This window comes from Cupressus sempervirens, chromosome 6 (genome assembly GCF_028749045.1).
Source record: "Cupressus sempervirens isolate cs-2001-9-10 chromosome 6, ASM2874904v1, whole genome shotgun sequence".
Taxonomy (NCBI): domain Eukaryota; kingdom Viridiplantae; phylum Streptophyta; class Pinopsida; order Cupressales; family Cupressaceae; genus Cupressus; species Cupressus sempervirens.
The window spans coordinates 117901812-117973900 of NC_143123.1; the positions used below are offsets into that span (position 1 = coordinate 117901812).

General features: G+C 35.3%; 4 pseudogenes; 1 reads left to right on the plus strand and 3 right to left on the minus strand.

Annotated features, from left to right (window-relative positions):
• Window positions 1–5921: 5921 nt before the first annotated feature.
• Window positions 5922–7046, minus strand: LOC149551498 (nifU-like protein 4, mitochondrial pseudogene; annotated as a pseudogene).
• A 23500-nt stretch (window positions 7047–30546) lies between these two features.
• LOC149551499 (GDSL esterase/lipase EXL3-like) lies at window positions 30547–35009 on the minus strand (annotated as a pseudogene).
• Window positions 35010–35187: 178 nt separating this feature from the next.
• LOC149551500 (ruBisCO large subunit-binding protein subunit beta, chloroplastic-like) lies at window positions 35188–60070 on the minus strand (annotated as a pseudogene).
• A 6716-nt stretch (window positions 60071–66786) lies between these two features.
• The window catches only part of LOC149551501 (uncharacterized), a 14467-nt pseudogene continuing 9164 nt past the window's right edge, over window positions 66787–72089 (plus strand).

Genomic DNA, 72089 nt, shown 5'->3' on the forward strand with positions numbered 1-72089 from the left:
TTGTCCCTATATTTTCATTGTTAGACTAGTCCAAACCCATTACAACAATTGAGATGTGAATGTGCTGAATAACATCTATTGAACCTTTGGCTCAATTAGTTTTATCAAAGACATTGGAACTATATGTGGTAGAATAGTAAATATAATCAAGAAAAGAAAATATTAACATCATATTTACACTTTGTATGAACAAAATCTTGAATTTTATTCAACACAGTTAGAAGGTGTAAATAGGGTTTATTAAAAAACAAAATGAAAAAAAAAGGTTCAAGAAATGTAAACTTTCCCAAGACAAGATTAAGAAACTTGGTTAAATCATTATTAGGCTAATAAGAATATTAGGGACCATTAAAAAAGTTTCAGCCTAAACATCTTGTATTACCAAAAACTCCCTCCATGCTACCGTAATTGAACAATCCAAAGAAAGAACAACAATAGGACCAATTCATTAGAAAACTCATGAATATTGAGGCATGAAAATTGACATGAAATACATATTTCAGAATGAGAGATGATATCTTACCTTGGCAAGTGATGACTTTACTAGCAGTTTTTGCAAGAGATAGGGGAACTCTACCATCTCTACTCTGAAAATTCTTGCTGAAAGAATCAATTTCTATTCCACTCTTTATCTCCATTCTCCAAACAAAAAAAAGGAATAAAAAAAAATTCTTCTCTTCTTATCACTTAACCTTAAAATATTTTCTTTTCCAATATTTTAAGCCCTTGGACAATAAATCGCTACTCAATATGTTGGACGAAGGTAAAGCATAGAAGAAAAAGAAGGATAATAATCCACTGATACTACTCTTCAGCAATCAAATATCCAAATCGAACCAATCAACATAAGCATTCATTAAAAAAGAAAAAATAAACATTCAAGAGGAAAATGACATCAAATAAGATCTATTTAACTTACAACAATGGACTGAAAACATTGTCATAACACCGCCTCAATAAGAAACTCTTATCATGAATGAAAAGGATTGCAAGTCATGTAGTAGCGAATAACAATAAATAAGTCTAAGGAAGCAATATTAAGTCAATAATAAAGTGAAAATAAGAAATAAATAGACTAATAATAAACAATAAAGATTATTAGAGTTGTTAATAGACATGGAAAGGTGCAATCAAGGAAAAGGAATAAGTAACTAAAGCATGAATCCTTACAACTATAGAAGAAATCATTTCAAAGACTAAAATAAAATTTAAAAAATTATCCATGTAACTGACTGACTAGCACACCTAATTCAACATTTGATATGCCCTTTAAGTAAGTCGATGTGACATATGTTGCCTCTGCATGGGGGACTTTAACAAAATGAGCAGAATTGAGCAATGTGTGATCTAGATCCAACACTAAATAGGGTTTTTATTTTTGGTAGTAACTTCTTCATATCATTATCACATAACCATGCAACTTCTCTATTTGTGAGCTTAAAATCCTAAAAATATATTTATATATGAAATGGTTTCAATTACATAAACATATAATTAAATTTTATTTACTAAAAGATCAATGCAGGGAATTATACAAGGAAAATTTAAGCCTAGTTGTATTGTCTACAGACAATCAGTTTGTAAAAACATTTAAGAAAAAGTTTTTTTTTTAATAATTGAGTCACAGTTCAAGGAAATCAAAATTGGCTTTCACAAAATGCATACCTTATGAATATATTTAAGAGCAACTCTAGTTTGATCATCGAAATCTAAATTTGGTTTCATCACACCACATTGGATGCAAACTCCCCACATAAATCCTAGATGGGGAGGGCATTTTGGACTACTACTAGATGCTTCTATATTATTTAGAAAAGAGTATCAATGCGTGAAATAATTCTAAATCATTTTCAATCAAATTTGCAACAACACCAAATAAATAGACCTTTAAAATAGGCATGAAAAGTATTTCATGAAAGCCTATTTTTAGATACCTTTAATGTCTTCAAGCACAGAAGCTTGCACCTCTCTGCTTCCCACAGGTATCATTCCTACATCACACAATCTTTGTCTTTTCGTTCTAATTATACCCAAAGAAAAAAAATTGCAATGTAATATTTGGAAACTTTTAGAGGAGAAAAATACTCAACAGATACAACAAAAATAATTAATACTTACTATCAATAGCTTTTTCAAATTATATTTTTTGCAAGTACGAACACTAGAGATACCAAATTCTTAAGACGGGACACTTGAGCTTAGAGTTCCATAGCAATTTTGCTTGCAGGAGAGGCATGATTTCAATAAAATGTGCAATTCTAGGTACTTCATCTTGTAAAATTTGTACAGGAACAATATAGAAAGTACTATCTTTGGATTTCTACTTTCCATCTATTCTATTTGTTTTGTACTCTATTTAATCCATGCTAATGTAAAATTCCTAATTGACAGTAAAATTTGCTGCCTCTAAGAACAAATAGCTTGACAAAATAGCCTAAGATCTACTAAAATACTTCTTCAAAATATTTTTAATTTTTGTTTACTTTTAGTGATTTACAACATTTTTTTTACAGTTCTCCACTATTGATCTATAATTGGGGTGGATTAAATTTGTTTGGTGCATTTTTAGGATTGTTGTTTGACTTGTCTCACTAGACTTCTAAATTTAGCATTAGAAGGTAATAATAATCTTTGAATCACTATAAGTTATGTAGTGTTCAAAATTTAGGCCTGATGTGTTGTGAGGTACTACATCTTGTTGTTACAAGATTTTTAAAGAGAATAGGAAAGGACACTTTATTTTACTTCAACCAAATATAATAGTTTATAAAATAAATAAAAATATTTCAAGTTTGATCCACCTGACTTCCAAACAGTTGTTATGTTTATAGTTTTCTGATCCAAATAGCTAAAGCCTACTATTTCCATGATATTGTAAGTATATCAACCTTATTTTCCAATTGCTATCGACCAAAAAATTAATAATAACACCATTTTTGTTGTTTCAAAATATCACATAAATCGATTTAGAAGGTAGCCTCAAAATAAATGGGAAGATAACTCCTCCATATTTTATTATTGAACTTTCTTGCATTTCACACTTTTGAATTGAATTCCTAATTTATTTTTGGCTGGCCCTTTACAAGATCATGTTTCCTAATTGGTGGGTGAGAATTCCAACAGTCGGTGAATTCTAATTTATAGTGGTAGGTAGAACCTTTTGTAGAAGATGTGACCCAAGTACTTAAGGAAGCAAATGAGGTTAGTTGGTGGTTATATGGTTATAGACATGATACAATAGAAAGTACTGCAAGCAATATCTTGGTGGGCATCAGTATATTATGGTGTCAAATAGTGCCTTATAGGTTGTGATGTGTATTGGAGAGTTAGAAAGTGCTTTAAACACATTATGCCCTCTTGAACTTCTTAATCGCAATACATATGTGCATATATTTATAGGTTTAAACTTTAGAGGTATCATATTAGAAATAAAAAAATATATAGTAAGATACAAGCTACAAATGTATGAAACAATGTGTAAATGACTATAAAATACATTGTGGTCATGCATTAATGTGATACAAAGAAGAAGCATTCACTAGTACATTTGAGGTCATTTTTCGACCATTATTGGTCGAAATTTTGACCTAGTTTTCAACCAATTTGACCAACCCATTGGTCAAAATTTTGACCAATACATTGGTTGAAAACTTTCAAAATTGTTGGCACAAGTTCTGCCAAGAATTGGTTGAAATTTTGACCAATGCTGGTAGAAAACTGCACAACATTGGTCAAAATTTTGACAAATGCTTAGTGGAAAACTGCCAAGCATTGGTCAAAATTTTGACCAATGCATGGTAGAAAATTGCCAAGCATTAGTTAGAATTTTGACCAATGCTTGGTCAAATTTTTTTTAGGCTCACGCTTGTTGAGTTCCACTTCAGCAATGGCCCTTCCTATGAAATTGTTGTCTAAAACCTTTCTAATGAGATAATGTGTTATGAGCTCTTCATCAGTGGGACAGAACGTGAATCCAAGAGGCAGTTGTGCATCACCCATATCATGACTATAACTAAAGTTAAGAGCCTCTATTATTAAATTCTCTTCCCTATGACCCATATTCATTTCCTTTGCTATGGGAAATAGGGAAGAGAATTCGATAATAGAGGCTCTTAACTTTAGTTACAGTCATGATATGGGTGATGCACAACTGCCTCCTAGATTCACATTAAATTCCATTGATGAAGAGCTCATAACACATTATCTAATTAGAAAGGTTTTAGACAGCGATTTCATAGGAAGGGCCATTGTTGAAGTGGACCTCAACAAGTGTGAGCCTTAGGGAGGGTTCAATTGCCTCCTTTATTATTCACTATGTGTATAATCCCACACACCCATTTGATCTTGAATGATGATATGTACTAAATGTTGAGTGTCTATGTTGAGTGCTCCAAAACCATTCATTTCATGCCTTCATTTGTACACAATGTCTTTCTAGTTTCTTTCTACTCGCACGCCCATTTCATTTCATATGACCATCTGAAAATTGTGTCACTCTAAGCTCTCAATCGTTTCCTCTTGATTGATCATCTCATAACAGTTAAATGAGAGCTTTGGGATAAGCTATAGGCATCCATCAAAGTATAAAGGATTTTTTCAGATGGTGTAGATGAAGTAGTAGCATTTTCCTTGGGAGACATGCTTGCAAAATGGAAGCATAGATAAGTCATGTGAACTATTTGACAGGATCCCTGAACATAATGTGGTCATCAAAAGCCATGGTTGCTAGATATGCACAAAATAGATATATTGAGAGGATATATTTGTTTAAGTTGCAACTGCCCTAGTAGACATGCATACAAAATGTGGAATCATAGGTAAGGTGTTTGAACTATTTTATTGATTACCTCCATGAAATGTCATCTAATGGCAAGCCAATATTGCAAGATATGCATATTATCCCAGTGTTGGTAAACAAATTGTTCTTCTTTTGATTCTCCTTTTAATTTGCCCAATTTGTAATGAAGAACAACTTTACACAACAGTTGGGAAACTATTTTTGGGAATAACTAGTTTCCCTCTAAATTAAGGTATAGCTCCCTATGTGAAAAATATTCAATGAATTTTGTTTCAATTCTAATTCTTACTGTAGGTATGTTCTTAACTAGAGAATAGTAGAGGAAACTGAGTTCCACCCAAGCGAGTGAAATCTCAAGCAAGATCTAAATGCAAAAATGTTATGTTGTGACCTTCATGATCTTATGAATTTCCCAACGAAGCAATTATTAAAGATGCAGATTATGAAATGCAATTGAAGAATGATTATGCAAGTTACGAAATGCAAATGAAGTAGCTGATGCGATTCCACAACCAGTTATAATTCTCTGATTATTCTACTAATTGATTAAATTGAAAATAATGAAACAAAACTCCGTTTATTTATTATTCCCAATTCAACATAATGAAATAACACCAGATACAGTTGGACAGAAAATAAATGGCACTAGACTTGATTGTCTCTGCAACCAGCTTCACACCTCAAATTTTTCGATCCCTATATACAATGAAATGAAAAACCTAAACTAACATGCCCTCTCCTCTACTCCAGCTCTCTGACTGTATGCAGAAAAAAAAAGAACCCCTTTTCAATGTCATCGAATTACATATTTAACACTTCTCTGCTTGGTGGTGACTTTTCAATTGCCAAGATAACTCTTTCTTTGAAGGAGTTGATTAGTCACTTTCATCTAATCCGCTTGTTGGCTGATGGCCTTCTATTTTTAAATATAATGCCTTTGTAATTCTTTTTTTGAATTTGAAACTTCACATCAATTACACTTAGGTTAGTGTAACTAGACCATGGGTTAATCCTTAGTATTTTGCATTTATAAACAAATGTCTATTTATGGGTTTCCCATGGTAAGTCTTTCAACTCTTCATTTCCTTTTCTATTTAAACTAGTAAAAGGAACAAAATATTCCCTACTCTATGGCGCTACTTGTTATTGCTTCCTCCTCCTCTCCATCCATTTCTTGTTCCATAATTTTAACCTCAGGTACATAATGCATAAGCATGTTCTCAATACCAGACTTCAAAGTGAGTGCAGAGCTAGGATAGCCACTGCAGGCCCCTTGCATTTTCAATTTGACTGTGCCAGTTTCCAGATCAAAGCCACGATATTCAATATCACCGCCATCATCTTGTATAGCTGGTCATATATGTGTCTCTAATAATTCTTTTATCATAGCAAAAGTCTCATCATCATCCTACTCCATGCACCTTTGAACATTATAATGTCGATCAAAACTGGGTCATCATCCTTGGAAGTTTGCATCGGCTTTGATATCTGCTTGTGAAGTTGATTACCATTCAAGTCATTGGGCTTGCTATCTGACATCCAATGCTAGGCAGTTTTTATGTCATCTTGTCTAAATGGTCCACATTTTATTCTTTGGCATCAAGAGTCTTATTTCATCAATTCGATGATCAATTTCAAGCCATATATGTCTATTTATCGGGCTTGGGTTCTTCACACAAATGCAGTGCTATATTTAACTTAAGTTGGAGTGTGATATACCCATTACCATAGCTTGCATATGCACACAATCCAAACTTCTTAGTAATCTATATTGTACCTAAGACATTTCATTGAACAATTTGGATTTATTCCCAGTTGATAGTGCACTCGATATTGTCATATATCCATGTGACTATGGGTTTTCTCTGTTATTCTTCACAATCAATTCCAATTGAATGGGCGACGCCTTTGGGAGAAACTACAATTTCAATTGTCACAGAAAGTGGGTTTACATTTACATTCATGCCTATCATGAATGGGATATGAGGGTCCTTCAAAATTGACTAATGGATGCTTGTAGAGTTCTCAAGATCCTTTTTTTATTGACTGAGTTACTTATCACAAGTGTGCCTGCGAAATCAGATGCCTCGGATTCTACATCATCAGTCACTTTGTTGAATCCTAAGACATGTTCCTCACTTGAAAGGGGGAGATCATTTTTAGTGTTGCTCATAGAAGAATTAGAATATCCTGTTGGGAGAGCCTCGATGGGTTTATCAACGACTGAATCGCATGATCCTTCACACATGGAAGCTTCAAATTATCCCTTTACATTCATATTTTTTGCTACATCTAAAGCCTTCTCCATTTTGTTCAAATTGGTTTCTTCAAGATCATCAGAATGGGAAACAAAGAGGGTGCCAGAAATCACCTCAGAGGAAGTCTCGGTAATGAATTCCACATTGTCGTCTCCTGCAGTTTTCTCTGGAAGGGCATCTTCCAGTTCTTTGCTTTCGCAGATATCCAATGGAAGCCTAGATACCTCAACCTTCTCGGTGTTGATTTGAGTTTCAGGTTCTCCCTTCAGCTCAATGGGCATCACTTCTTCTTAGTGCAGAGAGATAATTTTGTCTGAAACATTTTTATTGTCATCCAAGATGTTTGAATTGACAGGACTAACCTCTTTTTCTACTACAAGAGACTGGGTTGAGTCTGGCTCATTGAAGTTGTTAGGTTTCGGTTTCTCCTCTACAATAATATTCCCATAGATGCTTCAAACTTCTCTACCTTAGCCTCAATAAGCATTGTTCTTGCTTCTAGCTCGAGAGTAACATTCTTCTCGAAATCTAGAGCCTGAATTGATGCTTTGCATATATCATTCTCTACAGCAGGAAGCAGAGTTGAATTTGGTTCTTTGAGGTCATCAGGTTCATAATTCTCCTCTCTATCAACAAAATCATTCTGAGGTGATGATTTTGACTTATCTTCTTTAGGCTCAAACCCAGTAACCTTCATTTTTTCTTCTTGCTCCAAAGTAGCAATCTCCTGCAAAGTGTTTGCCTTACCATCCAATGCAATCAAACTGTCTGAAACTTCAACTTCTTGCTCTTGATCAAGAATTGATGACGTGCATATTTTGTTGCCTTCAACAAGCGGCAGGGCTGAACCTTCCTACTTGAGGTTATTAGGTTCTAATTTATTATCTTCCTCCATAGAGGATACCTTAAGAGTTGTTTCCAACTTGTCCTCTTCCTCCCGAGTGATCTTCTGAAGAGGGGTCACTACCTCGTTAACTAGTGAAATTGTCTACTCTGAAGTGACGAGTGACTTTTTTTTATTTGAAAGATTTTCATCCTAATTTTTTGAGTCTCCATTCTGCAAATCTATCTTGTCGACTTCAATTTCCCAGTTATCAGAATATTTCTCTGTCCCCTGCTCGACAGGAACATTGTCATCTACAGTTTCTCTGTTGTTGTTAATTGTATTTTCAGCATCCTCTTTACTTTTAGCTTTGCCTACCTATAATGACTTAGACCTAGACTTAGGACTAACTAGACTGTATGACTCAATATTGCCAAAAAAATAGGTACTTAAAGTCAGGCAACAGCTGGCTCCGACTGGGGAATATTTACTGCAAAGTGCATAGAGAATCCAGCATCTCTGGTTAAGCAAGTGCCTTATCCATTGGGTTACGGAGTCTAGACAAAAGATTAATGAGGAAGTGCATATAGAGAGGGTAGAGGGGAGCAGGGCAGAATAAAACAAAGCGAGAGAAAACAACCACACAAAAAAAAAAAAAAAAACAAACAAACAAACTAAGCAAGAAGAAGCTATACTACAACACAACAAAACTGGAAAGCTAAACTTATTTACAAAAGGTGAGGAAACCTCACCAGTAGGACCAATAATAAAGAAAGATTCATATGTGGCCATTCATGGGAAGAGAAAAGTATGAACCTCTTCTGAATAGAGGAAGATGCTTCATCAATTTGAAACAACATAGGTAATCTTTAGCTACTCCTTCACTGTTGAACTTAAGCCCCAAAGCCTTTTGCAACACGATGACCCACAAGATCTTTCCAAATAGCCATGCCTCATTATAGACCTCTGCTTTGTCTATGCTTCCATGTACATCCTTCCTTGCATACTCAAACTTCTGTGATGGAAGAAAATATTCAACATATTCTGGATGCATTACTGGAATATAATTCATTTTATCTTTTCCAACATTATCATCTTCATTTGCTCTGTTATCATCCTTAGTAGAGATATCAACTTTCAAATCATAATTAACAAAATTAGAACATTGCAAATCTATTAGGAGAGAAATATCATCATACCGTTTGCAAGCACTATCAAAAACAACTTCTGATTCTGAACCAGAGCTGAAAAATGCATCCCCATTTTCCACATGTTCTAACTTATTTGTGTTAGAATTCTTTAGAATAACTGAGAGGGGGGGTGAATCAGTTATTCAAGGTCCAAATGCCCTAATAATACTTTTTCTACACTTTTAATAAATCCATACACTTTTCATCCATCCAAACTTAAATCAACCATATTAGTAAGTTATAGTAAATCAACATGCAGAGATAAAACATGCAAGATCAACACATACACAATGATTTTCGTGGAAATCCAATTTGGGAAAAACCACCAGTAACATGCTACTTGATTCTCACTCTTCTAAAGTGATGCCCTGTTAAAGGCTTACAACACATTGTTAAATGTGACCTTGTTAGAGGATTTCACCAAACTGTTAGGAATGGGCCTCGTTAAAGGACTTTTAGAACATTCACTTGGAATGTCACCCTGTTAAAGGATTTATCTCATGGCTATCAAACCAACCTAAGTCCATAGGATTTAAACTAACTGTTACAATTGCTAGAAAGTAACGATAATGGCCTTTTGATCTGATATAACTTACAACATACTTTTCAAATTTTAGATCACACTTTCAATTCAATCCTTATGCTTGGCTTCAATCACTTCAGCTCTAATTGCTTGTCTTCTTATCAAGCTTTGTCTCCTTGAGTCTTCTTACTTATCATGCCAATACATCCATATCTAGGGTCTTCTTATTGAAATAGAGTAACTATGCTCTATTTTCTCCTTAGCACCTCCTTCAACATTTTATGCTTTCATGCTTGATTGCCCCTCTCTCTCTTCCTCATGAACTTATGACTCCTTAAGTAGAAATCTGATTTTGCCTTTGCCACTCAATTCTCCTTTTTCAATTTTAGGGTTTCAAAATGGATTAGGTAGGATACAATGTATCTACCTCATATCTTGTTCTCATCTAGAAACTTCGTCAGGTGTATCCTTAAAAATGTTTTACATGGTGTTCTGTGCCACCAGCTCATCATTCTTATCTTCCACTTGATTGACAAACTTCTAGATAACAACCTTGTCGGCTTAGATCTGGTGAATCTTCGATTTTCAAAATAATGCAGCAACTCGGCATTATTGTTTTTACTAGTGCTCGGCATCTTTGTGTTACTCGACACTATTGGTTTTACTGGTGCTCGGCACTTGTATCACTCGGCACTTGATATCACTCGGCATTTGATATCACTCGACATTTGAAGTTTACTCGGCACTTGATATTGATCTTGCTTGGCTTCAACTAGGAATCTGCTCGGCTCCCTCTCTCTAGTTAGGCTTTACAGATGTCTTAGCTAAAAACCTTACATCTTTGATATGTTTCAGTGTGCCCTTTCTCTGTGTCTTATAGTATGTCATCAACACACTTTTTCATCAATGGCTTAGTTGATCCTTGTACTTCATTACAACATCATAACTTCAACCTTTCTCTTGGTGTACTAGTTACATCTTATTGATTGCCTCCTCTTTGTCAATGAATTAACTGATAGTATTTGGATCACTAAAGCAATTTTCATTCCTGCGTATAGCAAGTTTGACATCAATGACAAAACAATGATTGAGAACATTCTTTACCATTTCCATTTATCATTCCAACAACTTTCCTCATGATCTCTTCAATCATTTCCAACAATCTCCCTCTTTGGCATTGATGGCAAAACAAACTGATCAATTGATCAACTTAGTTACCACCAAGATTGTATACGTTATCTGCTATTTTTCTTTGTTGACTTCATCTTTATTAGCTGATCTCATATATCTCCCTCTTTCATATATATTTCCCTCTTGCTTTGTATTGATCAAGTTTCACATTTCTCCCTCTTTGACATAAATGCCAAAGATGTAGCATCTTTATTATGCAAAATATGAGTTTAGGCTTCTTGTTGTTTTCTCCCTCTGTCACCATGCTTGTGACTGATTTGGAGTTTCTGCTCCTGCTGTTATCCTCTGCATCATTCTTCTGATATTTCAATGATTCATTGCTGGTGATGCAAGACAGCTTCCTTGCTGCTTTAAACTGCTTGAGTTAGGGGTATTACCCCCAACTTGCCTCTAAGATATTCATAAGCATCCTTTGGCAATGGTTTGGTGAAGATATTTGCAGTTTGTTCCTTTGTGTGAATGTATTCCAACTTCACTTGTTTGTCTTCTACCAGTTCTCTAACATAATGATACTTAATTGCGATGTGCTTGATTTTTGCATGAATTACTGGATTTTTGGATATGTTTATAGCACTTGTGTTATCACAATACAATATCACAGGTTTTGTTACCTCTTTTTTCATTCCTTCCAATAGATGTGTGAGCCACACAATGTTTGTGCAATTGACTGTTGTTGCCACATATTCTGACTTTGTAGTGGACTGAGATGTGCATGTTTGTTTCTTGCTAGTCCAGGTAACTAGCCTTTTGCCTAGAAATAATGCACCTCCACTTGTGCTTTTTCTATCATCGATGTTGCCTCCCCAATCTGCATCTGTATATGCATTGAGCTCAAATTTTCCATTCTTTTTGTAGTATAGACCAAAGTTATCAGTTCCTTTAAGATATCTCATTATTCTTTTTACTGCTATGAGATGATTTTCTTTAGGATTAGTAGAGAATCTAGCCACTATTCCAACTACTAATGTTATGTCTGGTCTACTATGTACAACATATTGTAGTTTTCCAATCATGGATCTATACATTGTTTGATTGACTTTAGCTGATTCATCATTTTTGGACAGCTTATTTCCTGTTGCCATTAGTGTGATGATCGGTTTAGACTCCTCTAATCCAAATATTTTAAGAATCTCTTTGATGTACTTTGATTGTGTCACAAATATACCATGTTTGAGTTGATGTACTTGCAATCCAACAAAGAATTTGATTTCTCCAAACATAGACATCTCAAATTCATGTTTCATTTTGTCAACAAAGCCTTTGCAAAGCACTTCCTTTCCACCAAACACTATGTCATCCACAAAGATTTCAAATACAATAATGTCTTTACCTTTTTCTGCTTTGATGTACATGTTGTTGTTATCATCAGTTCTTTCAAATCCTATTTGTATTAGATACTTGTGAAGTCTCTCATACCATGCTCTAGGTGCTTGTTTCAAACCATAGAGTGCTTTATGTAGCTTACAAACCATATCCCTATTATTTTCATCAACAAATCCTTCTGGTTGTTCAATGTAGACTTCTTCTTCTAGTATGTCATTTAAAAAAGCAGATTTTACATCCATCTGATAGACTTTAAAATCTTTATATGCAGCATATGCAAGTAAAGTTCTTACTCCTTCCATTCTAGCAACAGGGGCAAATGTTTCCCCATAGTCTATTCCTTCTTCTTGAGCATAACCCTTGCATACTAGTCTAGCTTTGTTTCTGGTAATCTCACCATTCTCATCTAGCTTGTTTCTGAATACCCACTTGGTACCAATCACATTCTTATCAACTGGTCTGGGAACCAAACTCTAGGTTTGTTCTTCTTTATTTGATCAATCTCTTCTTCCATAGCTTTGTACCAGTCATCATCTTGTAATGCACCATATACTGTCTTAGGTTCAGATTTGCTGATTAGACATGATTCATGTCTTAGTCTGTTCCTTGTCATTGGTCTTGCATCTTTGTCACCAATTATCTGTTTAGCAGGGTGATGTCTTTTTATATATTTGGATAATCTTGGTTCTATCCTTGCTTCCATGTTTGATATTTTTGATTCAGGGTCACTATGTACTAAGTTTTCAGGTTGTTCTACATCTCTTTCATGTGTACTGACTTCAGAATCAAATTGTGCATTTTCTTCATTCTGCAATTTGGCTTCTGAATGCAGCTTGGCATTCATTAGTTGTGAGTCGGCTGAAACTGAAACTTGTTGTTGAGTTTCAATTTGATTGACATCATCCTCATCAGTCATTCCTTCATAAGAATACACAAAGGTTCTGTATTCATCCATTCTTTTTGGTTCTTTAGCTTGGACTTCTGTATGTTCACCAAAGTTTACATTTGCACTTTCCACATTTTTATCAGTGTTAGTACTCAAACACTTGTATGCCTTACTTCTAGTGGAATAACCAAGGAATATGTCTTCATCACTTTTTGCATCAAATTTTCCATTTCTAGCATCTTTAAGGATAAAAAATTTGCAACCAAATACTTTGAAATGTTTTACATTGGGTAAGTGACCATACCATAATTCAAAAGGTGTTGTATTTGTACCTTTCTTGACTTGTACTCGGTTCAGTGTATGAACAGCTACACTTACAGCTTCTCTCCAGTATTTTAGAGCAACAATCTTTTCCATCATTAATGTTCTGGCACAGTCAATCACAGATCTATTTCTTCTTTTAGCAATTACATTCTGTGGGGGAGTTCTAGGAGCTGAAATTTGTCTTTTGATTCCTTTATCATTACAAAATATATCGAATTCATTTGTTGTGAATTCACCACCTCTATCTGATCTTAGGCATTTCAAGCTTTTTCCTATTTCCTTTTCAACTCTAGCCACATACCACTTAAATACTTGAAAAGCATCAAAAAAAAATTTAAGAACAGTCATCATCTTGAAATAGTCATCAACAAACAACATTATGTATTTATCTCCTCTATAGCTTTGTGCTTCCATTGGACCACATAAGTCAGTATGAACTAGTTCAAGTACTTCTTTGGATGATAGTTTTTGCTTTTGAAACTTGACTTTATCATCTTTCCTAGCTGACATTGTTTGCACATGATATTATCAGGCTTCTTCAATTTTGGTAAACCTTTGACTTTCTTCATTTTACTGATCTTGACCAGATTGTCAAAGTTGACATGACATAATCTTCTATGCCACAACCATTCATCATCAAATTTTGCAATAAAACAAGAAACATCACCCATATCAAGGTAAAACAGATTACTCCTTGTTTGATCTCCTTTTCCTATCAGTTTACCATCAGTATCATAGATTTTGCAGTTTTGTTTCCAAATTCTACTTTGCATCCTATATTGCCTAACTGTGAGACACTCAGCAAATTGTAGTTTAATCCTTCAACATAGTATGCATTATCACATGAAATTTGTTCTGTGAGCTTAATGGAACCTTTTCCTTTGATTTGACATGGAGCATCATTACCAAATCTAACACTATTTCCATCATACTGAGTAAAGTTAACAAACTTACTTTTGTCTCCTGTCATGTGATGTGAGCATCCACTGTCTATGATCCACCTGTCATTCTTGTTCATACATGTTACCAGTGTTGTGGGCCCTTCTTCATCAGATTGATCCTTCATGGCTACATAAAAAACTTCATCATCATTGTCATCAGAATTTTCTTCAACAATATAACACTTCTTACCTTTTTCTTTGTAATATCTCTTGTCATCATCTCTTCTGAATTTTTTTTTGTCGCCTTCCTTGTAATCCTTTTTTTGTGTACACCTGGCAGCAATATGACCTACTTCATTACAATTGAAACAAATGATAGGCATCTTACCTTTGAAATTTCCTTTACCTCTATGAAATCTTCTAGCAAGTAATGCTTCCAATTGTTTCACATCTTCCTCATCACTGCTACTGTCACTGGATACATACTTCATTTTTCTTCCTTTATTTGATTTCACCTGTTCAGCATCTTTTAGTGATAACTTGGCCTTAAAGGCAGATTTAGCATTCTTTGGTCTGTAGTTGTCAAAATTAGATAACTCAAATGCAGTGAGTCTACCTATTATACCTTCAAAACATAGATTGTTTCTTGGTATACATCTTAGTTCTTGTATTGTTGATACTCTAATAGCATAGATTGGGAGCAAGGTTCTTAAGAACTTACTATTAATAGTATCTTCATCCAGTTGACCACTTAAGCATCTTATTGCACTTACCACTTCTTTTATTCTTGCACCATACTGAGCGGCATTCTCATTTTCCTCCATTTTCATATCATCAAACTTTCCTCTAAGACTTTCTCTTTTTGCTCCTTGTACATTCTGATCTCCTCCATAGATGTCTAATAAGGCTTTCCACATTTTGAATGCAGTGTCACATCCTTTGATATCATCAAATTCAGCATAGTTGAGTGCAGAGGCAATCTCCAACATTGTCTGATTGTGTTCCTGCTTGTTTTTCATGTCTTCTGCAGTAAGAGTACCAGTTGGATCTACATGTTCAGTGACAATTGAATTTTGGGCATAATCTCCTTTGGATCCAAGATGTAGCTTCATCAAACTTTTCCATGCAACAAAGTTGTCTTTGTTGAGCTTGGGAACTTCTCTCTTAGGTATTTTGATCTTTTCTGCTTATAGTTCCTTTAAACTGAATCAGCAGTTCGACTCTAATACCAATTGTTAGAATTTTTTAGAATAACTGAGAGGGGGGGGTGAATCAATTATTCAAATTCCAAATGCCCTAATAATACTTTTTCTACACTTTTAATAAATCCATACACTTTTCATCCATCCAAACTTAAATCAACCATATTAGTAAGTTACAATAAATCAACATGCAAGATCAACACATGACACGATGATTTACATGGAAACCCAATCTGGAAAAAACCACCAGTAACATGCTACTTGATTCTCACTCTTCTAAAGTGATGCCCTGTTAAAAGCCTGCCCTGTTAAAGGCTTACAACACACTGTTAAATGTGACCTTGTTAGAGGATTTCACCAAATTGTTAGGAATGGACCTTGTTAAAGGACTTTTAGAACATTCACTTGGAATGTCACCCTGTTAAAGGATTTATCTCATGGCTATCAAACCAACCTAAGTCCATAGAATTTAAACTAACTGTTACAATTGCTAGAAAGTAACGATAATGGCCTTTTGATCTGATATAACTTACAACATACTTTGCAGATTTTAGATCACACTTTCAATTCAATCCTTATGCTTGGCTTCAATCACTTCAGCTCTGATTGCTTGTCTTCTTATCAAGCTTCGTCTCTTTGAGTCTTCTTACTTATCATGCCAATGCATCCATATCTAGGGTCTTCTTATTGAAACAAAGTAACTATGCTCTCTTTTCTCCTTAGCACCTCCTTCAGCATTTTATGCTTTCATGCTTGACCGCCCCTCTTTCTCTTCCTCATGAACTTATGACTCCTTAAGTAGAAATCTGATTTTGCCTTTGCCGCTCAATTCTCCTTTTTCAATTTTAGGGTTTCAAAATGGATTAGGTAGGATACAATGTATCTACCTCATATCTTGTTCTCATCTAGAAACTTCGTCAGTTGTATCCTTAAAAATGTTTAACATGGTTTTATGTGCCACCAGCTCATCATTCTTGTCTTCCACTTGATTGACAAACTTCTAGATAACAACCTTGTCAGCTTAGATCTGGCGAATCTTCGATTTTCAAAATAATGCAGCAACCCAGCATTATTGTTTTTACTGGTGCTCGGCATCTCTGTGTTACTCGGCACTATTGGTTTTACTGGTGCTCGGCACTTGTATCACTCGGCACTTGATATCACTCGGCACTTGAAGTTTACTCGGCACTTGATATCACTCGACATTTGAAGTTTACTTGGCACTTGATATCACTCAGCATTTGAAGTTTACTTGGAACTTGATATTGATCTTGCTCAGCTTCAACTAGGAATCTGTTCGGCTCCCTCTCTCTAGTTAGGCTTTACAAATGTCTTAGCTAAAAACCTTACATATTTGATATGTTTCAGTGTGCCCTTTCTCTGTGTCTTATAGTATGTCATCAACACACTTTTTCATCAATGGCTTAGCTGATCCTTATACTTCATTACAACATCATAACTTCAACCTTTCTCTTGGTGTACTAGTTACATCTTATTGATTACCTCCTCCTTGTCAATCAATTAACTGATAGTATTTGGATCACTAAAGCAATTTTCATTCCTACAAATAGCAAGTTTGACATCAATGACAAAACAATGATTGAGAACATTCTTTACCATTTCCATATATCATTCCAACAACTTTCCTCGTGATCTCTTCAATCATTTCCAACACTTTGGTGAAGAAGAAAAACAATCACCAGATATTGTACATGTTGTTGGAAGGTAGTTACATGTGTTTATTTTATTACCAACAATATCACCTTTATCAAAAATACCAGTATTAGACGCACTGCTAATAACCACTTCAGACTTCAACCCAGGCTGAAACTAGATGATCCTTTATTACTCATAGATTCTAATAGAATTGAAACATCTTCTTCATCCTTAGCATTTATCAAATCTGAGAAATGTCCTTCTAAACTCAAAACTTTAATATTCGAATTGATTAAAGAAGCAGAATCATATGTGGGCACCAAGGATTGCTCAATTTTCATTTCACGACTAGAAAAATCTTCATCTAATTCTTTGTCTTCTACAGGATGCTGCAGTACTTTATTAATATTTGAAACCTCTTTTTCAAAAACTATTGCTACATCAATTTCTTCATCAACATTTTTAGTAAGGTGGTTGTTAGAACATATCTCAGCCTTTTCATTTGCACATATTTGATCAAGATCATTCACCAATAAATTATCTTCAAAGCAAAATGTTTCAAAAAATTGATCTTTACCAACCATAACGAAGGAAGACTCAATACTATTATACTCTTCAATGCCATCAGAAATTTCATTTTTAAATAATCCATCAGCCTTGGGATGATTTTCAGACCAACATTTTGAAATATCACCCACATTCTTTTCATCCAATTCAACAAATTTCATCAACATTAGGAAAAGCAAATATAGATACATCTTCTTTTTCAATTTTGCTTACCTTTCTTTCATGATCTTCAAGAATCTCCATAGGCTGGAAATGTTCTTTTTGTTGGTGCCTCTTCCAAGGTAATTAATTATCACTTTCATCCACTTCATAAGAAGTTACATTCTCAGATTTAGTATGATGATCACTAAAACATAATGCAACCAGCACATTTGTTTCAAGATAATTTTCAGAAAGACAACAATTTGAAGCATGATCCCCATTTATTTCTCTTTCAATTTTGCTTATCAACTCTTCGACCATATTTTCAGCTTTAGAAAAACATGACCTCACTTTCTTTTCAACATAAGACTCATCAAGAGAATTAATCATTACCTTTTCTTCAAAACAAATAAATTCTACCATGGGGTCCTTCTTGACCAATCTTTTATCACTATGAGGAATACCCTCGTTTGCTGACAGTTGTACTTTTGGAAACCAAGTCATCTCTTTTTTTTCAAGAATCAAACCACTGGTTGTCATGGACTCTTCATTTTGCTCATTGATTATATTTTCTTCAAAAAAATTCTCTGTAGCCTTAAGTGATTCAACTAAGAGAGATGATTCCTCATTGTGCCTATGAGCAGTATTATCTTCAATCATTGATTCCTCACTCATTTTAACAATCAATGCAATTTCTTTGGCTTCAATAATTTCATCATCTGAAATCAAAACTGATTCTTTTGCTTTCAATTCAAGAAGTGATTCTAGATTCATACCTGTTGATTCTTGAGAGAAACTGAAATCCTCTATAATTGCATCTGAACTATTGATGGTGTGTTTTTGGTGTTCAAACACATGTAGACCACTTTCAAAATCTTTTTGATTATTCTCATCACTAGGAGAAGAAATCTCCTTTTCACCCTCAACTGATGAATCTATTGGTGAAACTAATGATTCCAAAGGAAAAACTATTGAAAAGCAAGGGATCAAAACTACCTTTTCTTCTTCTTGTGATGATTCACGCTAAAAATTTTCTTCGTTCACTGGTTTTTTATCAGGCGCATCTGGTTTGACTTCTTGTTCACTCAAAATTGAAAATTTTAAAGAAATGCAATCTGGAAGGGCTTCTGACATTTCACCCTCACCTACATGTAGCTCTCTCTTTAACTTCTGCAACAACTTTGTTTTCTCTTCCACCTCTTTCAATAGGTGATATCTTGCACATATACTTCTCCATAATAGCACGGTTGCATGATCTTCTTTGATACTCAAGTTCATCCTTACTCCATTACTGATGCTTTCTCTCCAAGCTTCAAACATATCATGCAATACAGAATCAGTAGTGTGATGAAGTTCTATAAGGGAAGGATCTGGTCTCCTTCCTTTCACCAATTTAATAGGCATGGTCCTTTTTACAAAGGAGTCACCAATCTCTTGCAAGATAATAAAGTTTCTAAGAATGGAAGCACTGGACTCTTCAATCAGAAAATATGAGAATAAAAATGGAGTCGCCAATTTCTTGCAGAGATAACAATAATACTGAGGAAGTAAAATCTAAACACTAATCTTCTTTTCCACTCCCCAGTGGATTCGCCAAAAATCTGTTGGTAAACAGATTGTTCTTCTTCTGATACTCCTTTTAATTTGCCCAATTTGTAATGAGGAACAACTTTACACAACAGTTGGGAAACTATTTCTAAGAATAACTAGTTTCCCTCTAAATTAAGGTACAGCTCCCTATGTGAAAAATATTCAATGTATTTTGTTTCAATTCTAATTCCTACTGCAGGTATGTTCTTAACCAGAGAATAGCAGAGGAAACTGAGTTCCACCCAGGCGAGTGAAATCTCAGGCAGGATCCAAATGCAAAAAATGTTATGTTGTGACCTTCATAATCTTATGAATTTCCCAACGAAGCAATTATGAAAGATGCAGATTATGAAATGCAATTGAAGAATGATTATGCAAGTTACGAAATGCAAATGAAGTAGCTGATGTGATTCCACAACCAGTTATAATTCTCTGATTATTCTACTGATTGATTAAATTGAAAACAATGAAACAAAACTCCGTTTATTTATCATTCCCAATTCAACATAATGAAATAACACCAGATACAATTGGAAAGAAAATAAATGGCACTAGACTTGATTGTCTCTGCAACCAGCTTCACACCTCAAATTTTTTGATCCCTATATGCAATGAAGTGAAAAACCTAAACTAACATGCCCTCTCCTCTACTCCAGCTCTCTGATTGTATACAGAAAAAAAAAAAAAACCCTTTTCAATGTCATCAAATTACATATTTAACACTTCTCTGCTTGGCAGTGACTTTTCAGTTGCCAAGATAACTCTTTCTTTGAAGGAGTTGATTAGTCACTTTCATCTAATCCGCTTGCTGGCTGATGGCCTTCTATTTTTAAATATAATGCCTTTGTAATTATTTTTTTGAATTCCAAACTTCACATCAATTACACTTAGGTTAGTGTAACTAGACCATGGGTTAATCCTTAGTATTTTGCATTTATAAACAAATGTCTATTTATGGGTTTCCCATGGTAAGTCTTCTGACTCTTCATTTCCTTTTCTATTTAAACTAGTAAAAGGAACAAAATGTTCCCTACTCCATGGCGCTACTTGTTACTACTTCCTCCTCCTCTCCATCCATTTCTTGTTCCATACTTTTAACCTCAAGTACATAATGCATAAGCATGTTCTCAATACCAGACTTCAAAGTGAGTGCAGAGCTAGGATAGCCACTGCAGGCCCCTTGCATTTTCAATTTGACTATGCCAGTTTCCAGATCAAAGCCACGATATTCAATATCACTGCCATCATCTTGTACAACTAGTCGTATACATGTCTCTAATAATTCTTTTATCATAGCAACAGTCTCATCATCATCCTGCTCCATGCGCCTTTGAACATTATAATGTCGATCAAAATTGGGTCATCATCCTTGGAAGTTCGCATCAACTTTGATATCTGCTTGTGAAGTTGATTACCATTCAAGTCATTGGGCTTGCTATCTGACATCCAATGCTAGGCAGTTTTTATGTCATCTTGTCTAAATGGTCCACATGTTTTTGATTAGATAAATAGGTTTTACAGGGAACCTGAAACCTGAAAGTTAGTACATAAGAAGGCTGATAATAAGCGTGACAGCCCAGCCAAAAAAGTATAAGTTTAAAGGCTGATAATAAGCATTAAGCCCAGCCAAAGGAAAGAGTACTAAGAAAAGACAAGGAAAATGAAACAAACAAAGCCACGACCAAAAGCCAGCACAAAAAGCCAAAAGACAGCGATAAACAAAAGAATAGGTAAGAGTTATTCCTCGTTCTTTTGCTCCAGATCATGCATCACCTAAGCAGCCTCAAAGGCCTGTTGATTCTCCTCCATTTCCATCTGTTGCACCCTTTGATTCACTTGGTCCTAAGCAGGAGTGGAGTTGTCCTTTGTAGAGTCATCCTCCATTCTGGCCTCGTCCCTGTCATTTCCATCCTCATCATCGTGCATTTCTCTGTCTTTGATACAGCCCATGAGAGAGATGATGTTGTTGTTGATGGAACTTAATAAGGAAAACATCTAATTCGCAAGGTTGTGATTGTAGTTTTCCAGATTATGTATCCTCTATTCCACCAGAGTGAGCCTATCAGCCGAATTTGTCTTCCTGTTGGCATCCATTCCTTTCCTTGTTGCCTCAATGTGTTTCACTTGGTCTTTAACCTCCTCAATCTTGTGGAAAAGCCATTTGATTGATCTAAAATTATCAATCATGCTATTGCGAGCATTACTTAAAAGGTTCATCCCTGTCTCCCTGGCTCTGTCCGAAATAGCCACAATCATCGAATCAATTAACTCTTCCAGCCGCTGCTCTTCTTGATTATCCACAAGGATTTGGGGATTCATGGCCTCCCTAAAGATTCCCATTTTGGCAGTTTTGACATTGAAGTTGATCCACGCTTTCCTCCTGTTATTGGTCTGCACTTCCCCTTCCACATACCCATCTTTCTCCTCTTTCTACTCCTCAGGGTGGAGATGGACAGGAGAAAGGGGCAGCATAGACACCTCTTCATATTGAGAGTGCACACCCTCCAGACTCTCCCTATTGCACTTCTTCCTTCTAGTGTCCTCCTTTGTTTCCTCCTGCGTCTCCTTCACCACCTCCTCAGACTCCTGATCCTCCTCATCTTCGCTACTTCTCTCCTTAGCCTTCTTAGCTTGCTTCTACCCAAGATCCCTAGGGCTTTTTCTACTTGGGGTTATGGGGGGGGGGGGGGGGATTTTTGACATGATAATTCGTTGCTTTCCCTGAAGAGGAGATCCTGCCTTTCTCAGAACTAAGGCTCTGAATATCATCCGAGTTAGAGGAGTAACTGGAACTTCCAAATTCCACAATCTCTGTCTGAGGGGGGGCATTGCTAATAGTCTGAGCTTTGAAGTGCTCATGGATAAGTAGTAATAGCCCCTCATGCAGAGTCAGGTTCACAATGGGCTTCTTTTTGAAGTTGTCCATTGCCTTACTCATAGCGGTTAACAGATAAAAGGGAAAGAAATTCTAGCTTTCTTCTAAAAATGATTTAAAATTACAAAGTGGTGGGTTCAAGCTCTATCAACCTTGGGTCCAGAGTGATATACTCAATAACAGCTTTCAGAACATACCTCCACCGCTTCTTCATGGAGTCGGGGACATAGTAGGTGTCAATTTTTTTCAGCACCTTCAATTCCTTCTCACTCTCCACAAAATCCTTAACTACATTGGCTGAGAGCTTCTTATCCCTAAAGAATTTGAGACCCTCGATAGGGATCTCGGTGATAGCTGCAATCACTTCCTCCGTTATCCGAAAATTAATGCCATTCACCTTAACCCTGCCATCTTTCCAGGACCCCACCATATTGTTGGTCACCTCCTGATCAAAACCGTGCAACTTCATGAGATACTTGGTTACCCCACCCTCATCCAGCTTTTCCCAAACTTTTGGCCTGCTTCTCCATTTCTCAAAGTCCCCCACCAGCTCCTTTCTGCATCTCTCGCCCACCATCTCTGCACACTACACACCCGCTTTACTCATAAGCTCTTCACTATGAGACTGGAATGGACCACCGAGATTAAGCAAAGAGCAAAGAAAAATAAATTTTTTGTTGCCCTTGAAATGATTGCAATAAACAACCCACAAAGCGTGGCAATTAATCAATGAACGATATCTGCATTTATGAATTCCCACTCTTCTATTATGAAAAGTACCCATATATCTTAACCCTTTCATATTCATAATTACAACTTGATATTCTTCGTACTTCCTTGGATTTTATCCAAGTCGATCTGACACTTGACGTATGTCGGAAAAGAAGTTTCGGGAAGCCAAGTCAATTTTTGGTCCGTGCCAACCCCTATATTTGCCAACCTGTCGGCAACTGGGTTTGCTTACTGGAAAGTATGGGTGATGTGAAATTTTTTGAATTTGGCAAGGGTCTCTTTAGTCTCATTGATAAGATTTGCAATCGTCCAAGATGGAAACAAATTGCCATTGATGCACTTAATAATATTATTCGAGTCCCCTTCCAACCATAAATTGGTGACCCTAATTTCAAAAGCCAGTTTAACAACATTGCACATGGTGTTGGCTTCCGCAAAATGATTTGTTTGGAAACCCAACGAGAGAGTGAAAGCCGCAATACTATCTCCATTTTCATTTCTAACCACACCTCCACTACCCGAGGATCCAGGGTTGCCCTTGGAGGCTCCGTCAAAGTTGTCTTTGTGCCAGCCTTCAGGGGGGAGGAGCCACTTGGCTTCTTATCTTTTTCTCATTTTGTCTTTTACCTTCTCCTTATTCCTGCCTCCTGTCTCAAAAGCTGCCCCCTTCCTCACAGAAAAATTTTCCTTTATGTTACTGAAGATCTTCCTTCCAACAACCAAAGTTGGCTCCTCCCTGTCTCTGAAAATTTGGTTGTTTCTCTCCTTCCATATGCTCCAACAAAAATGGGGCAGGAGCCAGGAGATGATTTCCTTCAAGGCAGACCCATTGAACATACCAAGCCATTGGCAGAAAAAGTCTAGGATGTTGGAAGGAATGCACCAACTGTGGTCAAGGTCCTGGGTGAGGAAGTCCCAAACCATCCTAGAGTAAGAGCAATGAATGAACAAGTGATTGCCTATCTCTAACTCATCTTTGCATAAAACATATTTGTTGGGTATGATATGCCCTCTTTTAATGAGATTTTCTTGGGTGAGATTTTTATCCTGAAGTGCCAACCAAAAAAACATGTTGACTTTTGGCATTACGCCTGGGAGCCAGGCCCTCAACCAAGGGGGGGACACTCTTGTACTCCATAAAGCAGAGTACCCAGAGGCAACCGAATAGAGCCCATTGGCATTATCCCTCCAAACCAGTTCATCCTTGTTGGTGCTGAGGGATAAGGAATTAAGAATGATCATAATTGGTTCAAGGTCCTCTAAGATAATAGAGAGGTCCTTCCATCCCTATTCAGTCCTGTAGTTGCTGACTTTGTGCCCAAAAAGGTTGATGCAATCATTAGCCCAAACGCCATAGCTAGGGTTATTAATGAGGGGCCCTGAGGAAGCCAGCAGTCTGTCTAGAATAGAGTGTTCTCCCCATTTTCCAGCTTCCAAGAGATCTTAGAGTTAGCCAAATCCTTGGCTTTTAAGAAGTTGTTCCAAACAACTGAGCCTCTGGGGATATCCTCACTAAAAAGAGTGAACTGCAAAGAGGGCCTTTTTATATACTTGTTCACCACAGTGTCTCTCCATTCCCCCGTGCTACTAAAGATGTGCCAGATTTGCTTTGCTAGGAGGGCCTTGTTGATATGAGTGAGCTTCCTGATTCCCAGACCACCATTCTTTTTAGGGAGACAAACTTTGTCCCAAGCAACAAGGAGGTACCTTTTAATCCTTTCAGTTCCCGTCCATAAAAAATCCCTTTGGATTTTCTCCATCCTCTTGGCGTATTTTCTAGGTATGGTAAAAAGGCTCAAGGCATATATTGGCAGGTTTGAAGGATGGATTTAACTAGTTGACATTTTCCAACTTGGCTGAGAGAGGCTCCTTTCCAGCCAGCCAGCTTCTTATTGAACCTATCCAAGATGTCGTTCTAGAAGGAATCAGAGGGGGACATGCTAAAGGGGAGACCCAGGTAGGTAGAAGGAAGCTTCCCCACCTGACATCCCAAGATTCTGGAGATTCTCTGCTGTCTTCCCTCCGGAAAAGAAAACAAAGCTTTTGTCCCAATTGATGAGCTACCCCGACCCTCTGGAATAAGTGTCCAAAGTGTCTTTCAAAGCCTTGGCCTCCCTAACTGAAGCCTCTCCTCCCATAATGGTATCATCAACGAATTGCTAATGTGTGAAGGGGGTGCATTTGGAAGAAGGTTTAAAGCCTTTGATCCTCCCTTCTTTCTTTTTCTTCTCCATGAGTCTGCCAATACATTCTGCCAAGATGATGAAGAGAATCGGTGATAGAGGATCCCCCTGACGAAGGCCTCTAGTAGGTTTGAAGAAATTAGAGGGGGATCCATTCACTAAAATAGCTAGCAAGGGGGTGGTGACCAGTTGGGAAATTAGCTTGCAAGATTTGACATCAAAGTCAAAAGCCTTCAACACCAACTCCAAAAAGGACCAATCCACCTGATCATAAGCTTTAGACATGTCAAGTTTGAGTAACATCCCTTCTCTCTTACTAGCTTCCATAGAGTGAATCACCTCATGCACCATGATAATCGAATCTAAAATCTGTCTGCCTGGGACAAACCTTGATTATTATTGAGAGATAATCTGGGGGAGAAGGTTAAGAAGCCTCAAAGTGAGCACCTTCGAGATGATCTTCTAAAAAAGTTGCATAAGCTGATGGGTCTGAACTTATCCAGAGTGTCAGCCCCTGGCACTTTGGGAATAAGAACTAAGAATGTGGAGTTGATTTCCTTCAGAATGCTTCTAGCTCCAAAGAACTCCTGAACCACCTTAACAACATCCTTCATAATAACAGGCCAGTACATTTGGAAAAAGAAGGTAGGAAAACCATCAGGTCTAGGCAATTTATCCACCGGAAGAGAAAAAAGAGCTTCTCTCACTTCAGAATCAGAAGGAATGGCCTAGATCAGATTATTATGGTGCGGTTGGAGGATCTGAGGGATACAAGAGACAATGTCTTCCTGGTCCACCTTAGAGAGAAAAGGATCCCAAGAAAGAAGGGAGGAGAAGAAAGAGACAGCTTCAAGTGAAATATCATCTTCCTTAGTCAGCACACCCTGATCTTTCTTCAAGCCAGAAATCATGTTGTTAGCTCTATGTTTAAGAGTGCATAAATGGAAGAACTTTGTGTTCTGGTCTCCTTCCTTGAGCCAATTGATTCTAGATCTTTGCCTCCACAACTTTTCCTCCTTACTAATGATGTCATGTAAATCAGACAGGATGGACAGTTCTTCATCTCTACTCGAGGCATCATACCCATTTTCCTTAATCGAGTCTTGGATGGAAGAGAGATTAGAAGAAAGATCCTCTTTCATAGAGAATCAATGACCAAAATCTGACTTATTCCAAGCTTTTATCATCCTTTTAACATTACTGAGTTTTCTAGCTACCCTGAACATAGCAGTGCCTTCCACATCTATGCTCCACCAACCCTTAATTCTCTCTAGAAGGTCAAGGTGGGAGGTCCACATTTTCTCGAAACAGAAGGGAGGAGGTCTACAGGGGTCAAAAGGGACAATCGAGAGGGAGATGGGGGAGTGGTTGGACCCAATTCTAAGAAAAAGAGCTAATTTGCAAGAAGAGGACTACAACTAATTAGGAGAAATGAGAGCTCTATCAAGTCTAACTTGAATACACTCCTCGCCTAAGCATTTATTGGACCAAGTAAAGTCACCACCCATAAGGTCTAGATCCAGAAAAGCCAACTCATTGATGAAGTTAGAAAGATCATGCTTGCAATCCCAGTCCTGAGGCAGACCACCCTTCTTTTCCTTATCCAAAAGAGGGGTATTGAAATCTCCCATAATGATGCCTTTTTTCAAGTTACTATTCTGAACTAGCCCTTCTGCTCTAGACCAATAGGATTTTCTTTCTCTCTTATTGTTGGGGGCATAAATGTTGAGCAAGAACCAAAATTCATTGGAATGGATATTGAACACTTTACAAAACAGAATGTTACCTGCATTGGAAACTGATTCCACCCTGAAAAGATTTAACTTGTATAAAGTTAGCAGGCCCTCAGAGGCTCCGTCAGAGTCTGAAGCCTCACCGCTCATCATGTTACTGAACTCTATGTTTCTCAAAGAATCCTTTTTCATTTTTGTTTCTTGGATCATCAAAATATCTGGTCTCTGGTCTCTTATCAAATTCCTAATGATTTCATGTTTATGGGCGCCATTTAGGCCCCTAATATTCCATGAGATGATCTTCATTTTTTACTCTTGGAAAAGTCCTTCAGGGTGCTTTGGCACCCATTCGCCAAACACCTTCTGGTCTCCTCTTCTTTGGACTCCCTTTCTGATTTCCTGCCTACTTTGGTTGTAGAGCCCACATCTGGTTTGCAGCTGCTCCTGGTCGCTGCCAGAGAAGCCTTGGACGGATCTCTGATTTGGTTCTTCCTAAGTATCTCTCCCTTCTTTTTCGAACTTCAAGAATTTAGAGGCCTTATTAGCATTCCTTGGGGTGCTGTGAAGATCAACCCTTTGGTCCTAATCTTTCACCAAGTCCTCCTTATTTCCTGTTTTGGTCGCTGCATCTCTGGTGGAGACCAAGTTTTCCTCTGGGTCCTGGAAGATGATAATTTCCTTATTTTCTCTTTCCTTGATCTCTTCCGTGGAGCCCAAAATCGGTTGTTCCTCACTGGGGAGAAGGTCCAAACCAGCCTCTTGAAGACCTTTCTGCAAGACATCCTTAACTTCCTCTTCTCCAGGCTTGAGGGTCCTTTCCTTGACCTGATCATCCCCTAATAGCTAGGGTTCGGTTAAAGGTAGAGAGGAATTGGGTCCAAACTTGAGTAGTTTTCCTTCTTTACTTGTCTTTCCCTGAGGTTCTAGGTTTGTCCTCTTTGGCGATTCTATTTCATACTAGGTCTCCAAAGATAGGTCCTTCTGGCCTTGTGCAGAGGTCTTCTTTTTCCAAACTTTTTTCATCCTTAGTTGAGAAGAAGAAGGGGGATTCTTCTTTCTAGTCATCTTAGATTTCGGGCACTGAAATGCCTTGTGATCAATTTTTAGACAGTGAAAACACCTAAAAGGAACACTTTCAAAGTCCAGCTGTTGGATATGGGTGCCAAGTTTGGACTGAAAACAAACCACTTCGAGCATATCCTCCCCTTCCCTCACTCTAACGCAGATCCTCGCATAAGTTAGCCTACTCTTCGAAGCAGTGATTGGGTCAATGGAGAGAAGCTCTCCAAAAGAGCTAGCCACTCCCTTGAAGACATCCTCGTTCCAGAACTCCAATGGCAGCTTTGGGAGTCTAACCCATACCAGAGCTTGCTGGAGGAAAGATTCATTTAAGTCCAATTGGGACGACCATCTTTGAAGCATGAGGGTGGCCTTTCCAAAGCTCCAGGGACTTTCACATAGAATGTCAACCATGTCCTCTTGACAGGTGAACTCAAAAGAGAGAAAACCCTTAGCCACTACTGTGACACTAACCTGACCTTTCAAGCTCCATTTTTTCAGAGTGTAGGCTCAGACCACATCAATATTTGGTCTTGGGCCAATAAACTTTTCAAAGAGTGTTGAGGACATGGAGGCAATGCTATGATCAACAATCTCATCTGGAATAGCGATCATGCAAGATCCCTTTATCAGACCTGACACAACCTTAACCGGAGGGAAAGAGGATTTACCTGATGGCTTGACTCCAAAGAGTGAGGCCCAACGCTTTGGGAGATTCCCTAGTATGTCCTCACATGGGTCCCTATCTCCTGACTCCTCCCCAATGCCTACCTGGATCCCCTCCTGCGTGCCTGGTGATCGAGGTCCACCTCCCTGTGAATTCTCGCCTGTCTCCAGATTTGAATTTTGAACTTGCACTCCCACTCCCATTCTTGAAGTTGCTTATTCTTTGGCATCAACAGTCTTATTTCATAAATTCGATGATCAATTTCAAGCCATATCTGTCTATTTATCGGGCTCAGGTTCTTCACATCAAATGCAGTGCTATGTTTAACTTAAGTTGGAGTGTGATATACCCATTACCATAGCTCGCATACGCACACAATCCAAACTTCTTAGTAATGTATATTGTACCTGAGACATTTTGTTGAACAATTTGGATTTATTCCCAGTTTATAGTGCACTCGATATTGTCATATATCCATGTGACTGTGGGTTTTCTCTGTTATTCTTCACAATCAATTCCAATTGAATGGGCGACACCTTTGGGAGAAATCACAATTTCAATTGTCACAGAAAGCGGGTTTACATTTACATTCATGCCTATCATGAATGGGATATGATGGTCCTTCAAAATTGACTAATGGATGCTTGTAGAGTTCTAAAGATCCTTTTTTTATTGACTGAGTTACTTATCACAAGTGTGCCTACGAAATCAGATGCCTCGAATTCTACATCATCAATCACTTTGCCGAATCCTAAGACATGTTCCTCACTTGAAAGGGGGAGATCATTTTTAGTGTTGCTCATAGAAGAATTAGAATATCCTATTGGGAGAGCCTCGGTGGGTTTATCAATGACTGAATCACATGATCCTTCACACATGGAAGCTTCAAATTCTCCCTTTACATTCATATTTTCTGCTACATCTAAAGCCTTCTCCATTTTGTTCAAATTGGTTTCTTCAAGATCATCAGAATGGGAAATAAAGAGGGTACCAGAAATCACCTGAGAGGAAGTCTTGGTAATGAATTCCACATTGTCATCTTGTACAGTTTTCTTTGGAAGGGCATCTTCCAGTTCTTTGCTTTCGCAAATATCCAATGGAAGCCCAGATACCTAAACCTTCTCGGTGTTGATTTGAGTTTCAGGTTCTACCTTCAACTCAATGGGCATCACTTCTTCTTGGTGCAAAGAGTTAATTTTGTCTGAAACATTTCTATTGTCATCCAAGATGTTTGAATTGACAGGACTAACCTCTTTTTCTAATACAAGAGACTGGGCTAAGTCTGGCTCATTGAAGTTGTTAGGTTCTGGTTTCTCCTCTACAGTAATATTTCCCATAGATGCTTGAGACTTCTCTACCTTAGGCTCAACAAGAATTGTTCTTGCTTCTGGCTCGAGAGTAACATTCTTCTCAAAATCTGGAGCCTGAATTGATGCTTTGCATATATCATTCTCTACAGCAGGAGGCAGAGTTGAATTTGGTTCTTTGAGGTCATCAGGTTCATAATTCTCCTCTCTATCAACAAAATCATTCTGAGGTGATGATTTTGACTTATCTTCTTCGGGCTCAAACCCAGTAACCTTCATTTTTTCTTCTTGCTCCAAAGTAGTAGTCTCCTGCAAAGTGTTTGCCTTACCATCCAATGCAATCGAACTGCTGAAACTTTAGCTTCTTGCTCTTGATCAAGAATTGATGATGCCCAGATTTTGTTGCCTTCAACAAGTGGCAGGGTTGAACCTTCCTGCTTAGGTTATTAGGTTCTAATTTATTATCTTCCTCCACAAAGGATACCTTAAGAGTTGTTTTTGACTTGTCCTCTTCCTCCTGAGTGATCTTTTGAAGAGGGGTCACTGCCTCGTTAACTAATGAAATTGTCTTCTCTGAAGTGATGAGTGACTTCCTTTTATTTGAAAGATTTTCATCCTGATTTTCTGTGTCTCCATTCTACAGATCTATCTTGTTGACTTCAATTTCCCGGTTATCAGAATATTTCTCTATCCCCTGCTCGACGGAAACATTGTCATCTACAGTTTCTTTGTTGTTGTTAATTGTATTTTCAACATCCTCTTTACTTTTAGCTTTGCCTACCTGTAACGACTTAGACCTAGACTCAGGACTGACTAGACTGTATGACTCAATACTGCCAAAAAAATGGGTACTTAAAGTCAAGCAACACCCAGTAAGAATCATTATACAAGGAATAACCTAAGGCCTGATCAAAGAGTTGCAAATATCAAAGTACATAAAGGAACTACCAATGGAACCACAAATAATCGTGATATATATCAAGCAGTATCATAAGCCTGAAAAAATTAGACATGCTACAAGAACCTCTGAGTACCCAAGGCATAAATCACTATAAGTAAACCATTTAATTCTTTCTTGAAAGTGTCAAAGCCAAGGCAGGTACAAAGCTATACCACATTACTTACATCAAAATTCACAAAACATAGGTACCAGGTTTTAAAAATTAAAGGTTCAAAACCACCATGTTTGATCAATTCAATGTTAAAAAATCGTAATTACCTAGTCCAAAAAATTGATTTCTTCAGGAGATCCATAAAAATTGGAAATCCAGAACCCAAGAAAGAATTCACTAAAATTTGTATAGGAATTGAAAAGCCAAGGATGAATTGGACAAATTTGCCTAGTACAAAAAATTTGGATCAAGTTGAATTTGATTTAAAACTAAACAGATCTGGTAACTACGTAAGAAAGTCCACCATCTGACACTTTAGCATGAAAAGTCAATCAAAATCAAAGACAACATGAATACAACACACTTCTCACCAGGACATATACCATAATTTAATTACCTATTAAACAAGCATTTCAACCTGAAGAAAGTGGGGATAACAAAATAGAGCAATCATGCAAAAGATTGGAAGCCTATCATGCAACTACCTATAGAATTTCCAATTTCACTGCCATAAACATTAGATGCCTACAACCAAAGAATATCTTCCTTGCTACTGACATCCACATCCCATAATATGATTTAATTTCCCATCCTGTAGATTTTGACTCAATCCTTGATTAGGCAACTACCATAACATATTAATACAAACTTCAGTTAAATGTTCAAAAATCATTTCCCACAGCTTTCTACAACTATTAATATTTCCTACCTATCAAACAAAAGCCAGCAAATATACATGATTACCTGGGTCAATAAGCTAGTTTGAGACAGTGGACCTCCAACTAAAGTCTGGCTTGCTAGATTTTCAAGACCAGCAAAGTTGAAACCAGATCCCATACCTCCAATTGGTTGAAGTGAACCTTGATGTGGTAAATGCCCCCCAATGGGACCACTAGCACTTCCATGTCCTACACCAAATCATCTATTACACTTCACTCTTGCATTCTTGTCTCCTGATGATGGATCTTGTAGTGTGATCTAAAACATTGATCCTAAAAATACCATACACAATCAAATTGAAAAACAAAAAATTTACTTTTCAAATAGATTAATGTTGATGTAGCTACAAGATTATGCTTACCAAAAATTCATTTGATCCAAAACATTGATGTTAAACCACACATTCATTTGATCCAAAACATTGATGCTAAACCACAAATTCATTTGATCCAAAATGATGATGCTAAAAATATTTACACAATTGAATCTAAAAATCAAATTACAGTGTCATTCAAACTTACCATATCTGAAGGGATAAGCAACAACATCCACTACAATGTCATAGATGTATGAGTAAACAATAGTTGATCCTGGCAGTGAGCTCTCCAAGTTGGAGAGAGCAGGTACCCAATTTCTATTGAAGTAGGGTGATGCATCATTTATTCTTACATTGCATGGCCTCCCTACCATAGCAAGAAATGTTCTTTCTGAAGTTGAACATCCCAAGATGGACAACCCTGCTACTATGAACTTTATGGCTCCAAAATTGTACAGATCCTAGCACGGTTACTATTAACATTTCCTATATTGAAGAAATAACTAACACCCCAATCAGCATTTCGTGCAGCCAAGTAGTAAAGTGCATTGCTTACAATACTCGAAGCACGCTCTGCCCCAACAATGGCTATTATTCTTATGGGTTTTAGGATCCCTTAAAACCTGTTTTTCTTATCAAAAACAATGGCTATTATTCGAGATGTATATTCCCTGAAATACTGCACTTGCTTCCACAATGCTATCACATTCTGCACAACCCCCACAAAATATATAAGCTTTCAACCCAAACAACAAATTACCCACATTACATGCACTGTTAATGTAACCATTTTAATGCTTAAATGAAAATGCTTTAAAAATACTTATTTATGCCTACCCCGCTCTCTGCAGTAAAATTATCATAGCTAGAGACAGCTGAAGCAAAGCTTACTCCTGTAAGAAAATCATTTGAGGAGAGACTGTCATCCAAATATGTTGGAACTACTTCTTTGATGCCCAGTGTAGATGCTATAGAAAAAACTCCACATGATCAATACTACAAGGGAAGCAAATATATCATTTCAAGTAGGAATACAAACTTGTTTGATGATATGAAAAAGGAAAATATTTTAGCCACTACAGCTAGTTTTCGAATTTAAATATAACAAGGATTAGATTTTTAAAATAGACCATCTAGAAAAAACTAAAGGTAGTGGTTTTGCTATGGATCTAAACACTACATATTGACATATGTACCAGTGACAAGTTAAATCATTTCAAGCAGACTATTTTCTCTTGTATGACATCATTTTCTTTCCATCAGTTCTCTTTTCTACCATCCACAAAAAAATCTAATAACAAAAACTCAAACATGAATATTCGAACCAATTAACAACAAAGTAATTATAGTAATAACAAGCCAATCCTTAATAGATACTTGGTTTATGGTAAACCGATGAAACTAAAAACAATAACCATATGCAATTATTGCTTCATATTTGAACAAATCACAAGTTGCAAAATAGAGATAGTTCTGCACACTTAAGGCATAATTATCATCAAAGCAAAACTTCCAGACTTAAGAACAATAATCTCAAAAATGACTTTTCAAATTAAAATCAATGATAAGGGCACCATCAAAATGACAAGCCAATCCTCGATTGGGAAGTGATTTTATAATAAATAATTGGAAATATAAAAACCTTACTATTTTCAATAATTGTCTTATATCAGGCCAAAACCACAAAATGTTGAAAAGTAGAATCGTCTGAACTCTGAACTTTGAAGGTGTACTTATTATTGAAGTAAAATGTTAACAATTAAGACACAAAAATCATTGATAAGTAGGAGATATTTTCCACATCAAGTCAAATTCTGATATTGCTATCAAGATTCAACAGTGCAATTTTTTAGTCAAACTCATTGAACCAGATTCATGCATAGTAGTTCACACAAACTCATTTCTCATGAGAATGAATGGAACACTTAGCACTCATTTCATCTAGGTAGTGCTCACAAAGGTGAAGCACCATGACTTCCTCAAAGGCTCGCCTATTCCAATACCACTCCAGCTCAAGCAGGCTTAACTATGGAGTTTCCTCCATGGTTTAAACCACTCTACTTTCAATACCATTTGCAAAACCTACAACAAGTGTTGTGCCTTATGAACCATTCATTAGAAACGCCCTTGAGCTCATCAATAGATAAGCCTAAGATATTTTCCACAACAAGTCAAATTGTGATATTGCTATCAAGATTCAACTGTACATTTTTTGAGTCAAACTCATTGACCCATGAATATATAATATATGACCCAAGAAAAAGGGTGAAATTTTAAATGTAATGGATTATAAATCCTTTCCTCCTATTATCGGCCCTATCAAACACTTTCTTCAGAGTATGAATCTGGGGAATTTGCATATAACTTGGAAGAGATTAAGGTTTTAGAAATTAGATATGGCTATGCATGTTCAATTATAAAAAGTTCATTTCATAACATGATTGCACATGCAAGTCTCTATCTTAGAAATATTTCCTATTCCAAACAACAGAGTCAGGGGTTATGATGCTCAAATGGAACTGAGATTGTTTTTGTTGATGTCTGAATAACGAGACCTAGAAGTATTGATTTCAAAATACTATTCGATATTCATGTCACGCATAGATTCCTAAAATTGAAGTAGATGTTAGAGCAAAACTATTTTTATGTTATTACCATTGGATTATCTTCTTGTAAAACAAATTTTAGGAATGCATATTGGACACTATTTGATTTTCCTATTTATTGTGTCAATTTGTGTTATGTTTGGGTTAACTTTTGATAAGGATATTTCAAAGAAAACAAAAACCACTAAGATGGTGCATTCTTTATAGACTTGTAAACTAACATACATGGTAAATAACCCTATTGTCAACCAAAATGGCATTGCAGTAGCTATGTTTTTCTGACTGCAGTGACCAATTTATCTGGGTGAGCTTCCTAACAATTTGCAAGCAACTAGTTGCCTGTCATATTATGATAGATATTGGTATTCATTCAATTTCAATATGATATAGTATAATCCCTACCTACGTAAAATACACATCATAATTCAGAAAGGGTAGAGGGCCTAAGAAAATTGGCATCACATCCAACTTAGGCTTGCATTTTCCTTCTTTCTTTATAGCAAGGGCACTTCGCAAATACACAGTCAGTGAACATCCTGATAAACCATATTTTCAAGGACTTAAATGACACTAATTTGCATTCATTTCACTGATTAGGAAATTGAAAAAATAAAAATAAACTAAATCAAATGAATATACCATCTTACCTTAGTTGGATCAATAATTCCTGCAGCCATCAAATCTTCATAACCACCTGTAGTAGCATTGTATCCATAATTTTGATTATCATTGGAAAGGACTTGTAAAAAGACAAGGATAGGGCTATCATTTTACTACCATGAAGACTAGAAAGAGCTATTCGCATCCAGTATGACATCCAGTGAAATTGAAGAAGATTGTACACCTAGGCACAATGTCAATTTACTTAAATTCAATAGGCTTCATAAAGACTAGAAAGAGTTGTCTGCATTGAGGCTAATGTCCAATGAAATTTAATAGGACATGCCCAGGAAAAAGAGGTTAGATCAATGAGATTCTATTGAATAGATGTGAAAGAATTGAGTTTAAATATACTTGATTCTATTCAACAATTTCTCAGGAGTTGTAATAACCTTTTCAACCACAACACTTCCATTTACTCTTGCATTCTTTGCAATTAGTTTCACCGGGCAGCTCAAAGCTCATTTAACAATACCTGCACCAATCAACATACACCAAAGAACCAATAAATTTTAGAGCCAGATGTTACAAACACATTGCAGAGCTAAGTCTTAAATGACAAAGAATTATCTACATATCCATTAAGGATTATAAAGCCACTTCCATGCCCACCATACTTGCTCGTGTAGAAAACACAAAATTAAGCTACCTTATATTCCTCATTTTCAAGTGTATCTCTAATAGCATCAACCTTTGCAACAAGCCTCAAAAGAGCACATCCTCTACCAAAAACAATGCCCTCTTCAACAGCTACCTATTTATAGAAATTAATTAGTGAATCACTCCAATACAATTAATTTGTCATTCTACGAGGGAGGATCAAAGGATAGTAGACAAAAGAATTAGTCCTCTTTACACCACTAGAGAATAGTAGACAAAAGACTTTGTCATTCCATACACAAATGGCTTAATAGTTAATTTTTGCTAGCATAGGAGTTTTACGCATTCGTATCAAATGACAAAGTTATTTATAGAGAAGAGTGCCATACCTTTGTAGCATTCAAAGCATCCTCCACTCGTAACTTCTTTTCCTTCAACTTTGTCTCTATTTGTGCTCCTACCTATCAATCATACTTCTTATCATCCATCACCTATCTTGGCTCACACTTATTTATTATCATAATGATATAGGCACAATAAAGCCTATCTTAACGAATGATATACATTGACAAAATTTATCTATTACTCAGAGAAGTATTTAACAAAAAAACAATACAGAAGACTAGATACATTTCAATAACTTCACCTGTATAACTACAACTTCCCCAGACAGTTTACCAATCCTTTCATTCAATTTTTATTTCTCATAATCTTTTTTAGAAACCTGGAAATAAAGAAAATATTCAATTGTCAAATACATTCTACAAGCTAGGTTGACAATAGCACAATTCTCTAATGAGTTATTCTTTGCCAATATATTGATATGCTCAAAAAAAGACAGAGTGTTAACCATGATGAGATACTAGGTTCAGATAAAGGAGAAATAGCATAAAGAATCAGACTAAAGTTCTCTAATTGCAAAGCATAAGACTGATAGTCCATGTTAAGGCCCGAAGAACACACACACACACAGACAAGAAGGCATACCTCAATCATGCTCCTAATTTGATTAACTCTTCTCTCAACAACCTCTTGAGTCATTCCATCACTAAATATTGTTGTTGAATCTTTTGTCAACACTATCTTGGCATCAGTTCGCAGAACCTCATTCCCAACAGTGTCAAGGGCCAGCCCCACTTCGTCTCTAATGATAGTGCATGCATTAGAATACATGATTCGGATGTTTATAGTTGTCTATATTACTAAATAACATATAGGAGAATGAACTTTGAAATGACATAATCCTAAGCTAACAACTTACTTTTTGCACTCAATTTAAACTCATTTTCAAAATATTAAAAAGGCTACTTCATTATGGCCTATGACAAATTGACCAACATAATTAACATTGGATAGAAAACTGTCATGATAAATGATTAAGAGACAAAAATTTAAGGTTCACTTGATAATGATACTACTAAATAATACCTCCAGTCAACATGGCAATGTCATCCAAATACTGACTTTTCCTTTCTCCAAATCTAGGAGCTTTTAATGCAGCAACCTTTATTGCACCTTGAAGCCTATTGATGACAAGGGTAGCCAGGGCTTCTTGCTCAATGTCTTCAACAATTATTAATATAGGATAACCACCACGAATTGCATCTTCCAATATGCCAATCATATCTCTTGTGTTTTTTATTTTCTTATCAACCAACAAGAGTTGTAGATTGTAAAGCAAAATAAATTCATTTCTACGTAAAATTGCATGATTCCTAATACATGTCCAACCACTCTCTTACAATAGCTAAATGATAAGTGTTCATTTTCAAAATAGGCTAAAAATGGCAAAAATTATTTCGATCCATATATTAGTTACCTTACAATTCTCATACCATGCTATCATCTTATCATTGTTTGTCACAAAATATGGGGAAATATATCCACAGTCGAATTGCATTCCCTCTACAACGTATAAATTATTTTCTACACTCTTTCCTTCTTCAAGGGTTACTATACCCTTACTACCAACTTTACTCAAGGTCTCTACAATCATATTTCCAACTTCATAATTGTTCCCAGCACTTACTGCGAAAATACAATTAAGGAAAGATCATTATTGACTAGGCATGCAAGGGTAAAAAAAAAAAACCATTAAAAATGGGAAAAGCATTTTACTTTAGCAAGTTTCAAGAATGGCAAAAAATACAACTATATCCAAGAATATATCTCAAACATGGAAATACATATCTCACATACATCCATTGCAACCATTGATAAGCAACAAGATCAAAATTATATCTAAGCCAAATCAAAAGGAATAACTAAGGAATTTTTTCTTCTAGAAATGCATAAGATAAAACATATTGGAGCACTCAAACAGCTCACTCTAATTTTGATGAAATTTATAACATAATTCAATAAAATTTACAAGAAAATAAACATAGATTTTAAATTTTAACCTTGTTCATAATATGAAGAATCTATTCAGAAATTAACATAGATGTAAATGATAATAGGTAAAGGAAGGCATGTTCTTTTACCTTAATGTCTTTCTTGGCCTTTGGCTCCTCGTAGCTTTCTTCTAAGCTCTCATCCTCCTCAGAGCTGCTCCCCTCAACTTTTTTTGTCAGTTGCTGCATTTTAGTGACCTAAAAATATGAAACACCACAATAATTATCAAGATTATGAAACATACAAGAATATATATAGAGAAAAAAATACAAGCTTTACCTTTCAAATATTTTCCGTGTGAGATTATAGGCTATAAATCCAATGATCAGAAATGTGAAATATGTAGTGAAGCAATTACATGTAAGATAAACTACATAGTAATTAATAGAATAACAGAAGTCCAAATACACAAGAATTTATATACACAAAAGAAAAAGCTTTACCTTTCAAATTTAATCCTTATGAACTCATTTTTTGGAGAAGCCAGAGCAGTTATAACTACATGCGGTTCAAAACAGACAACTAATATTATAAGTTTCAAATCAAATTTGAAGGTGATGCATGTGTCTCATATGATATAAATTTCCATTTTTATGATATTGAGTATGTGAGACAAAACTTTGAGAAATATCAGTTCAGTGGTAAAAAAGATTAAAAATTGCAAGCACATGAATGTAGATTTTCGAGTGCACTTGTTACACAGTGTTGTGTGTAAAATACAAAAGATCAAAATTCTAAAGAGTGTCTATGAAATACGATGCATATGTTTAGGGTGTAAGATCAAAAAACAAAATAATTTTCAAAGGAAAAACACAATAATGTTATTATGTCACTGGAATGATTGAATTGAAGGAGGGAATGATCATAGGTTTTCACAACATTTAGCACAATTAACAACAATATATAGGTCCAGTGACATCAGTGGTATCAGTCACAGTAATTCTTTCTCTGTTATGTTTTATGAAATAATTTGATAATTTTACAGTCAAGTTTATGGATTATACAATTCTTTAAATCTTCCAATTTCTCAGAAGATATGTTGCATGACTAATCAACATTATAAAAGATAGTGATTTGCTAGTGATGTTATGAAAGGATTGAGTTTAGTTTATAAGGATTAAAATATAAGTTTAAAGTAAGTTATATTTGTTGATGATTTAAAGGCAGATTTAATGATGAGATAGTAGTTGAGCAGTCATACCATTATATGAGATAGGTGGAATATCACTTGGTTCCAGCATTGCACTTAAAAGAGAATACATGGTATTAGCTTGGATAGATGACTCAGGCCACAGGTTGAAACATGATTACAAACTTGAGGGTGATACCATTTCATGTCATGGGATGATTAGTTACTCTCCAAGGACACCACCACTTGTGATATATGCAAATGAAGAGATAGACTAAGAGTGCATCGCCCTTGTTATGGTGCTTGGGAATGTAGTTTCTTCATGTGATGCATTGGTCTTGGGTCGATCAATCTCGGTTGGGTGTCAATGTTGGGATTTCTCAACAAGAAGTAATGGAACTAATTGGGATTCATTGGAGTGACCTTAGAAGATATAAGGATGAAAATTTTAGATGTTACACCATTTTACAGTCACTTTGTGTCCCCATTTCATCTAGAGATAAATTAGGACAAGATTCTCAATAAGGATTGGAGCATTGATCAAATTGGTACACTTGAGATTATTGCTTGGCAATCCTTGGTGAAGGAAGGCTCATTCGTTTAATTGTGAACTTATTGGTTGGTTGCAAACCAGCCACACCACCCTGTGGTTTGCCCTAATACTAGAGAGTTGGCAAGTTCTTCTTGGCCAAGGTAGGGAGAGTTCATAGTCTCAGATTCGTGCAAGCTTCTTCCAGCCACTTCTGAGGCAATCTAGACTAAGGCATTACTCAAAATTCATGCTAAGACTATAGGCCACTCCTATGCTTCGAATAGAGTGTTGAAATTAGTGATATCAGAATGTATTTCACAAATTCATGTTATGGGTAGCACTAGTCCTTGATCATTTTAGACTTACCACATGCAAAGTGTCCATTTTATGTTAGTTTGAGATTCACTTGGTTTCAAGAATACTATAATATTCTCTACTTAACAAGGCCAACCATGTGAAGGTGGAAGCTCATCTAGCCTCACCCCCCTCCCCCTAACATCAATCTAAATTATCCATTATCATCTAATCACATACTTCACTCATTCATTCATTCATTCATCCATTTATGAACTATAACATTCAATCAATACAATCACATAACATTCATTAATATGATATAAAATTCATTAACACACAATACTAATCAAGACTTCATTAACACATAATAATATCCATTAACATTAAATAAAAATCAGTATTAATATGCATCATTCATAGATAACTACTTAAAACAAAGTTCTTTCATTATCCAACAAGGTTTATCAAAGAGCATTTTTAAAACATCATTTCTTTTTTTTGTTTTTCTTAGCTCTCTTAAGAAAAGTGCTCATAGGAACATCCATATCTGCATCATTCTCCTCCTCTTCTAGCACGTGTAATGTCAAATAATGATGGCTCCTTCTCTTTGGAGAAGGAGGAGGTTGCTGCACTAAAGGGGGCTCTGTTGCAAGAACAAGTAAACGAGATAAATTGGCACTCTTTTTCTTTTTTTAACTGTTACAAGTCTGTAATTAAGTACTAGTACAATATAACATGCATTTTTCTTACCTGACAATGCCGCATCATGTACATTAAAATTTTGATCCACTACCACGTCAACATGTTGAACACTTGGAACATGCTTCACTCCTTCAAAATGATGTTCAACATGCTCTAAAATATTTACAAAAACGATACACGTCAAATTGCAATTGAAGATTTTAAATTGTATTCATAATTGCATAATTAATTTCCAATAGCAAATCAATACCTCCACCACTATAATGCACATCATGGCCTTCATCACAAGCAGGTTATGTGGTAGGATATGAAGGTTGCAGTAAAATATTATACACATTGTTATGCAATCAATTTACGTTCAAAACTAATAACAAAAAAGAATCTTCTCAACTATTCAATTTCATTTACTTTTCATCTAACCAATTTACCTGTGTGATATCATTTGGTGCACTGGATTCTTGGGCAAGGCTTTTAGATTCTTCACATAGGCATGTAGCTATGACTTTGTAGCCTTCCTTCAAGGCAATTTTTCTATCTTCATCTGTGAGCTCCACATTAAATTTTGTGCCCTTTATTTTTTGCTTAATATCATCAGTTTTCCATGTATGATTTCATATAACAAAATTTTTTGCAACATTATATAAAAAAATAAATATGAAATTTGATTGCTCCTACTTACAAGTCGAGACTGGAGATTCATATAGCCACAAAGCCAAGTTTGTGTTGGCCAAACTTTTCTAGTCTCGCTTTTGTAGCCACGGATGTGTCCTGCAATTTATGAACAATTTCAAACATCTTAGATTATATATTTAAAAGTATCAATAATTAGTGCATCATTACAATGTACTTAATACTATCATGACATACCTTTTTTTGGCTTGTACTGCTTCATTTACTCTATTTTCACATAGCCTTTTCTCCTTTGCATCTTCTATTATTTCATTCCACTCCATCAATGGAATCATAGGAGGACGGTCATAATTTGGATTATCCTTAAGAGCCCTTCTATATTGATCCCTCACAATCTTTATATGCTTTGATGCTCTTTTGAGAAGTAGGCCAGTGTCAAAAATGTTTTTTTCCAAATTTCTCCTGAAAAGATGCAATTAGCTAATTTTTTAATTCCATACCTTGTAAATTCCACCTTTAAAAAAAATTTAAAAATTGTTAGATCAATAACTTTAATATATTACAATAAATGGAAGAAAAGAAAAATTATGTAGCAATGATATGAAACTACGTACCTTTTACGTATGGTGGGTCCAAATAGTCTCAATGTCATATGAAAAAGATGATCAAAGAAAGCATTATTACCTACAAAAACATAAAGGGTTTATCAGTCCAAAATGAGTAATGTAAAAGTAAACTAAATTTACACTTTAAATAATAACAATTTTAAAGCACCTGGAAGTTTTTGTTCTTTTAACGGAAACATAGTTTTCTTGTTCAGCAACAATGTCCCTTCATATGAACCAGTACTAATCACACAGACTACTCCAGGAAATGGATCAGCTTTAGAAGTACTACTTTCTATTGCTCTCTCAACTGAAACATCATGACAATTAAAGCAGACACCAAATGAAATGAAAGATAGAGAGATGCCACTAGTCACACTTTGTTAATATGACCAATTAATTTGATGCCTAGAAACAAATGTAAATTATAATGCTGACCAAGTAGAATAATATTTCAAATTGATCATGGCCAACTTAACCTAATATGGTCGACTTTATAAAAGACTTTAATTTACTGACAGACTTGACAATTGGATTATATATCTATAAGCTAGCAAAAGTATCCCAGCACTAGATATTCAAATTGAGTTTATTCAGAATGAACAACTATCACATTGCATCAGTAAGACTATTAGTCAACAAATTGAAACAAATTATTAGAGTGTGTTGTAGAAAAGTTGTTAAGAGAAAAGATACAATAATTATAGAGTTTGTTTGAGGAGAGTGATTCGTTGAAAGGAGCAATCTTTTATTATTTCAAAGAGGATAATAATGATTATTGTTTTAAAAGATGTGATTCATAACTAAAGAAGCATAGTTAAATATGTTTTAAGATATATTAATATGTGTTTAAGAAACAAGTGCGATTAAAGGAAAGGTGACAAAATTGAAAGGCTACATCCATTTCAAACAGAATTTTTTCTACATGAAGACATGAAGGTATACAAGATAATTGAAAATCATTAAGAGAGGAAAGTGTAAGTTCTACAATATATCATCCTACAGAATGGGGTAGATATAGAACATAAGTACATGTGTGGTGTTTGCAATGAGAAATATCTGAATGAAGAGCAGACATAATGAGGGTAGGTGAAATGGAACATGTGTGTATCGTGTGTATGATAAAGATATATCATATAAACTAACAAGAGATATTATATGTAGATTTATAATGTCTATGGTAGAGTTATAAGAGGAATAAATTCACATTTGAAAGGATAATAAGGACAAACATTGAAGGATAAAAAGTGCTGATTTGGGAAAAGGATAAGTGTAAACAAGGCAGATTTATATGAAGCAAATATAAAAAGGCACATATATTAAAAGAGATTATAAAAGGTGGATTTGAGAAGATCATTGAAGAAGGAAAATTCAAGAAGAAAGGTATAAGATTTAAAGAGATTATAATGTCCATCATCTATTGAAGATAGCAACATTGTCAAGGTAAAATTTCAGACTTAAGTGAAGTTGGTTCTTTGCTTCAAGGGGTTGGTGCCTACAAATTGTTGGAGTTGTTGTTTCTAGTGAGTTGGCACACATACACTTAGGAGTTGGTGCCTCTAATAGGTTGGGGCCTACAAACATTATAAAAGAACAAGATATATAGCAATTATTTGTCGCAGTTGTTTACAACAACTCTTCAAAATTTAGATCTGGGAATGGTTATGGACTTGACATGATGTTTTTGATGAAAATCATAGATAGGCAGTATTAGCATTGCTCAGAGAGTTAATTACTTTATTCACATGAGAAGAATTGTAAAAAAATACTACATTATTGTGAAATTGCTAAAAAATAACAATAGGCTCAGAGAAATTTCTTGACTATATCATGACAGCATTGTTATAGTAGTATAACATGATGGCATAATAAAAGCAGCAATAAATATATCACGATAGGCAATAGCAATACAGTGGCAATAACATCAATCATTATGGTGGTGACATCAACAAACTGTAGTAAAACATAAGTAAAAATTGTGATTTAGATTCACAGTTGATGATATAACAGTTAACATGGCAATAATTTGGATTTATGATCTTACCTTTCAGAAAGGTTTTAGACTTCAAAATTCTTGATATCATTGGAGTTCATCATTATTTAGTTGAAAAAATAAAATAAAGGTGCATTAGCCATACTTTCTAGTACAGTGTGGTATTGGACGTGAAGTGCAAACAAACAATGTCTTTTTGGAATGTGGTTGGCATGCATGCTTCTGTAGACATCATTTAAGCATTGATATATTAGTTTGTTGTTCATCAACTTGTAGAAATACCTCTCTTCCTATCTCCATGTCTCTCTATGTGTGGGTATATATATATATATATATATATATATATATATATATATATATATATATATATATATATATATATATATGTATGTATGTATGTATGTATGTATGTATGTATGTATGTATGTATGTATGTATGTATGTATGTATGTATGTATGTATGTATGTATGTATGTATGTATGTATGTATGTATGTGTGGTGTGTGTATGCATGTGTTTGTGTGTATGCAGGCTTCTTTAAACATCATTTAAGCATTAATATGCTACTTCATTGTTCATCAACTTGTAGAAATGCATTACAAAATATAGCAAAACAATGTTTTACCAATTCTAGTGGGTATAGATGAGGATGTTTGCATGGTCCTTGTTGCCAATAATGCACCAAGCAACACTGGACCGCCAACCAAAGGAGGAGTTTGCACTTCATCATGAGCTAAAGAATACAATATTGTTAGCAAAGACATTTGCAATGGATAAAGATCAAATGGGATACTAGCTAGAAGCATCCACAAAAAAAAAGGTAAGTGTTATAATGTTGATGAAAACAAACAAAGAAAGTGTTACTTACACGAACGTTGTGCGCGACAACCCTCACCATGTTTACCATGTGATGTTGCAACTGGCACATATGTCTATACAAGAACACATAAAATTAGAGATCATAATCCATAAGATACTATAAAATATTAACATCTATTGAACTTCTATTATTGCTTTATTCAAATTACTACTTACCTTCAAAGATTGGATTCTACGGTCCAATTCTTTTCTTAGTGCCTCTTTCTCCTCACTTCTGTCACCCTCGATAATAATGTTAACAAGTTCATCAATGTATCTTTTTTTAATTTTCTGGGTGATGAACATAGGCTCAACACTAAGGGTGATGTCATGTAGAAATGACGCTCGTATTTCAGATCACATTTGATCAACAATCATTCTAGCTTTTTCCTATCATTTGTGACATCAAATATCAGTAAAATTTTATCAAAATAACTCCAAAGCCATAATGAAAAGAACATAATAGTATGAAATTTGTTTCTATATTAACATTAAAATTTACAATAATTAATGTTTACCTACGCTGAAGGTGTCTAAGATGGTGCATCCATGTTGCCGTGTGAAAAAAATTAGTAAGTTTTAGAAATCAGCAGCGAAATTAAAGTAATAGACTTACCAAAAAAATAAATTAATAATAAATTAGATTATATATGTAAATCGTTTGTCTTAAGTTAGCCAAAAAATTTGTGTAACTAATGTGTATATCTAAAAAAAATTTGACATGTTCTACTTAATGTTTATATCTGCACGTATGGTTTGGAAAGAAAAATTTGGTTGTACATGACCCCATCATAGTTGACATTGATCCTACCTAGACATTTCATTGATTATCATGATCTTCATCCATGTCATCATCATCATCATCACCACCACCATCATCACACTTGTCACTTTGATCATCATCATCACCACCACCATCTTCATCGCCATCATCATCATCTTCATCACCATCATCACCATCTTCATCGCCATGATCATGATCATCATCATCATCATCATCATCATTATCACCATTATCGTCAGTATGACCAAAATCATCACCATCTTCTTCTTCTTCATCATTGGGTAACTATCGTTCCTGATAATCATCTACTTCGTCTTGTGCTTCTTCAATATCTTCTTCTTCCATCACATTATAATTTACTAGCCTTCCTCTTGGGTCATGTCTAAGAACAAATGACCAACTTGGTTTTTGTGGAACACCAAAGTAAAAAACTTGCTCACATTGGCTTGGAAGAACATAGGGCTCATCTCTGACTGGCTCAAATGACCTTGTATTAATCATAGCAAATCCACTATCATGTTCAATAACAGTCCTGTTAGGATCATTTTGATTCAATCGTAACCTGAACCATTTGATGACAAATAGAACTATTTTGAATGAATTAAAGTTGCACTCAAGTATATCATCCAAAGTGCCATAGTATCAATTTTCAGATTGTTGAGGATGTATGTTAGTTCTAAACAAAATATTGGTGACCGCAAAGACAACACTTATCCTGAAATCACACATTTTCTTTGTTTCATCTAACTTTTTTGTGCAAAATTTATAGCCATGGTAGTACATAGCTTTGTGGTGTTTGACTTACAATTTTTCAAACATGTCAAGATTATTTGCATTGATCTGTGAGTTGATATTAAACTCGTGTCTCTTGATTAGTAATCTTATGTGTACCTTTGTATCTCTTAAGCCATATATTAAATCAAGTACCATTAATGTAACATTGGGATCTCCATTATGATGAGCTTCTTTAACCAACAATGCAACACCATCCCATGTTAATGAGCAACCATTTTCTTGAGACTATATATATATATGATGGATAAGAATTATTAAACTACCAAAAAAAAAAAACTTATAATTACCTCTCACCCTCCTCAATCTACCTTTCCCCATCAGGTACTCCCCTTCGAATTTTTTATTAGAGTTGGAATCCCAAATGCAATCTACATGGATATCTGCTACAAAATTTAGAAGATATTCACTAATGTACACCATGGTCTGGTATACCATATATCCCTCTATCATAGAACTCTCAGGATGTGCTCTTTGCCAAACTAAGCCCTTCATAAATTTCAAGAGTCTCTCAACCATCCACATTGATATAGTTTGTACAAGTCCACACAATTCAATCTCCTCAACTTGATGTATGAGGTAGTGTTCTTGAGCATTGAAAAATGTTGGAGGTAAACACTTTTGCATTTCACACATAAGCTGTGGAATTTTTCTCTTCCAATATTTTATATCTTTTTTATCAATTTCTTTAGATGATAACCACCTAAAAGAGATTCAACATGCAAAAACACATAAATGAGATTTCAAATAAAATCATACAATAAATTTCAGATAAAAAGCTACAAATCTAAGAAAAAACACTTCTAACCTCATGTATTTTCCAAGACCATATATAACTTGTTTAATACTGTTGTCAAACTGGTGTGGAAGGGATAGAGGTAGGATGTACTAAAATCATTAAAAAATGATCATTTCAATATATTACTAAATAATGCAATAGGTATTACATTCAATTTTACAAACACACTGTAAATAGAGAAATAACTTACCTTGACAAAAGTATGCCAATCATGTGTTTTCAACCCTGACCCAAAATCACCTTTCTTTGATAGAAGAGTGCTTATATTTGCAGCAAATCCTGTTGGAAATTTTGTTTTTTTTATGACTTCTTTTAATGCATCACTTTGTTGCTCCATTAATAACAAAGTAAGGGAACTTGTATTTATGCGATCTCCATTGCTATTTGAATCCATGAAATCTTTTAGTGCATGATTGGATTCATGAATGTTAGTACAAATTTTGGCAATTTGTTCTCTATCACACCTTCCATCCAACATTTTACATAGTGTCTCTATTACATTCTTTCTAATATGCATAGCATCAAACAAATACACGATTGGGAGATCCTTGTAGTATGGTAACCTACTAAATTGAGTAGGATAACTTTTCATTCCTCTAGGAAGTTGGTCATTGATATCTTGACGACCTTCACGAGCATCAATTACAACATTAGTAAATATAAGACAATATCAAAATACAAATTTTAAATTTTGAACGACAAAGTGGGCATTACCTTGACGATTTAGTTGATCGTATTCCAACTTCCATAAATGAGGTGTCATGGCCTTGATGATGTCTCTTCTTTCCCATTGAAAAGATATTTTTCGACAATTCGATACCTATGATTATTATAGAGAAATTACCTAAACTCATCGAATACTTGCTTTCCTAAACTTCTCAAATGACGAGATTTCATCTTCAGACCACAAACTGGATGTGCAAATTTTCCCTTTGTCTGAAGACCTAAAAGATCATGTACAATTGGATCATGTACAATTATCATGCACAACTTAAGCATGTGATAGCAATGTGTAAGCACTATAATAGACCAAAAATATGTGATCTTAACAATATAACATACCGCAAAAATAAGTTAGCCCAAGGGCATCATATATTGTCCATACAAGCATTGCATGGAATTGAAATTGTCAATGTCTTGTCGGTCTAGAGATGTCATACATAGTGATACCATTCCATAATGTCAACAACTCATCAATTAGGGGCTCAATATACACATTCATATCTTTAACTTAGTACTTACCTAGTAATTGAATGAACATAAACATTACATAATTAATATGACCATTTTCATGCACTATTTATAAATTAATTTAGATAACTATAAAATGAAAAAATACCTGGTACAATCATTGACAACATTATGTGCTCCCTCTTTATGGACATCCAAGGAGGAATGTTATTGTTAATAACAAAAATAGGCCACACTGAGTAAACAGATCTCATATCTCCATATGGATTGACACCGCCTGCTACTAATGAAAGTTTTAAATTATGAGGTTTTTCTTTAAAGTGTGACCATGTTTCTTCTATCTCTTTAAATGTAGAACCATTGACAGGCATTCACATAATATCATCTTGACTTATATTGCGTGCATGGTAATGCATAAATTGTGCCAAGCTAATGCACCTGAATAATCGTTGAAGACGTGGAATAATGGGAATGTACCAAAGAACCTTGTGAGGCACCTTTTTTGTTATATGATCTTATCGATATCTACTAATATGACAAATAGGGCATTCTGTTGCAAATTCATATTATTTATGATATAGAATATGATCATTGGGACATGCATGTATTGTTTGATACTTCATTCCAATTTGATTCATAATGTTACATAATTCTTGGTATGAACAAGGCAAAATGTTTGATGGTGGTAAGAAAAACTCAATAATCAACCTACGACAACAAATATGCATTGTTAATATAATGAACAGTAATTGTTTGCTAACATTGAAGATGACAAAAATGGCATACCTTAGCATACGTGACATTGCTACATTGGTTATATCATTCATAACTTTTAAGTTCACCAACAACACTATAGTCGAGAGTAGATTGTTTGGGAGCCTTCGTATAAGGGCTCATGTGCCTTCTCAAGTAAAGGTATATCAAGACCATCTTCATCATCATTATGAGCCTCTTCATCACCTGCCCCAATACCATCTTCTTCAATCATGTCCTCTAGCACATTATCATCTTCTTCCATGGGAGTGTTATCCTCAACTTGGATATTCACACCTCCGTGTTCCTCCAGTAGGAAATCCACATTCAGCAATGGAAAAAAATCATGGCCCCCATCAACATGACCATGTTTCCTACAATGACTCTAGGCTATTGTGATTAGAATTCTTTGATTCTTTAAGCCCTTACACTTTTTGTAAGGACAATAACATTTATCAAGTTTTCTTCAGAACTGAGCCCACAATGTAGCCATTATCTCATTATTTTGTTCTGGGTTCATATTATCAGGTGTGGTCTTTCTTCATAGGAAAATATATCTGTAAATAAATTGGACATGTTGTAGTTAATGTTTATATCTGCACATATGGAAATTGTTGATTAATGTTTTTAAATGTAACTAAAATGATCCTATAATTTTTAGAAGGCCTAAATGTTTGCAAAATGTGGATGTATCTTAATTATTTGCAAAATTCCTCAAAAAGATGTCACAAGGTGAAAGTTACTTAAGTGCTATCAACAGCATGCCTTAACTAATCCTAATAGCAATGACTAACGTGATTAATGCATCAACTAATAGTCATTGATAGTCATTGATTCCTTTTGCTCTCGTACTCTGTAGGAACCATTGAAACCATTAAAGTCTGACAGTGAGTTATACTATTTAAACCATACTAAGCTACTATACAAGCATAAATCAATACAAATTCGCATTCAGCAAACATTATTGGTAATAAGTATTAACTCTTGGGAAGGTAAAAGCTAATTTACATAATATAACTTCTATTATTTTTTTTAAAGACAGGAGCACACTTAATGATCCCCAGAGAGGTGTAATAGAAAAGGATTAGGTTTAACTAGCTTTCTAAAGTTAGGCATAGTTCAAGAGGCAGTTACAATATTCCTCTAGTTTGATTCTTCCTACTTTCAAATGCATTACATGGGATGAATTTCAGAGACTTGCATTTATATGGTTCAGTTGCTTTGCTATCTGACAGCATATGTTAGGAACCTGTGTGTTCCTTCTGTTTATTTTGTTAGAGTAGAGTTGTTGGACGCATATGCTTTGTAAGTCGTCCCGTGAGTTTATTTTATTATCCCACATGCATAGGTAGTATTACTTTTCTAGATCGTACCCAGTATATAAGAATAGGTTGAGGCCCTTGATGGGCACGGACGAATTTATTGTATTGAGCTTGCTCAAAGGAGGTTACCCCCTCGAAGTGGCCTGCGATCAGTAGATTCATTCTGAGTTCTGCTATCACTTTGTATTCTGTTATTTCGAGCATTCTCACGATATTGCTATAAGGAGGTTCTTCACATCTGGTATCAGAGCACTCTCTTGGGCTCGCTGGGTGGAAATTACATCAAATATTTTTTTTTCTGTCGTGGCCTTCAGGTTCCTCTCACTTCTAATATCTCTTGTTATTGCAATAACTCTTTTCAGTTGTTCTGTCTGTGAGTGAATTTTTCTAAGTCGACTGTTCAGAAAAAAAAAAAAAAAAAAAAAAAAAAAAAAGAAGAGTAAAATTTTTTCTGTTTTTTAGTCGTAGCTTCCTTGTTTGCTTTCTGTTTCTGCTCATACTTTCGCAGAACGTCTGCAATATCATTTCGCATACTTCCTTCCTTGGCGACCCAACCCCAAATTTTACATATCAAAGCCCTAAATCCCTCATTTATCTAATTTTAGGGTTTGCCCTATCTTTTTCACCTCTCATCCAATCGCCACCAAACTGAGCCACAAGATTCAATTCCTCATTTTGCTCCCTTATCCCTCTTGGACTGTTCGCCTCATTTCGCCTCCCTACCCTTGAAACCCTCATTTTTCTTTTTCCCTTGTCCCCAGATAGTCTCCCACCACCCGTCGAACACCCATTTCCTATATGAGTTTTACCCAAATCCAAGTTTGCCATAACTAAAAAAGTTTTTGTTTCTCATCTTCTACCCATTTCAAAAAAAAAAAAAAAAAAAAAAAAAAAAAAAAAAAAAAAAAAAAAAAAACCTTGTTTTATGGTTGTTACGCGTACAGGAGCAAAAATCATGGAAGAGGAAATTGCATCCCTCAAAACCAGACTTCAAGATCTGGATGACAAAATTCTGGGTCTTAACTTTCAGCAGTCAGCCATGAGCCGAAACCATTCAGGAGATACTGGGTCCTCTTCTGGCAATTTCCGTGGACCAAAGCTTGATTTTCCACGCTTCGATGGTTCTGATCCGACTGGATGGATCTATAGGGCAGAGCAGTATTTCAGCTTGCATAATACTTTGGATAACCACAAAGTCTCCCTTGCATCTTTTCATTTGGAACATGAAGCTCTTCAATGGTTCTGTTGGTACATCAAGGCTAATGTAGGCCCAACGTGGAGCGAATTGTGCACCCTCATTTTGGAGCGCTTTGGCCCTAGTTCCTTTGATGATTTCACAGGAGCACTCACTAAACTGCGTCAAACAGGCACTGTAAGAGAATACCAGACAGAGTTTGAAAAATTAGCTAATCACACAGAGGGCTTGTCTGATGAATTCTTCCGTAGTTGTTTTGTCAGTGGTCTGAAGGATGCACTTCGCTCAGAAGTCAAAATGTTTCGACCTACTACAATGATGGAAGCCCTTGGGTTGGCTAAGTTAGCGGAAGACAAGATTAGTGCTCTACAACGCTCCAGATCTAATTTTGTTCCATTCAGAAATACAGGTTCTCACAACCCTCCAGTCATACCAGCTCCCAGAACTACTCCGATCAAGCACTTGTCTGAAACAGAGATGCGAGTTAGGCGAGACAAAGGGCTTTGTTATAATTGTGATGAGAAATGGTCTCGAGGCCATAGATGTGTTCAGCAAAAGCTCTATCTCTTGGATGTGGATTCTCCACCGGAACTGGAAGAATATGTAGATGCTCAGGAAACAGTGGATGCTGAGGTTGAGCCTCACCAGCCTGAACCTCCTTCCCCAGAAGCTCCACCAGAGATATCTGTCCATGCTTTGGCAGGAGTCACTACTCCACAAACCATGCGGGTCCAGGGTTTCTTCAAGAAGATCCCTCTTACTATACTCATTGATTCTGGTAGCACTCATAACTTCATTGATCCACGAATAGCCAAACAGGCTGATTGCTTTATCCATCCCTGCTCTAGCTTTGAAGTCATGATTGCCAATGGGGGAACTTTACCTTGTAAAGGGAAATGTCGCAATGTGCGTCTCTCTATTGGAGATTATAACATGCGCTCTGACATGTTTGCCTTACCCTTAGGTGGCTGTGATGTGGTTTTGGGTGCCCAATGGTTACGCACTCTTGGCCCCATTCTCTGGGATTTTGCTGAACTTTGGATGCAGTTTTCAGCTGAGGGGCACCAACACACTTTGAAAGGCTTACAACCAGGGTCTCTCAGCATCATCAGTTCACACCGTATGGAAAAACTTCTTAAGAAGAATTCACATGGTGTCATCGCTCAGCTCCATTCCATTCAGATGCAGCCATCAGCAGTCTCTAGCACTCCTGCCGATCTCCAACACATTTTGGACAAGTATTCTGGTATATTTGCTGAACCTGTGGGATTACCTCCTTCTCGTCCAGAGGACCACCGTATTCAGCTCCTTCCTGGCAGTGTTCCGCCCAACATCAGGCCCTGCCGCTACCCATTTCATCAGAAGACCGAAATCGAGATACTTGTCCGTGACTTACTGAAGCAAGGTATTATTCGCCCTAGTACCAGTTCCTTTTCTTCTCCAGTTCTGCTTGTTCGCAAAAAAGATGGGTCATGGCGACTCTGCATTGATTTTCGAGCACTTAATCATCTCACTATAAAGGACAAGTTTCCCATTCCAGTTGTTGATGAACTTCTTGATGAACTTCATGGGGCTCATTTTTTCTCCAAGTTAGATCTTCGTTCTGGGTATCATCAAATTCGGGTTAATGAGGAGGATATACCTAAAACTGCCTTCCGCACACATGATGGTCACTATGAATTTTTAGTCATGCCCTTTGGCCTCACGAATGCTCCTTCAACATTTCAGGCAGTGATGAATAACATATTTCGACCATACCTCCGGAAATTCATTCTGGTCTTCTTTGATGATATCCTCATATATAGCAAAACTTGGGCTGAGCATCTCCATCATCTGGAGCTTGTCTTGCAACTTCTCTCTGATCATCAACTCTGTGCAAAACTATCTAAATGTGTGTTTGGCCAGGAGGAAGTGGAGTATCTCGGGCATATTGTTGCACACCATGGAGTGCGGGTGGATCCTACAAAAATAGATGCCATGAAAACTTGGCCGCATCCTAAAACTCTCAAGAGCCTTCGGGGTTTTTTGGGGTTGACTGGCTACTACCGCAAGTTTGTCAAAGATTACGGGAAAATTGCAGCACCATTGACAGCTCTGTTAAAAAAGGATGCCTTCTCCTGGACCCCTGTTGCTGAGACTGCATTTGAACAACTGAAACAGGCTATGTGCAGTACACCTGTTCTCGCGATGCCAGATTTTTCCAAACCCTTCACTATTGAGAGTGATGCTTGCGGTAATGGATTGGGTGCTGTTCTCCTGCAAGATGACCATCCTATTGCGTTCACTAGCAAAGCCCTCTCTGGTAAGAATCTAGCCCTCTCTACTTATGAAAAAGAAATGATGGCTATTTTGCATGCTGTACAGAAGTGGCGGCCATACCTCTTAGGGAGTCATTTTTGCATCAGAACCGATCACCAAAGTCTGAAATACTTCCTAGAACAACGGGTATCCTCTCCTACACAACAGAAATGGGTCAGCAAACTCATGGGGTATGATTATGAGATCACCTACAAGAAGGGTAAGGAGAATATTGTGGCAGATGCTCTTTCTCGCACATTTGATAATCAAGCTTCCCTTTCTGCTATTTCTAAGCCCATTCCCAATTGGTTAGTGTCTGTTCAGCAGGGCTATGACAGTGACTCTTCTTTATCTCAAATCATTCACCAGCTAGCCAATAATCCTTCTGCTATACCACATTACTCTTGGGATGGTGCTTCTCTTCGATACAAGGGTCGGCTAGTGCTTCCTCAGAACCCAGCTCTACATCAGGCTATTTTTTATGAACTCCATGCTTCTCCTTCAGCAGGGCACTCAGGCTTCCTCAAAACTTATGAGCGAGCAAGGAGAAACTTCTTTTGGAAAGGAATGAAACAGACGATTCAACAGATGGTGGCTGAATGTGATACTTGCCAACGCCACAAGGGTGAAACGACCCTCCTTCCTGGCTTGCTCGAACCATTGCCCATCCCTACACGGATTTGGACTGATATTTCTATGGATTTCATTGAAGGGCTTCCTAAATCCGGTGGCAAGACAGTGATCTTGGTTGTGGTTGATCGTCTCTCGAAATATAGTCATTTTTGTGCCCTCAGCCACCCCTATACTGCCTCCTCTGTTGCACAAATCTTCATGGACCAGATATTTCGTCTTCATGGACTCCCTTCTTCCATTGTCTCTGATCGTGATGCAACTTTTACCAGTCATTTTTGGACTGAACTGTTTCAGAAAACTGGCACCAAACTGAAGATGAGTTCGGGTTATCACCCACAAACTGATGGTCAAACGGAAATTGTCAATAAATGCTTGGAAACTTATCTTCGTTGCTTCACTTCCGAACAGCAACATCAGTGGGCCAAGTGGCTCCCTTTAGCTGAATGGTGGTACAATACCTCTTACCACACTGCCTCTAAAATGACTCCATATGAAGCAGTCTATGGTCAGGCACCTCCAGTGCTCCTTCCCTACACTCCCAACAGCTCACCAGTCCAGGCAGTTGACATAGTTCTCCGCAGCAGGGATCAGATTCTTCGTACCTTACAGGATAATCTTCACATGGCCCGTAATCGGATGAAACAGCAAGCAGATCAACACCGTTCTGAGCGCTCATTTCAAGTTGGGGATATGGTTTTTCTTCGTCTACAGCCATACAAACAATCCTCCCTAAAGCTGAAAGGGCGTCATAAGCTGGCCCCAAAATTTTATGGGCCTTATCAGGTTCTGCAGAAGATTGGTTCAGTTGCTTATAAACTGGAACTTCCTCCTTCTTCCCGCATTCATCCAGTTTTTCATGTTTCTTGTCTAAAGAAAGTTCTGGGTACCACTGTCAGAGCACAAACTACTCTCCCTGAAATGGATACGGAAGGATCCATTATCCTGGAGCCGGTGGCAATCATTGACCAGCGCACTCGCCAGCTTCGCTCTCGCTCCATCTCTGAGGTCTTGATTCAGTGGCATGGCATGCAACCAGAGGATGCTACCTGGGAACCCCTTCTTCAGATTCAACAACAATTTCCACACCTTAAGCTTTGAGGACAAAGCTTTTTTCTAAGGGAGAGGGGATGTTAGGAACCTGTGTGTTCCTTCTGTTTATTTTGTTAGAGTAGAGTTGTTGGACGCATATGCTTTGTAAGTCGTCCCGTGAGTTTATTTTATTATCCCACATGCATAGGTAGTATTACTTTTCTAGATCGTACCCAGTATATAAGAATAGGTTGAGGCCCTTGATGGGCACGGACGAATTTATTGTATTGAGCTTGCTCAAAGGAGGTTACCCCCTCGAAGTGGCCTGCGATCAGTAGATTCATTCTGAGTTCTGCTATCACTTTGTATTCTGTTATTTCGAGCATTCTCACGATATTGCTATAAGGAGGTTCTTCACAGCATACCTATGTAGATGACTAGTATCAACAAGTTAGGAAATTTGGCAAGCTGTAATGATAAAATATAGAACATATGGCAAGCTATAACAATAAAATATATCCATCCCATGACAATTCATGTCAAATGGAATCAATTAAATTGCATGTTAAGCTTTGAGATGACTATATAATAATGTAGCACTCAAATCTAAAATAAGAATCTCAATATTGGACCAGCCTACATCACAACTCCACAAATCCACTGCCACTATTCCTTAAACAATACAATTATATGGACATGATTCCATGAAAGTTGTGAAACTTAATTGAATAGTATCATAAGTGTATAGCCGCAAGCCACAACTAAGCCAAGTAGGCATATATACCTTAGATGTCTCAGGTTTAGCATCACAAGAAAATCCCCTTGTACCCCTCTGGTTGCACAAATTCCTCCTAAATTTTGTTTTAGCCATAACCCAAAAATATCAAAAGGATGATTCACAATCCACAATCTTAACAAAACTAAGATCTTGGGAGAAATAGCCCATATTATCTACATGAATGGAAAATTTCTTTATCATCCCTATATCCTACATGAACCCACAACTACCTTAATAACTACAATCTAAATCAATCAAGGATGACCTCCATCAAGAACACTATAAAAATTTCTTCAGTCAAAGCCATACCTTTTGTTGTATCAATGGAAAGATTTCTCCAATCATCCACCTTGATTGAATTGGTTCCATAAATAGTTGTGTTCCTACATATTATTCTTTTGAAAGATTAGAGCACTCAAATATAGCAACTTAAACCCATACATACATCACACAGACCAATTTTGATCAATCAAGGGTAACTTTCATAATCGAACACATCAAAATTTCATCAAGAGATCCCCCATCTATTTGTTCAATTCATCTTTGTCTAAGTTTCTTGACATTCACTTTATCTTGGGAGCTTAAGTTCCTTTACAAGAAACCTTGCAAAGAGTGTTGCATTAACCTTTAAACAAATATGTGTAGTGTAGCCTTTACCTTCCCACTTTAATCCTTAAATTAACTGATATCCTGATTTCTAAAGAAAGAACCTATCTTCAAAGTAGTGGGTTAAGGATTTTACTGATGATAGTCTAAACGTAACAAAAAATAGTCTAGATTAAACCACTTAAGTTCCATATCAACATGGGCATTACAATAGAGGATCTGACATGCCTTTCCTTCAAATCTAAAAACCAATAATTATCTCATGATCACATATTTGTATTCCATAGAGATGTGTTAAGGAGACATCATACTAAGACAACTCTATAGTCTACTACTCAAACCCCCGTAAGCTCTCACAAATAAAAGATCAGACTTCACTGTTAGAGACTAAAATTTTACAGTAGAAAATCTGACAATTATACTTACAGTTTAATAATAGGACAAGCCACTGCCACCTAAGTATCCACCACCCATTCCATGACTCAAATACAAAGATGAGTAATAACCTTCACCAATCTGAATACAACATGAACTAGTTAATATTGTTATAAAATTAAACAAATCAAAACAGAAAGATATAAAGTTACATACATCAACACCGCTATATGACAAATAGTCTAAAAACCAATAATTATCTCATAATGGAAACATTTATGCCAACTTGGTTTGTATCTTAATTACAAGCAAACCATCCAACATTCTTTTTAATGGCAAGCTTTGATAGTATCAGGGGCATAATGAAGCACTTTGCAGCAATCACAAAGGAAATCTTCTAGTTTGCCATATACCATTTCAAACTTAGATATATCTTGCTGATCTAAAAACATCCCATCATTAAAAGTACCAAAAAGGAAAGAATATGCAAACATTTGTAGATCAGCATAAGATCCATAATACCGAAACGTTCTTGTAATATGCACTTGGAGATGATGCATAGAACCTCTATCTGCAAGAGTCATTCTATGAAAATTCCTACAGAAATAACAAAGTTCCAAATACAAGCAAACAATAATGTGCTACTCACCTTGCATCCTATGCCTTCCCACACCTGAGATATTAATATCTTTAATTTATGAAACAGTAAATGTTGCCACCAAAATCTCTTCAAATTCTCAAGCTACCAACTAGTAGCTTGTATAATATTTTTGTACTTCGATTCTCATTTAGCCACCTCAAGCTACAGGAGCCTCTTCTCATATAAAAAGAATGCTACCTTTTAAAAACTAAGTTATGCCTCTCAGAGCCTAATTCTATTCCAGCCTATGGCAACCTCATGATCACATATCTATATGCCATAGAGATGTGTAAAGGAGACATCATACTAAGACAACTTTGTAGTCTACTACTCAAACCCCAGTAAGTTCTCACAAACAAAAGATTATACTTCACTGTCAAAGACTAAAATTTTACAGTAGAAAATCTGACAATTATACTTACAGTTTAATAATAGGATGAGCACTGCCACCTAGGTATCTACCACCCATGCCATGACTCAAATACAAAGATGAGCAAGAACCTCCACCAATCTGAATACAACAGGAACTAGTTAATAGTGTTACAAAATTAAACAAATCAAAATAGAAAGAAATCAAGTTACATACATCAGCACCACTAGATGACAAATAGTCATTGCCAGAAACCCCTCAAGCTTGAGGGGTAAAACCCAACCACAACAAAAAATATCTCTTTTATTAAATAGAAGAAGTTTGAGTACATTTTTTTCCAACTAAATACATGATTATCACACATGAGTACAATGTTATCAAATAAATACATGAGTACCATTTGCTTAAAAAGTTTATTCTAGAGCCAAACTCTTTCCTTACCTAACAGTTTGATCTTCATGTTTTCATATTTTTCCTATTCTTGGCATTATGAAGCCAATATTCCAAATACATTTGCTTTGTGAGACTCTTATGCCTGTAATTGTATGCATTTAGATTATTTGAAATGGTGCAGAATTGGCATCATCAAGCCAACTTTGTAAAAAGCATATAGAAGGATGGCAATACAGAATCTCCCCATATTACTACTTCTATTGCAACATTTGAAGGATTACATAAAGCTACTCATAAATTTAGTGTATTTTTCAGCTAGTAAACCAAACAAACCTTGTGCAACAATTTTGGTGACAATAAAGAGATTTTAAATGATAAGCCAATAGTGAGCTATATTTTGCACTAAAGTGTCAACTGGGAGCTCAAGGTTAATGGCATCGTACACACTCCATTTAAGCAACTTGGTAGATTAGTGGAAAGGTTAAATATCATATTGCAAACTTAATAATTTGGTCCTTGAAGCATAAATTGTTCATCTATTCCATCACAGTGCAGAAAATAAACTGGAAGATATTGAGAAGTGCCTCGAAAAGTATTAGATGATGGGATGATGTTTCATTTGCTTGGAACTATCAGAAAAAACAAAATATCCTAAAAATTATAGGTAATGTCCAATAGATCAATGAGAAGCTCCATCTAGATGAGCATAAGTCCTTTTCCTTATGTTTTTAGAATATTTGCCCCTGATTTCGTTATGGACATTGATTTTCAATGTGGTCATGTGCACTCTTCCATGAAGTACTATTTCTAGGCATCCATAAGGCATATATCCTACTTTATGATAGCAAATGCTTCCCTAGGTGTTCTCATCTCTTACGCTGCATTTCTTGGTGTGACAATGCAAAAAAGGCATTGGCATGACTAGGCTCCAGGATCTCTTAGTTCCCCTTCAGCAGACCTCCACAAGCTTTCCCTTTCACACATACCACTTGATACTTCCCAATATACTTCACTTTCCCTCCCACCCTGCCATCTACATGTTTGACCATGGTCAAACACATCACAACCTTTGTTTTCACACTGAGAAGATGCAGCATAGGAGATGACAAAATAAATGAATTAAGGTAGTATTTATCTTCATCAAGCAATAGGCATACACATGATAGTTTCTAAACTATAAATTGTGTTGTCTTCAATCAGAGGTTGATGTGGATTTTGTTTATGGATGCATAAAAATCATTACAACTGCCAACAAGAGGAAAGGAGGAGCTCAAGTAGTTCATATATAGGTTTTCATAGCAAAAGTTTAGTGTTAGATCCTTAGAGAGAAATATTAATTGAAAACAAATGGTAAATGATTGAGCTTTTTAAGGAAGAATCCAACTCTAAAACCAAGATCCAATCCTAGACACAATGAAGCCAAAACAAAAGGGACCAAATGAATTTGGTGCAAAAGACAACCCTTAATTATGGCAACAAAGCCAAGGGTGTGTTGCTTCGTGGTCAAAAGAAGATCAATTAAAATTTTAAAAATAAAAACACATCTTCAAAATATCAGTCTCTCGAGCATGATTTTAGGTTCAAATCCCCCAGTTAATATAGTAGCATCCTCCATGAATAAAGGTCGATTGCATCACATGATCAAAAGATAAGTGCATTTCTAGCTAGTTCATTTTAGCTCTCACGAGATGATTATGTTGCTTTTCTTGTCTATTCTAAAAACCTCACATTTTAGTTCTCCAGAGGCAATTAGATTGATCCTCCTTATTCTAAACTAGTTCACTTTCCAATTCCACTCATTGCTCTGTATCATCTTTTGTTGTAATACTTTGTTTCTTGTTGAAATTATATGAATACAAGCTAGGCAAAATTGCCATGTCTTCATTCTTGTAATCTATTATTTCTTTGAAATGAGTAGCTAAGAGTTACAAGTTTCTTCACACACATTTGTTATGTTTATATTATTATTCTACATTATTTTCTAACGAACAATACTAATCATTTGTGGATAAAAATGGGAAATACAGGTGTTGCAAGTGGATTGTTTAGTAGGATGCAATTTGTGTATGCCATTTACTGGCTGTGTCATTGTAAGTCAACAAAACAAAACCAAAGGCTTAAGACCACTTGAAATATTTATTTATTATACGAATACTCACCAATCCATCTCTGAAACATTCCCCTCAATTCATACACAGCGTCTATGGAAAATCTCAGTGTTGTAATTTATCCTTAATTATTGTACCTTTTCACCACACTTATAAAAGTCACAAGGGGAACCAATCATGCTCATAATTTCATAAGTCTCATCATAGCATATGAATATTTTTATCTGCTTTATTCTCTGACTTAACTATAGAAGCACTCTGACCAATGTATCGCAATGGGTTACCTACCTTGGGCTTGTAGAGTCTGTGATGTCCCCATACTTAAACCAATAATGCTAAAGAAATTGTGCACTTTGTGATCAAGGGGCGGTAGTCCTTGAACAAAAATAGCAGTAGAAGTTAGAATAATTAAAAGCATCTACACATATATGTTAGTAGAAGAATAAGATGTGGAAAGCTATGAAGTCTTAAAAATAAGACGGTTTCCCTAATTACATTAGGAAGAATAAGGGTTAGTTCCATTTGATGATCCCCTTCAAGTTCAGGATGGTGAACATTTTATACATCTTCATTTTCATCAGCATTAGACACTCTATGTTGTATGGGTAGACCATTGAAAAGGACAGTTAGCATGACATCTTCAAACTAGTCATTACGTAAACTATAAAGCAATAACCATCACAAGATTATCCATGATCAAATGGCGAAGGATCCTCAGCATGACATCTAGTATTGAGAAATCATTCCTAGATGAAGGAAAGTACTCATATTAGAGAATCACAACTATGGATAAATCGTCATTTAGAACTATTTTCACTAGTAGCTAAGATATCAATCTGCATCATACATGGAAAAAGTTGAAGAGCAGTCAATACACATCAACATCATGAGAATAAGTGATTTGGTTAATGAACCGATTACTAAATCAATATGGAGTGATACAAAATAGCAAATGAGGAATTCATAATGGGTATTCCAATTCCAAAGTGTTGATAAGTATGATAGCTACTACGAAGACCAAAAACCAAGTGACAATTGATCAATGATCATATGTATATCCAATGATGGTCCATGATTACTATGTAATAGGATGATACACAAATCAAGAGAAGTTGTATCAATAAATATAAATAATCAAGAGGACATCAATCAACATATGAATGAGCAATAATAAGCATACAAGACTCATAATCGATACTGATATGGAGGAACAATAATTATCTTATGATAATTATTAAGTGAAAAAATGACAAAATTTGAGATCTATTGAACCAATGAACCATATTATTATGCTAGCTCATGCACACTGACTAGTGACATTATTACTATTGGTATCCAATAAGGAGAATATTATAATCAATAACTAAAGGCTGATTAATTATTGAATGAAAGGATGCAAATCTAACAAGGAAAAGGTGTGTCTAGAAATGATCATGAAGGGATACAATCTTCATTATTAAAAAATGTTATACTAATTGATCTTATTTTTAGAAGACTTGTAACAAAAAGGTGTGATTAGCAAAGGAAATGAAGGGACACGAGACATGTCCCATATAATGGCACTTGTCACTCGAGGATGTAGATATAAGAAAGCTTTTCCATTGATCATTCAGAAATACAATACAAATTAGACAAAACACAAAACAATTTAACACAAATGTCTTATATTCATTTAAAGAGGTTCTTGTAAATCTATTTCTTCTTTCAGTCATTTTATCTTTATTATTCCTAGCTAAAAGAAATGAATATTTCTAAATTTTGAATCTACATGAACAATGCACAACTTTTATTCAACAGAGGTATGAAGAATACTCATGATAGATATTCGTTGTCAATATGCTCCAAAATACTGTCAACTGGCTTGTTCTCGTATGTTTTGATTGTCTCCAAGTAACAAGCACACTCTTCCACACTGCAATCTCCAAACAACAATCCTAATTAAAGACAAAAAAATTCTCCCATTCAAAAGAAAAAAAATTGCACAAGTTATTTACAACAGGAATAAGGGGCAATATATCCTCAAAAGGTGTGATTAAAAAAAACACACATAATGAAATTGGTAACTTAGATAAAATGCAGTGAGATATTTCCTGAAGTGGCATGTGCAAAAAATCAAACATTAAAATCAATAGAAGATTTATATTTTCTACAAGAATATTAGTAATAAGCTTATTTACATGTATTTCAACTTTAATTGTCTCTGATTCATACATAACATCTTGGTGTTGATATCTAACCAACACATTATTGAAAATAAGTCCAAATAAATAATTTTTACTGGATTATAGTAGCATAGAGAAGGCAGAGGTGTCCTCACAAGGAATTCGCTCTATTTTAGCATATGCAAAAAGAAGGCCTCCAGCTTGATCGATTTACATTTGTCAGTGTACTTATAGCCTGTACAAAAATTTGGAGCTCTACAATAGGCTATGGATATCTACGAGAGCAAAGACATCTTGTGAGATGTTGTACTTGCAACTACCCTCATATGGGAAGGGTAGATAAGGCATTTGAACTATTTGATAGAATGCCTACCCAAAATGTGGTTCTATGAAATGTTATGATTTTAAGCTATGCACAGAATGGGTTTCATGAGAAAACTTTAAACAATGAAATGCAATAAGAAAGTGTAAAGATAGACTTGGCAACCTTTGCCAGAATCCTTCATGCCTAAGCAAATTCATAGATTTGAAATTAGGTATGGAAATCCCTCAAAGCATGAAGAATACAAAGATGTTGTCAAATATTGTAATTATAACTGCTCATGTAGACATATATGTAAAATCTAGAAGCATAGACAAGGCATGTGAGCTGTTTGATAGAATGCTAGATGCATTCTTGTTGACTACAATGTTTATAGATTATGAACAAAATGGATTTATTGAAAAGACTTTAGAAACATTCAAGGAAATTTTGATTGTGTGGATATATTTACTTGGTTCTTGCAAATTTCAAATGAATGTAAGCTTAGGAGTATTCACAATGAATCTACTTTTTAACCCAATTCTTAAAACATATTGAAGCAAAGTGCAAGCTTTGCCCATGAAAGAAATTGACCAGGAAAAGCTTCCAGCCCAAATTATTGGTGAATTGATTAATATATAACATGGAAATATAATGAAATGTCGAAGACATGATACATTAGTAATCATTTAAGTCTATCAATGTTGCTTAGGCTTCAAACCCTTTTGATATGCCAATAGTAGGTAGAGGAAGGGGGTGAGTTCAACTAGATTCGCTATCCCTTTGTCATAAGAAAAGCATAAACGCTCGAAGAAAATTCAAGTTAGGGTAGAGGATACTGTAAAAACAAATCACAATGTTTAATAATATTACCAAATCAACTATTGATCGTCAGTCCCAATTCTTCCATGACCCAGCAACTAAGGTGGTAAAAGTGTGTGCGCGTTAAGATCTAACCCACAATCAACGTCTTCTGCAAAAGCAAAGGTAGCATTAGAGGAAGCAGTAGATTTGATCATCACATGAAACAACATCTGGCAGTCATCTGGCAGTCCCAAATTTGATAAGTCTAGTATCCAATCTCATTCTCTTCAAAACCCTTGTGAAAACACTAAAAACTTGCACGCGTGAAACACAAAGTGAAAGTGAGGAATGCTTCTTCTTTTTTTAATGTATAAGCCTCCTGTTGGTCAAAATTTCGACCAACACGGGGCTTACATGTAAAAAAAAGACTTTTTTTGCCTTAACATTCCAACCAACCTAAACTTATTTAGTTAATGGTTGAAATTTTTGGTAGAAAAATGAGGTTAAATGTGGTAGTATTAAACCAAAATTCGTAATACGCACAATAATTTGGTCCCAAGTGTGGCATGAAACTTGTCAAGTGTAGTAAAAAAAAACTATGTTATCCACAACTTCTTCGTGGCTTGTAAGTGTTGCAAGATAAATATGTCAAGGAATGGGAGACTTGTGAATAACAAACCCCTACACATTGTTGATTTTGAGATAGCTGAACGTTACCTAGTGAAGAACCAACCGTACCACCTAGTTAGGTAGGAGGAGAGGCAAGATAATTCGTGGTGGGAGGAATGGTCATTTTGCCTTCAGGATAAATGCATACTAACCCCCTCTTATTATGTTGTTGTTGATATGGAAGTGGATATTGTTGGTGTGAATGATGTTTTTGTGAGGTGGGATGATCATGGTGTGGTTGCTACTTATATAGATGTAGGTGTTGATGAAAATATTGTGGGGTTTGTTGATCATGATGTGGTGGGTATTGAAGAGATTGATATGGGTGTGGCAGATGTTGACGATCATGATTATGGTGTTGATGTTGAGGTACTAATTATTGTTGGCATGGGTTATGATGTTGCCCTTTCTGATCTTGGTGTTGGTGTTGATGTTCTCCTTGTTTGTCATTATATAAACATTGATCTTGCTTTGGCTGACGAAGGTTCAAATTTTCCTCTTGCTGCTCTTTCTTTTGTTTTTGTAAGTCATGTTCATGTTGATATTGGCATGAGTTTGGTTTTTCTTCCTTACATTCATTTCAGTGTTGTTGTTGCTGCTTCTCATCCTTATGTGTATTTTTCTCTTATTGATTTTGTTGTCAGTGTTGTTGATGCTCTTGGTATGGAAAGATTGGTTATTTTTGCTAACATTTGGGTCGGTTTGTCTCCTACTATTGACTTTGACATACATTTTGCTACTCTTGTTGATGTTGTTGCTCTTCCTTAATCTTTTGTGGCTGCTCTTCCTAGTAGTGTTGGGGATTTTGCTTCTCCTTTTGACTATCATGTGGGTGGTGGTGGTGTTGATCTTCTTGTTGTTGGGAACGTAAGACTTGGGAATGTGTAGGACGAGGAGGCGATGGTAGAGATATGTTGGAGATTATATTTTATGGCAGACTTGTAAGCTGGTACATAAGGTTCACACTACAAAAGATCCAGAGAGAAATAATTCAAAGGCATATACTATAATGAATGTCACAGAAAATAATAATATATGAGGAATGCCTATTAAAAAAAGGGAAGCAAAACAAATAGTCTAAGGTACATACCACAAAAACAACCAACTGTTTCTAAGGTACATGTATCATGCTTTAGATGAAAAGGTTCTTCCTTATTGTGATGGTATTATGACACAACTTCTAAAGAATCTGTATAGTTCCCAACTTCATCGATCACTAAAACCCCCAATATTTCCATACTTTGGAGATATTTCTCTTGCTATTGATGATAATTTTGAAAAGTATCTAAATTGTTCCATGAAAATAATTCAAGGAGTAGGAAAACTTTTTGTCACTCAGTTGGCCAAGATGATGAAATAGTTGATTATAACAATCAATTGAGAAATGGAATTTTTGAAGCATAGTCTGGAAATTTTCAAGACTTCAAGAATACAAAGCCTAAGCTTATGATGCAGGATCACATTGGAGAAGATACTTTTTTATGAATACTTTTTAATGATGAAATAGTTGATTATAACAATCAATTGAGAAATTGAACTTATACTTTTTTGGCTGGGCCTTCACGCTTATTATCAGCCTTTTATGTTTTAACTATTGGGTTGCAAGTTCCCTGTAAAACCTGTTTATCTAATAAAAAACAATCAATTGAGAAATGGAAATTTTGAAGCATAGTCTAGAAATTTTCAAGACTTCAAGAATACAAAGCCTAACCTTATGATACATGATCACATTGGAGAAGATAAATTTTTATGAGATAATGACTGGTTCTATTGACACAAGCTCTATTGTTTCACCAATTACACTTGCTCTTTTGGATGATAGTGGTTTGTATCAAGAAAAATACAGTATGTCCAAACAACTTGATTAGGGCCAACATAAGGAGATGATTTTGTTAGTTCTCCCTGTAATTAGTGGAATGTGGCTTGCCATTGTAATTATTCACATTCTTCAAGATGTACTTATAAGAGGGAGGTTGAAAGTTATTGTCCTATTGTAAGCTATAGTGGTAATTTTCCACAATGGGAATGCTACTTTCCTCAGCCCAATAAAGGTAGGCAATCTTCATTGGCAAATTATTGTACATATTTTGTAGCATATTCTAATGGTTCATGCACTGATAAAAACAATGCATGAACACATGACTATATGCCAAGAGAAATGTATGGACCTTATTCCAGGTGCATGGCAACATCCTTGGTTTGAGCAGGCTTTGTTTGAGGGACTCTAACACAAGAAAATGGTTGTTATCAGCATCAATGTCGAAACAAAACATTGGAAATTATTGTTGATGGTATATGGAAAGCATCCAAAATTTGGAGGAGCAATACTCTTTACTGGTTTTAATGGGAAGTTGTTATGGCCCCCTTATAATGAGCTTTGTGGGGATAATTCTTTGGCCCTACATGCACTAATACAAAAACAACAATATATTACTAAATAAACTACTAAAAATTGTAGATATGTGACTAATTTTGATCTCGTGACCAATGGTAATTTATTAGCAGACATTTATCTCTGAACCAAATTTATGACAAAACTATTTTAATCATTGATTTAGTCATTTATTGTTGTTACTTGGTAGTTTATTTGGTAATTTCAGTAATTTATTTGGTAGTTGATTTGGTTGTATACTTGGTAGTTTTTTGGGTAGTATATATGGTAGTATATATGGTAGTATATTTGGTAGTATATATGGTAGTATATTTGGTAATATATTTAGTATTTTATGTGGTAGTTTATTTAATCATTAATTTAGTCATATTAAGGCACAATGGAACTGAACCACCATCCTCCTACTTATAAAATAGGTGCTCTTCTATTGAGCTAGTACCCTTTAAAGAATAATGCAAAAAATTGACAAAGTTTTCTTCCCAACATTAGATCTACCATGATCATGGTCATTGTAACATGATAGACTTTTCTCAAACAACATAAATTTTAGTTATTATGAAAATCAATAATCTAAATCTTTATCAATAAGAATTCAACAATTTTAAATTCTTCTGTTCGAGCATTTTAAAATTATATTTCATCTCAATTATGCTTCTCTAAATTATTTTAGTGATAGACTCTTATAAAATATAATTTGCAGCACTTTGGCTACACACAAGTATTGTTTCTTGTGTTAACTTCTTAGAAAAAGATACAAATGATTATGCAATTTATGTCAAGAAAATAAGCCTTAGCAATAAATAAAAACATCAAACCCCATTATAAAGTCACATCAAACCAACATTTTTTTCTTTTCATAGTCTCTGCAATAATTGAGACTAGCTTGCATGCATTGCAAAAAATAGAGTCACTTGTTGTAATGACGAAATGTAATCACCATTATAATACCAATGTCAAGAGCATGCAAAAGTCATGTACAATGGATGTATAGAGGACATGTTGAATTGTGCCAATTCCTACCATGACCTAAGAGGTTATTTTTTGGGAGGAAATTTTTGTGAGGAAAAAACAAAAGACTACCAAAAAAATTGATCCAACATGCTTCAACTCCAAGAATGACAATGCAACCAAATTCCTTGTCCCTGTAATTCCATTGTTAGACAAGTCCAAACCCATTACAACAATTGAGATGTGAATGTGTTGAATAACATCTATTGAACCTTTGGCTCAATTAATTTTGTCGAAGACTTTGGAACTATATGTGGCAGAATAGTAAATATAATCAAAAAAAGAAAATATTAACTTCATATTTACACTTTGTATGAACAAAATTTTGAATTTCATTCAACATGGTTAGAAGGTGTAAATAGGGTTCATTAAAAATAAAAATTAAAAAAAAAGGTTCAAGAAATGTAAGCTTTGCCAAGACAAGATTCAGAACCTTGGTTAAATCATTATTAGGCTATTGAGAATATTAGGGACCATTAAAAAAGTCTCAACCTAAACATCTTGTATTACCAATAACTCCTTATCCCTCCATGCTACCACAACTAAACAATCCAGAGAAAGAACAACAATAGGACTAATTTGTTAGAAAACCCATGAATCTTGAAGCATGAAAATGTAGGAGTTGATGAAATCCAACTCCGCAGTGCGCAAAGATCACCTACATGCAAATAGCTTGCTGAAGAGAAACCAAAGGAGCAAGAGCTTGAAGCGAACAATGCAAGAGAAAATATTTCACAATAGGAAAATGAAATTGTTATATGAATGAATTAATTTACAATGAGAGAGAGACCGAATATAAAGGTCTCAAGGAAACTTGTAGAACAAGTTGGAAAGTGGTAGAAGATAAGGTTGAAAACTAAGCACATGTCCACAAAAAGGTGGAACATGCTAGAAGGGAACAAACTCTCGTGTTGTCAACAACTCATCACTACAGCTATTAACTACATGCATTAACCTAAGTAAGCTTAAGTAAAAGAATAAATAAATAATTATTAATTATTTACTCTAAAAGAAAATTAACAAGAAATATAGATTTCAAAATGAAAGATGATATCTTACCTTTGCAAGTGACAACTTTACCAGTTGTTTCTGCAAGAGACAATGGAACTTTGCCATCTCTACTCTGAAAATTCTTGCTAAAAGAATCAATTTATATTCCACTATCTATCTCCATTCTCCAAACAACAAAAAGGAAGAAATATTTTTTCTTCTCTTCTAATTGCTTAACCTTAAAATATTTTCTTTACCAATATTCTAAGCCCATGGACATAGAATTTCTAATCAATATGTTGGACGGAGATAAAGCATAGAAGAAAAAGAAGGATAATAATCCATTGATATTATTCTTCGGCAATCAAATATTCAGATCAAACTAATTAGCATAAGCACTCATTGAAAGAGCAAAAATCAACATTCAAGAGGAAAATGACATCAAATCAAATCCGTTTAACTTACAACAAGGGACTGAAAACATTGTCATACCACCGCCTCAATAAGAAACTCTTATCATGAACGAAAATAATTGCAATTCATGTAGCAACGACTAAGAATAAAAAAGTCAAAGGAAGCAATCTTAAGTTAGCAATCAAGTGAAAATAAGAAGTGAACAAACTAATAATAAACAACAAAGGTAATTAGAGTTGTTAACAGACATGGAAAGGTGCAATCAACGAAAAGGAATAGGTGAAATTTTAAATTATGGTAAAGGCCAAGAAACATTTTATAGGACTGAGACAATTCATCCCAAAGACATTTTAGGAAATTTTTAAGGGATCAACCATATAATTTTAAATTCAATATAAATATGATGTATCAACTATTACTAATTTTCTAAGTAGTAGCACTAAATAATCTCTAGGATTTTTACATCTTCCTTCTTATGAGGAATGAGTTTTTCTCTAAATCTTCTAATGCTAAAAAAATTAGTATAATTAAATAAAAAATATTATAGATCATTAAATCGATTATAATTTGGATATTATTTTTATCTAATAAATTTATATAACAAATCCCAACTTCAGAGTAAATATCAATAACCAAATTAAATATATATAGATATATAGTCTAATTAGCCCTTCTAACTTAATTAACATTTAATTTATAAAACAATTCACATTCTATTTCTAACTAGATTAATTTAGTTCTTAACCAAAATTAGTCCAAGTCTCATTCTACATTATAGAAAATTAATACTCTATATTCTCCTAACAACTAAACATATATTATCTATTTATCTAAATTTGTTTTTAACTATTATAAATTACAAGTTCTTATACTAAGATAAAGTAAAAAATAACATCTTATTTGAAAGATATAAAATATCTCATTAATGGGATAGATTCTTAGAATCTTACTAATAAGAAAGAAAGGATAATACTTTATTTAGAAAGAAGATATAAAGCTCACTTAGGATTTAGAAAGTGGTTATACTTTTAAACTTAGATTATATGGTTAAGCCTCTAAGTAAATAATAAATAACATTAGCATTAATATTCAATAATATTCAATTCTACAGAAAACAATGTGTGAGTTCATACTTTCACGGTGCAAACTTATATATTAATCTAGTTATTGCTAACATATGCACTTGTATGTCTTGGGATTAATAGCATAGTAAGAGAAGGTCTTTCTTCAAATTCTAATCACTAATTCTAAAGATAACTTAGAGAACAATTTCAACATTACATAATAATATTGTTTACTTGAAATAATTCTTGATCCTAAGACTCGTGACTTAGCTATCTATCATTATGGAGATGTGAAAACATGGAGACGATTGTTGGAGTTAATATATTTTTACAGAATATATTATGACAATTTGAACCTCCATACATCTCCATTGGGGATAGTGTATATATCAAGTCTGTGCAAGGAGTTCAAGACTAATAGGATGAGATAAATATACTGGAAATCAAATGCTCATACCAAAGATTATAATGCAAGATTTTTTCCAAATAAAACACTCAATAGACGTAGCTCCAAGAGTTGATCAAATAATCTTATAAGAAGGAGAATTCAATCAATCTTCCAACACTCAACTTGCAATCACTAAAATTCTCTTTTTTCCACTTGCAAACCTTCCTCATTTGTTGAATGTTATTCGACCCCACATAATCGCCACTCTATTCCTCTCTAATATCCAATTGGCTCCTCCCAACCTACTTAAGAAAAAATAAAACTGAAAACTACTCAAGAAACTAGCCAAAATATTCAGTAAAGAAATTGCAAGTGAATATTTAATTGGATTTTTTATAAAATATTATAGCAAACCTGTATTCCATCCAAGCTACAATGTATAGATCTTGGAGGTACATGTAGTATCCAGAGGGAGGAGATGGATCCATTCCAGGATAGTATGTGCCCCAACTACTTTCTATTGAATTTGATTCTATAGTGACATATATGTTTGTCCCCTCTTGTAGTAAACCTTCGACAATGCTTCCACTATCATATGCTTAGATATAAATTACCTAAATGATGAAATGCCTTTCATTAATTTTCAAGAAAAAGACAATAGAGACAAAAAAATTCTCTAAATAAAGCTCTAAAGGCTAGAAGATTCATTTACTAGAAATTAATTTGCTTTGTTTGGAAGGTATTATGTATTTTTTAGAGGACATAATG